Below are 72,089 nucleotides of genomic sequence, written 5' to 3'. Positions count from 1 at the left end.
TCACTTTTCTCACTAATGTGGTCCCATTTTGGGTTTTCCATCCTTGTCATTCTCCTTGCCAAGAATAACACTTAGCCTATCCTATATCTTAACTTTGTTCCTTTTATTATGCGCTCTTTAGGTTGTCCTTTCATTTATTTCCTTTGTCTTACCCAAAATAGAACTTGACTATTCTATCCTCGGTTCCATTCTTTTTCCTAACATAATAGCCGCATTTGCTAACTATATCTTTCGAGTCTCTATCGCGTTATCATATGTCCTGCTACTCAGATTTGGTCCTTTGACCACTCTAGCTAGTACTTCCACTAGCATTTAGATTATATTGCATCTGCAATCAATTGTCCAAACTTTCATTCTGCACTTTCTTTATCCATTGGCCTTCTGTGATTTATCTTCGCTAATTTATTACTCTTAACACTATTATAATTAGATTATACTATTGTTTTGAATAATTTGAAATTAGAAAGGAACTCAGCAAATTACAGTCATACTTTTATTGTATGATCTCTATTCTTATCCTTTAGCTTACATAATACCCTTACCACCTCGAGAACTGATTCTGTAGTAATTTTATTTATTTGTTATTATTATTATTATTATACATGTTTACTCAATTAGCCAAAACTTAAGGTTCCGGGTATCCAAACCCATCATCCAATTCAAAGGATTTACATCCATCGTGATCTGATTATATATGATTCCTATAATAGAACTTGCATCCTCCGCAGGATACCTGAGCCAACTTCTCTCTACCACACTCTACAGTCCCATCTGGGGCACTATTTTGTTGGTCACCATTATTAGTAATAACTTTCGATCCCTTCTGAAAAGATAGGACTATACCCTAACTTGCTGCAACAAAAATACTACATTTACCACCTTGCCCAAAACCATGTCAAATTAATGACTCTCCTATCATATTATAACTCTGTGAATCCTCAATTCATAGTTTCGACCTTCCCTAGGTAGTAGGGTTGCACTTTACATCTTGCTAATACACACAAGGTATCCTATTCTCACTAAGTTCTAAGCAAAACGTCTGTCATTCTGCAAAAATCATCCAAAATTTCATACCGAAGACTAGATGGTCTCACTCTATAGGTGTCACTTTTTACTTTGCAACTAGTCCGAAACCTCTGGTCTGATGGCAACTCTTGATGTAACTCTAGCTCATGCTGGGGTAACTGAGTCACTGACTCTGGTTATCACCCAACTGTGACCTTTCAATATTCTAACTCTAGACTCTTAGCCAGGAGTTCCCAACTCCTCTGCAAATATAGAACTCGCTACGCATAAGCTGTACCAAAGCGAAGCCATCTCAAACACCCTCATTATGGAGCACCACGGGGATGCACGCAGCTCTACACAATAATCTCATATCGGTACTGTAATCTGCAGCTTACAGAGCAGACATCGAGAACATTGTATAGTTACTACGATACGTCCTGACAGACTAGGTCTCCTAATTTCTTATCTCTCCTGAATCTTCTATTATCACAAACTTATTCTGACTGGGTCATCTACTGATGACTGCCAGTAGTGGTATCCTCATCCTTATCTAGGGCAACTGTACTTTTAAGACTCACTTTTATGTACTCGTGTCTTACACGAAATGGGCACACCATTTAAACCCATACTGACAAAAATATAACATTTCTTGGAGTACGTATCCTCATGATAGATCTCACATGTCTACTAACTCTATTTCACATTTCTGTGTACTCCACGAAAATCAAGACACTAACTGAGGTAATCTTATATTTCCCGAGGTATAACGTAGAATCTAGAAACAAAGAATTACAGGAAAAGACGAAACAGAATCCTATACTCCGCATGTGACTCCTAGTAGACTCTTCCCAACACTTAGATAATTTTTCCCTATGAATCTGGAGCCTAAGCTCTGATACCACATTTGTCACGACCCAACCTATGGGCCGGACCGGCACTAGGACCTGGGCCAGCCTAAAGCCCCCGAGGCCCGTAGTAAGCCTAACTGTTCATTAACCCAACTCTAAGGCCCATTTGGGCCCAATTTCAAGAAAACAAACGGACAGAGTCCGGCCATAAAATGGACTTACCAACGGGGAGTTTTCGACTCACCCGACCTGTAAACACAATATATAGTCAATTGGGGAGCTCAGCTCACCCTCCACATACTCATCAACTTAATAATAAATGGGAGCTCAGCTCCCTCATCCCATCCATCAAACATGCATAGCATATTAAGTTTACAGGTCCCAAAATAATAATTTAGTTTACAGACCCAAATCAAATAAACATTTCTAACACATGCGGAAATTCTAAGATTTAACAAGTTTATACAAACAGTAATAATTGACCTGCGAGGGAGAAAGCAGGTTAACCTCAAAAAATATCCTCCTGTGGCTCAGAAAATTTTTGAACAGGAGTGAGCGTTCGACTCAGAGAGTAAAATATCAATTTTAACCATAATCTCTATAACTATCTAAAACTAATGCACCCTGTAGAGTGAAATGCAACATACACAACATTTTCACATCATAACATCAAAAAGGTAATTTGGAGCACTCACGCACCCTGTAGCATCAATCATAACATATGGGAGCTGATCCTATACACTCTCTTAAATCCAACACAGTGCAGTGAAGAACTCAAGCGGACTTTCGCTTAATAAACCAAATCGAGGGTCCCGAAGAACTCAAGCCGTGACTACGCCTCGAAGGATCGGGTTCCCAAGAACTCAAGCCGTGACTACCCGTCCTATCCATAGTCCACACCACATCACACGCACACCAACGCACGACACCGCTGCTCCAAATTACCACAACAAAGATCATGGCACTTTAACGATTATCAATGCAACATAATTCGTGCCTAGAGTTTAACTACATAAATATATGCATATAAGTGATGCATGGGCATCTGAACATATAATAATATCGAAATTACAATTAAAATTAATATTTTACTCACAGACTTGTGATGGTCACCGAGGTGGGAGGAGGAAGAAGGTCATCGGCTCACGACAATTTTATTACAATCATTTAATAAATTTGACTCGATACAAACAAAGAAAAGACCAATACGTCCTAAGTCGTGCGAGAAAATCCGGCAGAGTCTCCCTATACCTAGGACCTACCCAACTGCAAAATGGCTCAAAACACACTTCTATATTCACAATCCATATATCCACAGTTCAATCATATCACACCCTCCCAGGCCCATCAAATCGTCATCCATCACAATACGCAAAATTTCAATTTAGTCCTTATTATTGATCATTTTTACAAAAACTGCCCAAACAAGCTCTAAAAATTATAAAACTTTGCCCCGCGGTCCTTAGCAATATTACTAAGCTATTGCAAAAAGAATCGTAATTTTCTAAGCTACCACGAATATTTTATGGATTTTTAATCCTATTTAAGCACTAGAAAATTACGAAAAAGCAAGGTTCGGGTTTACCTTTGCCGATTCCGACTTCGGGAACGCGCTCGGGATGCCTGACAATGGTGGGGTAGCCAAAACCTCGATCCAATTCGGAGACTTTTCCAGTAGCTGGTTTGTCTGACCGGAAATTCACAGATCCGGACAACTGTCGAATTTCCGCGAATTGAGGATACCTACACGAAGCCCAATAATAATATATAAAAAATCAGGGGTGTTACAGCTATGTTATATGGTAGTGAGTGTTGGACACTGAAAAAGTCGTATGCGTCTAAGATAAGAGTTGCAGAGATGAGAATGTTAAGGTGGATGAGTGGCCATACTAGACTAGATAAAGTCCGTAATGAGAGTATTAGAGAAAAGGTAGGAGTGGTGTCAATTGAAGATAAGTTGAGAGAAGGGAGATTAAGGTGGTTTGGTTATGTGAAACATAGACATACGGAGGCTACAGTTAGACAAGTAGAGCACATTAAATTAGAGGATAGAAAGAAAAAAATGAGTAGACCTAAATTGACTTGGAGGAGAGTAGTACAACATGACCTAAAAGCATTACACATTTCTGAGGATTTAACCCAAAATCGTTTAGAGTGGAAAAAGCGAATCCAGATAGCCAACTCCAAATTTTTGGGATAAAGGCTTAGTTGAATTGATTTGAGTTAAGTAGAATAAGGTTGAAAATAAATCTTAACACATAAAATTTGAGAGTCAGAAATTTTTCACATTTTTTAATGTTTGAGACACTTAATGAAAAATATATTTTTCTAATTAAAAGAAAAATTAAATTATTTTTAAAGAAAATGATTTTTTTAAGAAACTATTTTTAACTCTTTAAATTTTAATAATTTTATTAAATTGTGAAAATATTTATACATGAAATAAACACATATTATTAATTTAATATTATAACTAAATAATAAAAATATTTTTATAAATTTTTTTTTTATATATAAATTATTTTTCATAAAATAAATAAAAATTTATTAAAATTTGAAGGCTAAACTAGTTGAATAAATTTCAGAAGTACTAAATTAAATAGAAAATTAAAATAAAACGGTGTAGGAAATTAAAAAATTTAATTAAAACTAGAAATCCTTGTAAAAAATAGAGAAAATGTACGTCTTCGGGTTTGGTTCCTATCATCACAGAGTCTGGCAGTGTAGTTCTCAGGACAGAGATTCTCGGACCCTTAGAAGTCGAATGGATTGCGGGTTTTACATGGTTTGATCGCGTGATGCTCTACATCACACGACCCGGTCGTGTGGATTGGCTTGGTACTAGCCTGGCGGTGGGATATTCTATGTCCAATTTTGATGGTCCATCAGAATAGACATTGGTGGGTCGCACGTAGGATCTCAGCTTATTAATTTTGTTCTCGGTGACTAAAAGATTTGAGCCATAAATGCACATGGAGGTTGAAAAAAAGAAGAAAAAGATATGGGGATTTTATTTAGGTGCAAGTACAGGGTACTGCGTGGCATACTCTGTTCATAATTCCATGGAAAACTTTGATCAAAGTTTCCAACCAAACAAATCAGGCTCAAGTTTGGTGGTCAATAAAAGAAAAGAAAGAAACCTCCATTTGCTTCAAATTTGAAACCTAAGGAATCAAAAAAGAATTTCAATCATTACACATTTTTGAATCCCTTTGGCTCCTAGCTTATACATCACTAACATGGGATTATTTTTTTCAATTTAAATTGCAAAACGCATTAATTTTACTTTTATTTTTCAAGCATTAGACCACAATTAATTAATTCACTAATAAAAAAGGAATTTTTTCTGTCTAACCTCGATTCATCATAAATTTAAGATATAAAATATATGATGAGACTTACTTATTAAATATATGAGCTCCACATATTTATGTGTTAAATCATGATAAATCGATTTTAAATAAATTTTCATACTTCATGATTCTCATGGGTAAGTAGTTGTGGGATTTTTCCAATACCAAAATGATTGAAGATTCCAAACTAACTTCCATTCAAATGTTCAATCAATCAAGTTATTGCTTGTGTCTCAAAGTTCCAAAACTTTAAGCAAATATGATTTTGTCTCATTTGGAATTAATGGGTAATTTTTTTTTATATAATTTTTATTTTTCAATCTCCTTTTAAGAAGGTGGTCATTGGCCTTGCCTCTTAAGCTTATATGGCTTTCTTCTCTTGTGTGAATTACTTGCATTAACATACACGCTTCATTCCACTATGAATACATTTCTCAATTGTTGATTAAGCAAGTCAATTCCTGAATGGCCAAACCTAGGAGCAAAATCACTAGGACAAAGATAGCTCCTTTGGGAAATTATACAAGCAATTGACTTTTAGCCTAATATTTTGAAATAAAAAGATTTTTTTTATCTAAACTTAGTTTATCATGAATTTAAAATACAAGATATGTATAATAAAATTTATTTATTACATACATGAGTGATACTATTTTGCCCTACAATAACATATCCCAACTGTCCCAACTAATTCTAAACAGTTAAATGCTGAGATTCTAAAATTTAAATTATAAACTCTAAACTTTAAATTTTAAATCACAAACTTTAAATCCTATGAAAATAAATTCTAAAAATCTAAACCTAATTCTAGAATTTTGAGATTTAGATTTTTAAGGTTTAAACTTTAGAATTTAGGGTTTAGAGTTTAGATATTAGAATTTAGAATTTTAGAGTTACGATTTTTAAAATTTAGGTTTTTATAGCTTAGAGTATATATATATTATTGGGCCAAATAGCATTATTCTAAATATATTAATTATATATATTTATATCTTAAATATATGATGGATCGAATTAGGCAAAACTTTACTTCGGATAAAAAGCTACGAAACACTTTTAAGTATTTAAATTTTCAATTACAAATTTTGGGTGTTTAATAAACATTTAAAATTAAAAATGATCAATGTGATTTTTCAATTGTTAAACATTAATTGCTAAAGTACACCAATAATTTATTACAATGGTTGAATTAAACAAGTTTTTAATTAACTTCATTCATAAGAATTTTGTTATTGAAAAGGAAAAAACATGTATGCAATTTGCATGCATTAGAAAAATAATTTATGCTTGGAATTGAGTGACTTTTGATCAAAAGTAATCATGAATTCAAGGAAAACCCTTTTTTTTTTTTTTTAAAGTTTTGAAACAATGCATTCCAGGAAACTTAAAGCATATATACAAATAATGTTCATATAAAGCTGCAGCTTGGGGAAGTTCTAGGAGTAAAGAGGCTGATTAATTTTCCATTAATTAATGTTAAAAACTTGTCAATACCTAATTTATTATTATGAACTCAATTCATTATTAATTTAAAATATAAATATGTGCATACTACTTATTTCACATATAATTTTTGTTATTTATATTATATTTTGAATTTATAATTAATCAAATTTAGATAAGAAGCTGAACAGAAAAGAAAAATAATAAATTTTGAGTCAAATAAACTTTTGTATTTTCTAATAACACCAAATAAGTTTATGTTTAATAAAATATTGTTTTTCTTAATTTTAAATATTAAAAATTATTTAATAGTTTTAATTAAAATAAAATATAAAAATAAATTGAAAAATATGATCAACAAATATTATTTAATAATAAAATTATTATTTTTAATAATTTCTTATTCATTTTATTATTAAAAAATAATATTTTATTAGACTCAAAATATGATTTTTAGCTTATTTTGTCATTAATCATAAATAAATAGGTTTATTTGATTTTTTTTTTCTAAATAAAAACGTGGGGCTAGCCACATCATAATCCAGGCAAAACTATTTTTTTTTAAATAATTTTTTATATATAAATTAACTTTGAAATTTGACTCTATAGTTATTTTTAAAATTAAAAAATTATGAGTTTAAATTTCGGATAGGGCCCACTCATCATTAAATTTAGACAATTTTTAATATCTGTAACTGAAAGGAATACTTAACAATGGTGGTGATGGTTGGTGGTCCTGCCTGAAATGTCAGTGGAAGATCTTTTTTTTCAAATCATTTCTTCTTTTTTCAACTATTATTTATTAAACAAATTCAGAAAGTAAATTCTAGTGTGTTTGAAAACTTCAAAAATAAAGAATTAAAATGAATACAGTAAATTTTTACGTTTAAAGTTAATAAAATTTAATTTTTTTGTTAATAAAGTAATTCATTTAAAAAATTAATGTAATTAATTCATGTTAAAAGTGATATGATTTTGTAAAAATTTAACTTATTTAATGAAGTATTTAGTTAGTAATGATGGAAGCTTTGATTTGATTCCATTGAGATGTAAGGAAGAATGTGCTTTCAAAATCGCTTGAAAAGAGACTAAAAGCTTATTTGAGAGGAAATTTTTAAAAGCAAAAGACGAGTTTTTAAAGTATTATACTAATTTAGGAGAAAAGTTTTTAAAAAAAGTAAATCATTTCACAAGGGATGACAAATTTTCTATGTCAAAAATCAATTTTTTATTTGTCCATCTGCAAGAAGCTTATATTTTCTCAAAGTTTGATTTAAAAGTAGATTTTTGACAACTAAGTATTGATCTAACTGATAGGTACAAGACTGTGTTCTGCATTCTAAATGTTCAATGTTAATGGACTGTTATACCATTTGGATTAAAAGTGACTATCTTTTTTCCAAAAAGCCATTGTGAAGTTTTTTTAGCCTATTTTTCATAGTGCTCTTATCTACATTAATGACATCTTGCTCTTCTCAAAAGATGCTTTAGCCCATAAAAAATTATTAGTCCAGTTTCATAATTTGATCCAAAATTATGAGATAATGTTATTTGTAAAAAAAAAAAAAAAAAAACCAGTTGAGACAGACAGCCATTAATTTTAGAGGGATGAATTTTCAAAACGAAAAATATTAGTCTGGTCCTCACATCTCCCAATAACTTCTCGAGTTTCCAAACTAATATCTGTCCATAAATCAGATATAATAATTTCTTGGTATCATTAATTACCTTAGGGATTTTATCCCTAATGTGTCCAAATATAACAGTCTTCTTTCTAATATGCCCAAAAAGCAAGCCCTTGCCTGGAGTTCTAAGCAAACGGCAGCTGTAAAGAAACTAAAGAAATTGACACAAAATCCTCCTCCTTTAAAGATTTTCAATTCAGGAAAAAGGATCCTATAAATAGATGCTAGTAATAAATATTGGGGTATCCCCTTAGAAGAGCTTGCAGGAAAGTGACAAATTTGTCGTCATACCAGTAGATAATTTAAGGAGTCCGAAAAATTCTACAAAGAAATCTTAGCCATCAAGAATGATAATAAAAAATTTGAGTTCCATCTCAAAAGACTTTGCTTTTTGATCATAATGGAAAACTCAACCTTCCCTCAAATTTATGATTTAAAAAACAAGTGTCTCCCAGAACTGTAACTTTAAGGCTAAAAAATTAGTTCTCAAAGTATAAGTACAATGTCTAACATATAAAAGGAGACCTCAATCTCATTTCCAATCACTTCACTAGACTGCAAAATATCCAACTAATCACTTTGTCTAAACTTTCCCTCTAATTTTCATGACTAGTTCTTCTCGACCATTTGGTTCTTACACTCCTCTTAGACTGATACCTATTGCAAAAAGTTTTTCACCTGATTGTAATGCCTCCATGACCTTGTCCTAAATTGTAATTTTGCAAAAAACAATCTGTTTCACTTTCAGAACCTTTCTAATCTTCGTAGAAATATCAGGATATAGAAAGCAAGTTTTGTCTAGAAACTCCATTTCTTACAGCCTTTTGTATTAGTTCTTATGAAAACTTATTTTACGAAGAATAATGATTGCTCTGGTGCATGGTTACCTTGTATGATATTGCCATTGAAGTTCCTACCTCAGCTCTGTATGATTTTCTCAATGATGGAAAAAATAAAAAATTCCTTTTATGACATATTATGGACTAGTTCTTTCCATTAGTATGGTGTAGTTCTGTACTCAGAAAAATCATAAAAAATCATGATCTCTGGAAGAAGCCTACTCCTAAAACTCAAGATACATGTTCATTGTTTATTCTTCATCGGCCTTTTTTTCAAAACTCCTGAAGGCCTATTGTGGACTATGAATGTGACATATGAATGGAAAACTTATTTTTAATCCATCAAGCACAAAGAGAGAGCAATCAAGGCTCAAGAAAGAAACTGAATACTTTTTTTTTGTGAACTCAACAACTAACAGCCCAAAGATCAGATATTGAGTCACTTCTATCGACCCAAGAACTAATCGCGAAGAAATTTTTTACCATACTCACCCTACCTGGTAAGACTCATAAGACCCTGTTGAGACAGACACCATAACAAAAGAAGGACACAAAGTAATCACTTCTAATGTTAACAATGGGTCATGGTTCAAAAGCTTTTATGGAGATATTGGATCAGAAGACTCGAACTACGATAATTTTAATCTAAATCCTATTCAGAACTCATCTTAACTCTCAGTGCCTCACAATGAGCTGGTTCATCGAATTCTATCCAAGTGTATCTGATGCTATATGTACTGTATTATTCTCTTTTTCTTTTTATAAAGATGTTTGTACTAAAAATCAATTGTGTTTGTACTTAAAGCAAAAGTGATGACAGTACTTGTACTATATCACGTGATAATATTCTGTGTTAAGTTTGTCGATTTACATTCCTTCCCTCTATATAAGGGAAAGTTTATATCAGTTTGAGGCGAAATGAAAAATAATACCAGCTCTTCTATCTACTCCTATCGCTTGCTAAATTTCTATCTTCTCCTTAAAGTCTGATATGATATCTTATTCATACAACATTCACTAAAGCATGAGTATGCTTTATACTTTCCTTTTTTAAAGATTTTGTGTAACAGAAAATGCTCGAATATTAATCTTTGGCTACGGTCTTCTTAATCTAGTTTTATATAACAATAAAAAAGGGCATCGCCTTGAGATTTTAAATAAGTAGGGAGCTATTATCTCGGCACTGCATGAGTATTGTTATGTCTTACTAGGTTAAAGAGCTCCCGGCCAGTGTTGGTATCAGAGCTTGCATTTCTTAAGGAGGGCAGTATGAATAAGGTAAAATAGAAGATGAGGAAGGAGAGTTTAATAACAATGCCTTGCGGAACACCTATACCATCATCAACATTAATCACTGAATTTCCTTCTCCTAGTTTAGTTAATCTTACATCTTAACTTTCATTGTCCCCTTTTTGTAGAAAAATTTTGGCAAATAAAATAGATAATTTAATAGAAATTTTCCATATACTTGTAAATGCCCAAGTTGAAGAATCCATCCACTCTTAAACCCCCACAATATCTATAGGATATCTAGCTCTGTCACTCGAATATCTATCATCTCCTCAAGGAGATCTGTCATAAAGGAATACATATAAACTTCTCATTTGGATCAGTGTACTTCACGCTCAACTACAACAAAACAATATGTCACGCTTGAGATCTTAGCTCCTTTCATTCATCAGTGGAAACGGTAGGGATATTTTCATTTATATTATGGAGCTGTTTGAATAATCCTGACACTCCATAGAAGAAGAGGCTTGCTAGTCACAACCTTACTTTCTCTTTTGGATACTCAATTCCTTTACTATAAGTTTGCTGTTATTGAAATCTACATCACTACTCTCCATACTGAAAGTGTAGTACTCACCTTTTTCCCAAATTACAATATGTCTTTACAGGATTCCAATCTCTCTATAGCCTTAAAAGTCCAAGTTCAACTTATGAGAGTAGAACAAACACTGTCCTCTATGTTTGTAACTCTTCATCATTACATCATTTATAGACTCCAAGATCATGCTATTGATCTGTCACAACTTGGAGTCTCCTCTAATGCCTTATATATTCTAACAAACACAAAAACCAAGCCCACTATTGTCTAAATCCCATGACAACTGTCTAGGCATGAATTAGTAAAGCTAATTAGAAAAGAATGACTTACTAATTACGAAAAGCACCATAATAATTCACATTCAGTTCAAGCTTTTGAGCCTACTATCCATAAACTGGTAGATGAAACTATTAAAACAATATTTAAAACTCCAAATGATGCCTCCAGCTCCTTGGCAATACCAGCCATCTTACATTCTTGCTCCTGTTCAAGGAAAGCATGATAAGATCCCAATTTTCTCATTTCATTCCGATGGACTTCCAATTTATGCAGAAAAAGTAAATAGACACTTCTTATGGGATGTTCTGGATCTGGTTGATGCGATAAAGGATGTGGATGTGAGTACGAATTTGATGATGATCTTCCCTCTCCAAGAAGAAGACCTAGGAAGGAAAAAAACATTTCTCCTCCTGTAAGCATTTTACTCTTAGAAGAGATTTCCCGCTTGACTCTGACCCATGGATAGGGATACACAAGGAATTGTTCAAAAGAAACCATTGTCAATCTATGAACTGGCACTAGAGATACTTAAAAAAGAAAGAATAAAAAAGACCCATCCAGCTTCTTCCACACTTCCACCAGCTCTTCCTCTTGTTTCCCCTTGCATGATGTTTTACCTAGGGAAATATGAGGAAAGTTTTCCCCTTTTGCAACCTAAGGTGGATCCTCTTCAAAAAATAACTTCTTATCTGTTTATTCAATCCTCTACAATTGAACCAAAAGGACAGACTAAGCTTTTAAGTCAAGCAAAAGAAGTTCTAAATTGACAAACTCTCAATGCCAAAACCCAGAACCATTTCTTGCAAAAGGTAGATTCAAAGATCGATCTAGTCGTCAACCAAACTGAGTTGACAGAAACAAAGGTAGATTTGCTCTCAGCTTAAGTAGCCAAGCTTTATGCAACTCTTCAGTTTAAAATCAATCAGCTTGATACAGATCTAAAAACTCTCATACAATAAAAAAGATTTTGTCAAGAATTTGATAAAAAACAATCAGTGATCAAGAGAATGAAAACCCAGATTGCTCAGATTGAAGCAGACTTAATATACCAAAAACATAAACAAATAATGCCACCCACAAATAATCCTTTTGATCCTTATTATCCATTTTTCTCCTACAAGTTTCAATGTTTTTTATACAATCCCTCACCTTCCTTTGGATCTGTTGAACATACCTATAACCCTTTTCAGATAAAACTATACCTAAGTCTTTTCTAAACCCAACCTCCCAAGAGTATTTTTTTTCTCTGAATTAATAGAAGAAGAAAAACCTTTACCTCCTAGAAGAAAAGATAAATAGTCAATGAAACCCTTACCCCTCTACAAATGGCCATTCAATCCCAAATTCAAAAGGCTAATTCTGAAGATACACCAAAAGATGATGAAGATATCAATGCTCCTTCTGATATTGATTATGAGAAAGAACTAACTGACATTTCTAATATGCTTATGGCTACCTTTACAAGATCAAATATAGCATAAAATATGGAACAAAAACAAACATTTGATCATTCTAAAATAATTTATGATGGATTTTTCCCAGGAGAATCTTCCTAAAGTGAAACCTTTAACCGTCCCAGTGGTGGACCTTGGTTTACATTTGATGATATCTCTCCTACACAATAGAGAGATAGAATATTTAATTTTGGAGCATGGATTGATTTATAAATTACTAAACCTGAAGCACAGAGGCAAGAAGTTCTTAGAGAATTTACTGCTTGATAGATAGGATTCCTCAGAGAATGGTTTTTGCGTCTAAGAGATTACAGATAAATCCAGTCTTATTAGATCCCTAATACTAGAACTCTTCTCCATTATCTCCACACAGAATTTCTTAGAGATAATAATTTGGTTGAAAGATAAATAAGACAAGAATTTTTTGATATGAAATACTGCTCTTTAAAAAGGAAAGATATTGAATTTCATTACAAGAAAATGACTCAAAGCTATTATTAGTTAGGAGGACCAAATGAAACCAATCTAAAAAGCACTTACATTGCTTCTCTTCCAGAACAGGTCCAACCAGAATTACAACGAGCAATCTGAGACATACAAAAGAGATGTATACAATTTGTCTCTTGGAGAAATTCATTAGCTCACTATTGCAACTTTAGAAAAACTCTGTGATCAACGAGAGATTTTCAAATCAATAATACCAAATCCTTAGCAACGGTTTGCAACAAGTCATATCTTATAGATTAAGTGTAAGGATAAAAATTATGTTTGCAAAAAAAAAAAGTCTCATCACAAGAAACTCAAATTTAGTAAAGGAGGGAAAAAGAAAATTAAGTCTTACAGATTTTTCAAAAAAAAATCTGTTCGAGAAAAGAAATTAGATACATGCTTTGTTTGTGGAAAAAAGGGAAAATTTTAAAAAGAATGCCCTCAAAATCCCAAGAAGGCTGCCAAGATGATTCAACAGATTCATCAGAGTACTCATCTTGATTTTAAAGAAGCCGACATTAAATCTTTACTCACTGAACAAGATGAAGTAGATAGAGAAACTATTTTCGATAATAAAGGCATTTCAGCATATGGCACATCCTGCTTAAAGAGTGATTATAATCCTGAAAATTTTGAATTTTCTTGTATCAGTACTCTACAACCATGCTCTTCAGCACAACCTGCAATATCAATCCCTCTGATTCAAATGCAGATTCTACCTTCCAAGTACAACAAACTATTTTCTGTAATTGGATTAATCGATACAAGTACCCACAAAAGTATAATGAATCCTGTCATATGTCCTGAAGAAGACTGGGTCCCCCATTAAAAATATTTTAAGGTCGAAAATGGAAAAATTTTTAAAACTGATCTTATCACCAAAAAACCAGTAAAGATCATACGAACAAAAGTCATTAGCATAGTTCTTCCTGGTAAAGATTTGTTAGTAGGATTTGATGTTTACCAACAAGCTTAAAAACTCCAGATCCTTCCTACTAGATTTAAATTCAAAAGGCTCTTCAGGCGCTATACTACAGTCCAGAAGCTCTGCTATTTGGTAGAAGCTCCTTCAGAATTTCATGAATATAGGGATCTGCTCTTACCCTAATGTGTCGACTCTCACACAAACTTTATTCATCCAAGTCTACTATGGAGAAAACAATTTTTTTTTTATTATGCTACACATCGGGTAATGACTCCCTTAGATCTTCTCCTTGCTCAAAAGAAATGTTAGCAGTTGCTACAATAAGGCCTTACAGAGCCAACTAATTCTGATTGGGCATATCAAGCACTTTATGCAGAAAAAATATCAGAAAAACTTCAGGGAAAGAAAAGGCTTGTCATTGACTAAGAAACATAAGCTCTGATACCAATGCTAGTCGGGAGCTTTGTAACCTAAGTAAGACATAACAACACTCATGTGGTGTCAAGATAACAATGCCCTACTGGCTTAAAATCTCAAGGCAACTCCTTTTTGTACTGTTATATAAAACCATATCAAGAAGATTGTAGCAAAGGATCAATATCCGAACATTTTATGTTACACAAGATTCTTAAAAAAAGCAAGTGTAGAACATACTCATTCTTTAGTGAGGAATGTATGAATAAAATATCATATCAGACTTTTAGGAGAAGAGCAAAATTTTACAAGCCATAGGAGTAGATAGAAAAAATGGTGTTATTTTTCATTTTGCCTCAAACTGATACAAACTTCCCCTTATATAGACAGAAGGAAAGCAAACCGACAAACTTAACACAGAATATTATCCCATGATGTAGTACAAGCACTACCATTACTTTTGCTTTAAGTATAGACACAACTGACTTTTAGTAGAAACATCTTTATAAAAGAAAAAGAGAATAATACAATATATAACATAAAAAACACTTAGATAAAATTCGATGAACTAACTCATAATGGGGCACTGAGAGTCCAGATGAGTTCTGACTAGGACTTAAATTAAAGTTATCGTAGTTCGAGTCTTTTGATCCAATATCTCTATAAAAGCTTTTGTATCATGGCCCATTGTCAATATTAGAAGTGACTACTTTGTGTCCTGTTTTTGTGGTGTCTATCTCAATAGGGTCTTGTGAGTCTTGCCAAATAAGGTGAGTATAGTCTTCGGGCTTGGTTCTTGAGCCGATAGAAGTGGATCTCAGTATCTGGCCTTTAGTCTAATAGTTGTTGAGTTCACATAGAAAGGTATTAAGCTCCTTCCTTAAGCCTTGATTACTCTTTTTGTGCTTGATGGATTGAAAATAAGTTTTCCATTCATATGCCATATTCATAATCCATAATAGGCCTTCAGGAGTTTTGAAGAAAGGCTGATGAAGAATAAACAATGAATATGTATCTCGAGCTTTAAGAGCAGGCTTCTTCTAGATATGATATTTTCTATGATTTTTATGAGTATTAATGGAGAGAACCATTCCAGAAAATGCCATAAAAAACATTTTTGATTTTTTCCATCATTAAAAAAATCATAGAAAGCTAAGGTAGGAACTTCAATGGTAGTATCATACAAGGTGACCATGCAACAGAGGAACAATTATTCTTCGTAAAGTAAGTCTTCATAAGGACTAAAACAAAAGATTGTAAGAAATAGAGTTTTTGGATGAAACTTGCTTTTTGTATCCCTGACATTTCTGAGAACATTAGAGAGGTTCTAAAAGTGAAATAGATTATCTTTTGCAAAATTTGCAATTTGGCACAAGGTCAAGGAGGCATTATAACCAGTGAAAAACTTTCTGCAATCAGTATCAATCTGAGAAGCGTGTGAGAACCAGGTGGTCTAGAAAAACTAGCCATGAAAATCAAAGGGAAAGTTTGGATAGGGGTGATTAGTTGGATATTTTATGGTCTAGGAGGAGATAAGGAATGAGATTGAGGTCTTCTTTTATATGTTAGACAATGTACTCAAACTTCGAAAATCAATTTTTTATCCTTAAAAGTTATGATTCTGGGAGATTTTTGTTTTTGAAATTAAGAATCCAAGGGAAGGATGAATTGTCCATTATGATAAAAAAGCAATGTCCTATGAGATGGAACTCAAACTTTTTGATACCATTCTCGATGGCTAGGATTTCTTTGTAAACTGTACGATAATGTTTTTCAGACTCCTTAAATTGTCTTTTGGCATGGCTACAAATTTATTGCTCAGCTCCCCAATATTTATCACTAACATCAGTCTGAAGGATCCTTTTTTCTGTACTGGGAATCTTTAAAGGATGATGTTTTTGTGCCACTTCCTTTAATTTCTTTACAGTTGCCATTTGCTCAAGACTCTAGGCAGGGGCCTGCTTTTTCACCATCTTGGAGAGAAGGCTAGTATATTTGAACACATTGGGGATAAAATCCATAAGGTAATTAGTAATAGCAAGAAATTGTTGAATCTGTCTTATAGACATGTTTTGGTTTGGAAACTTGAAAAGTTCTTGGGAGATGTGAGGACCAAGTTGATATTTTTCATTTTGAAAATTCATCCCTAGAAAATCAATGGTTATCTATCCTAAACGGCTTTCTTTTCAGACAGCATTATCCCATATTTTTGGACCAAGTTACAAACTCAGTTGTTTTTTCCCCAACAGAAAGATCCGCTAATGAGTGGACATTCAGTAAATTCATAATTAAAAGGATAATATCCTATGATGATTGGGGAGATTCTCTATTCAAACAAAGGGAATTAAATTTCAAAAAACCCAAGTACTTTAATTATTTTAATTATACGCAAGCCTGAACTGGAGCCTTAATCTATGAGAACAGGCAGAGAAAATTTAAATGGTTCATTTAATTCAAGCTAGACAAAGAATCATGGGATTTCCATCATAGTTCTTTAACTGGGGACTTTTCCCAATAGCTCTACCTAATAATGTCAGAGAAATTTATGAACAATTTGCAGACTCAAATAAATCCTTAAAGGATCCAATATTATTATTTATTATCCTATATAAAATACCTTGGATAGTCAGATGAGATTATATTATCTCAAAGCAAAAAATGTAAAAAATTTTCCAAATTTTCCACAGAACATGTTCCATGGCTAAGTTCAAGAGTCCTTATTAAGTTGTGGGATAAATGTGAATTTTTTGAACCATCTTCAATTTATTCATCTAAAGGATTAATTCACTTGGCTAAAAAGCTAACAGTTCCAAGTCCATCAACCTCTGCAAATCTGACAGACTTGTTTAAAGATTTATTAAAACCAGTACCAAAAGAAGAGCTCGCCGAGAACTTTTTAACGCACTGTCAAAAGATGACAAAGAAGCCAGCTCAAAAGCCAAAAATTCCGCCGAATGCTCAAAAGTAAGAGAAAAAGAAGATAGCGATAGCGATACCGACATAAAAGGACAATACTTTGAAGACAGCCAAGACCCTTATGAGCTATAAAGAGTACGAAGATTCCAGATGCACTTAAAAGGTGTCTGCACCACTTTAAAACATCTATCATGTCTTCTTAAAAGGAGATTCCCACTGATATCTGCCACTTCTCAATGACGAATGCAATGACCTAAGAAGATTCTTCTCAAGCCTCTATAAGTAGAGTTCCCGACTTGCTTAACAAGCAGAATGTATAATAGAGTTTGACAACTTTCTCTAAGTGTTTGAATGTTCTAAGTGTTTTAAGAAGTGTTCTAAGAAGTGTTCTTCATTTTCCTATAAAATTTTCCATATAATAAAGTTTTATGGTATTTCTCAATCTCAATCTGCTTTCTTTTAAGTGAGTAATGAGTTAGATAATTTAATAAATCAAACTAGAGAATTGAATCAAGAACTTGAAAATCTGTCCTTAACTACTGTGGACCTTTTGGCACAACCATATGGAAAATACGATTACTGAGTAATTTATTCTGCTCCTCCATCTGCAAGCATTTCCAGTTCTTCTATCATACCTATTGGTTGGGACAACGACTGTAGCACTGTAAGTATTTTTATAATATTTTAGTTATATCTCTGCTTATATCTGGCGTGCTGTTTTTAATTTGCTGTGTATAGATCTAACTAATAGGAGAAAAGTAGAATCATTTAGGCGTAAGTTAATTAGTGAAGGTACAAACTTGTTTAATAAGCATTTAGAAACTCATAGTGATTTCTGTGATTGTCGATAACATCAACGTACCTTGGCTTTGTTTAATATTATAATTGGTTCCTTAGATGTATTATTAAGAGATAATAATTTTTAAATTATTAAAAAAGAAAAGTTATAATATTAAAAGGTATTATAAGAAAGATAAAAAAGATAAAAGAGAATCTTCGATAAAGAAAAATAAAACAAAATCTTCTAAAAGAAAGAAAAAGGATACAGAAGTAGTCTGTTATAAATGTGAAAAAACAGGACATTACGCTAATAAGTGTAAAATAAAACAACAAATACAGACACTATCAATTGATGAAAATCTTAAAGAATCATTAATAAAAATATTTTTAAATGATAATGAATCAGAAGACTTAGAAGTCAATGCAGTAAATTATACTTCGGAAGAAAAATAGTCTTCTAGTAAATCTGATAATCAATCAGAGTGTGATGAAAATTGTGACTATTATAAATCACTGTGCACCTTAAATGGTTTATGTGTCTTAACAAAAGAAGAAACTCTAGTCTTAGATCTTATAGATAAGATTGAGGATAAGGAAGAAAGAAGAAATAAGTTAGAAGAATATTTAAATCTGTATTAAGATAAAAGACCTTTAGAGAAAATAATGGAAGAAAAACAAAGCCCGTATAATCTTAAAGAGATCATGGAAAATATTAAAAAGGCTAAAATGCCTAGAGAACCAACAGTAAAAGAATTAAGGCAAGAAGTTAATTCAGTAAAAACTGAATTACAAAAGTTAAAAGAAAGAGTAATTTTACTCAAAATAAAAGGCGATCCTCAGCTAAAAGCTGATACAAAAGAAGTTGAAGCTGAAGAAAATGCTAATAGTATTAATAATCTTTAGTATATTAATCGAATTGATAGAGTTATTACTCATAAATGACATATTAAAGTAACAGTAGTAGTCCATAAAGACTACCTATTTAGTACTATCGCCTTAATAGACTCAGGCGCTGACTTATGTTGCATAAATGAAGGATTAGTACCTTCAAGGTATTTCTCTAAAACAGTAGAAGAATTATATACAGTAGACAGCGGTAAAATGAATGTAAAATACAAACTAAATAATACTGTTGTTTGTAACCAAGGAATATGCTTTGAAATACCTTTTATCCTAATTAAAGGATTATCTCATCTTGCTATATTAGGAAATCCATTCTTACACATGTTGTATCCGATTAAATCGGTATCAGAAGAGGGAATTATATCAAAAATAGAAGGGAAAGAAATTATTTTTGAATTTATCTCTTTACCAAAAGAAAAGGAAATTGATGTGCTTAAAAGCAATATAAAAAATAAAGAAAATTTTATTAATTCTCTAAAAAGAGAAATATCTTACAAAACTATCGAAGAAAAGGTTAATGAACCTATTTTACAAACAAAAATCAAAAGTATATACGACGAAATGCTTAATAGCATTTGTGCAGAAGTTCCTAATGCCTTTTGGGCAAGAAAGAAACATGTGGTTAAATTACCATATGAGCCCACTTTTGATGAAAGTATGATTCCAACCAAGGCACGGCCCATAGCAATGAGACCAAGACATTTAGAGATTTGTAAGCAAGAAATTGCTGACATCGAGAAAAAAGGGCTTACTAGAAAAAGTCAAAGCCCATGGAGTTGCCCAGCCTTTTATGTAGAAAACGCTGTAAAATTGGAATGAGGTGTTCCTAGGCTAGTAATCAATTATAAGCCTTTAAACAAGGTCCTTAGATGGATTAGATATCCACTGCCTAATAAAAGAGATCTGTTAAACAGACTCTATAAGGCCCAAATATTTTCAAAGTTCGATATGAAGTCCAGCTTTTGGCAAGTTCAAATAGCTAAAGAAGATAGATATAAAACTACCTTTACTGTACCATTTGGGCATTACGAATGGAATGTAATGCCATTCGGACTTAAAAATGCCCCATTTGAATTTCAAAAAATTATGAAGAGGCGTGCTGTTTTTAATTTGTTGTGTATAGATCTAACTAATAGGAGAGAAATAGAATCATTTAAGCGTGAGTTAATTAGTGAAGGTACAAACTTGTTTAATAAGCATTTAGAAACTCATAGTGATTTCTGTAATTGTCGAGAACATCAACGTACCTTAGCTTTGTTTAATATTATAATTGGTTTCTTAAATGTATTATTAAGAGACAATAATTTTTAAATTATTAAAAGTTTCCCATCCTTTAATTCTTGTCTCTCTTTCTCTCTCTCTCTCTCTTTGGCGCTCGCTTCCCCAAATGGTATCAGAGCCATGGTTAGTGAAGATCGTATCTCTTAATTCTACTGAAACCCAAGTCGCGTGTCCAGAAGAGCAGTTGAAGCCGTGAGAAAGGCGTGTTTGGTCGTTGGAGTAACATCGTTGACAAGTGATCTAGGATTAATGGATAAGATATTTGCTAGTCTCTCTGATAGCTCTGTTCTAATGTAGAAAATAACTTAAATAATTGGAAGTTACCTCCCATCTCTTCTAATCTCATCTATAAGTCAAATACTAGTTTTTTGTTTAAATCTGATTATGTGGTCAAAATTGTTGAACAAGCAACTCCTATCCATGAAGGATTACACTCTAAGAGTCTTTTTTCAGAAGATCTTTTAAAAAAGCATCAAAAGGAATATTCTTTCCTTCATATAGGAATGATTTAAGTCGCCCTAAAACCAGCAACAAGGCTAGGATTAAATACCTCAGCCCTAATATGTGTTTGAGATAAGAGACACAATAATTTCAATGATTCCTTATTAGGAATAGTAGAATCATCTCTTTATGATGGGCCAATTTATTTTTCGTGCTATCCAAATTTCACTTTGTCCATAGAAGATCCTCACATAATGAAAGCTTTGTCCTTGGATATTAAAAAATCTGGTTATGATATGCTACCAGGATCTGAGAATATAATTCTTATTTACAGAATTCATTATAAAGCAATGAATACTGTAATCCCTAATTTAAGGGAGGACACCACTAAAATAATTTCCCCCAAAGGAACCACAGCTTTCTTTGTTAGTTCCAAAGTCTATTGAATGGGAATAGGTTAAACTACCTGAAAATTGGATTCTAGAAGAAGCAATTCCACCTAAAAAGGAAGAAACAAGTGACCTTCAGACAATAATAAAAACAAATCAAGGAATTGTACCTATATCTTTGGCAAGGACTAGGTTTAGACATTCATTCTCAGGAAGATCTATATGTTCTGAACCTATAACACCTAGGTCCTCAATGTCGATTATAGAACCTCTAGAAAGAGCAAGCTCTATAAGAGGAATTCAAAAGACCAAGGAACAAATAACTCAACCCTTGTATGAAAACACTGAGAGTATCTTATCAAGCCCAATAGGATTACGAAATCCAACAAGTCTAAAAAGGCTAGAAAGCCCAACTCCTTCTGATATGGGCTATGACAAAGAGAGTTTAAAAGAACCATATAAAATTATGCTACTATCTAAGGAAGATTCCCCATTTGAAAAATGGTTTCAGATAAATTTTTCAACCCAACAACAGAAATCTTATTTGAAAGAAGTCTCTTGGTATAACAGTAGAAAGGAGGTATTAAAACATTTCCTAACTTTCTAAAACATATGCTTTCCTTAAGAGGAAAATGATTTCCCAATTTTTTTAATTCATTACACAGAGCGACTCCTGCAGACACTACTTCAAAGGCTAATTCACCATAAGTGTACTGATGATAAGGGATTGTTCCTTCATTTTTATCCCTAATTTGTTTTTTAACTCGTTCAGCAAATAACGAGAGTAATCCAGAAAGAAATTTTGCTTTTCAGAAATCATATTGATTGTCTTTCCTATTAAAAATAAGGGCAAAAAAGGTATCTTTATACCATTTGAAATGAGAAAGATCAGAAAACCTTAGATTCGTTAGTTGTTCTTGAGATCTATCCATATACAAACTGGCAGATCCTATAAAATGTATATATATAGTGTATAATAAGGTGTTAACACAGTCTGGAACAGTTATTTGACCATCGGTTCTAGCTTGTGTTTAACAGCATTAAGGGCTTTACCTTCTCCTGATAAAGAGAAGTCCCACCAACCTTTTAGTTGTCCTGTAAAGCCGACAATAATGGCTTTTACTATTGCCTGATCACTATTTTCTTTGGCTTTAGAGGCTGTTGCATGCATGGTCATATATTGAATTACATTTCTAATTTGATAATCAGATAATCCATCAATATTCCATTTTATAATTGAAGTACCATCATACTGCATGTAATTATAACTAGTATCTTCATATTGTAGATTGACTGGAGACGACCTAGGGTAATAAGGCTTTATATCCATCACTGCTCTTGGTTTAGGATAGATAATCCTATCAAATTGAGTTAGTTGATCTGACTCTTTAAGAATTGACTCAATTTTATTAATTTCTACTTTAAAAATTTCTTCTTCAGAAGTTACTTCTGTTGAATCTGATCCATCAGACTCTTCTTCCTTGGTTAATGGGGCTAAATTGAGATTATTTAACCTTTTAGTTAACTCATATATCATGTTTGAATCCTTTGTTAAAGGAGCTGCAGACAGAATATTCTTAATAACTTTAGAATCAGCCTATAAGAAATTCATCTCATCCAAAGGAAAACTGTTAAAAGGCATACATCCACCACTGGTAGATTCATCTTATAAGGTGAATGAAAATCAAGAAGTTGACTGTAGTCCTTTCTCCAGAACAGATAAATAGCAAAACTTTACTAACCTAAATTTGCACACTATAGGACAGCAATTGTCAAGAGTAGAAAATCAAATTCAAAATTTCAAATCAAGAAATTATTATCCTGAAAAAGGAGAATCGTCTAAAACAAGTACAGACAAAAAGGTTTTATTCAACCTAATGGAATCTGAAGACTTAGGCTTAAAATTAGCCAAAGAAGATCATTCAGAAATGATAGGAGAACTAACCAAAAGGTTAGCCGAATTAGGAATAGGGTCCAAAAAGAAATCTACAGCTCCTTTAACAAATGATTCAAACATGATAGATGAATTAACTAAAAGGTTAAATAATCTCAATTAGCCCCGTTAACCAAGGAAGAAGAGTCTGATGGATCAGATTCAACAGAAGTAACTTCTGAAGAAGAAGAAATTTCTAAAGTAGAAATTAATAAAATTGAGTCAATTCTTAAAGAGTCAGATCAACTAACTCAATTTGATAGGATTATCTATCTTAAACTAAGAGCAGTGATGGATATAAAGCATTATTACCCTAGGCCGTCTTCAGTCAATCTACAATATGAAGATAGTAGTTATAATTACATGCAGCATGATAATACTTCAATTATAGAATGGAATATTGATGGATTATCTGATTATCAAATTAAAAACGTAATTCAATATATGGCCATGTATGCAACAGCCTCTAGAGCCAAAGGAAATAGTGATCAGGCAATAGCAAAGGCCATTATAGTCGGCTTTACAGGACAACTAAAAGGTTGATGGGACTTTTCTTTATCAGGAAAAGGTAAAGCCCAAGTTCTTAATGCTGTTAAAACAGAAGCTAGAACCGATGATCAAATAACTGTCCTAGACTGTGTTAACACCTTATTATACACTATAGGTATACATTTTATAGGATCCGCCAGTTTGTATATGGATAGAAGAACAATTAATGAATCTAAGGCGTCCTGATCTGTCTCATTTTAAATGGTATAAAGATACCTTTTTTGCCCTTATTTTTACTAGGGAAGACGATCACATAAATCACTATGAGTTTCTAAATGTTGAGTAAACAAGTTTGTACCTTCACTAATTAACTCACGCCTAAATGATTCTAATTCTCTCCTATTAGTTAGATCTATACACAGCAAATTAAACAACACGCCAGATATAAGCAGACATATAATTAAAATTTTATAGAAATACTTACAATGCTATAGTCGTCGTTCCAACCAGTACGTATGATAGAAGAACTGGAAGTGCTTGCAGATGGAGGAACATAATAAATTACCCAGCAGTCGTATTTTCCAGATAGTTGTCCCAAAAGGTCCATAGTAGTTAAGGACAGATTTTCAAGTTCTTGATTTAATTCTCTACTTTGATTTATTAAATTATCTAACTCATTACTCACTTGAGAGAAAGTAAATTGAGATTGTGAAAATACCATAAAACTTTATTATATGAAAAATTTTACAGCAAAATGAAGATCACTTCTTAAAACACTTAGAAAATTCAAACACTCAGAGAAAGTTTTCAAATTCTATTATACATTCTGTTTGTTAAGCAAGTCGGGAAACTACTTATAGAGGCTTGAGAAGAATCTTCTTAAGTCATTGCATTCGTCATTGAGAAGTGGCAGACATCAGTGGGAATCTTCTTTTAAGAAGACATAACAAATGCTTTAAAGTGTGACATACACCTTTTAAGTGCATCAGGAATCTTCGTACTTTTTACAGCTCATAAGGGTCTTAGTTGTCTTCAAAGTATTGTCCTTCCCTGTCGATATTGCTATCGCCATCTTCTTTTTCTCTTACTTTTGAGCATTCGACAGAATCTTTGGCTTTTGAGCTGACAACTTTTGAGCCGACTTCTTTGTCATCTTCTGATAGTGCGTTAAAAAGTTGTTAGCGAAGCTCTTTTTTTGGTACTGACTTTAATAAATCTTTAAACAAATCTGTCAGATTTGCAGAGGTTGATGGACTTGAAACTGCTGGCTTTTTAGCCAAGTGAATTAATCTTTTAGAGGAATAAATTGAAGATGGTTCAAAAAGTTCACATTTATCCTACCACTTAATAAGGACTCTTCGAGTTAGTCATGGAACATATTCTGTGGAAAACTCAGAAATTTTTTTATATTTTCCCTTTGAGATAATATAATCACATCTGACTATCCAATATATTTTATATAGGATAATAAATAATAATCTTAGATCCTTTAAGGATTTATTTGAGTATGTAAATTGTTCATAAATTTCTCTAACCTTATTAGGTAGAGTTATTGGAAAAAGTCCCCAGTTAAAGAATCATTCATAGAACCATGATGGGAAATCCCATGATTCTTTGTCTAGTTGGAATTGAATGAACCAGCTAAATTTTCTCTGCCTGTTCTCATAGATTAAGGCTCCAGTCCAGGCTTGCATATAATCAAAATAATTAAAGTATCTAGGTTTTCCAAAATTTAATTCCCTTTGTTTGAACAGTGAATCTCCCCAATCATCATAGGATATTATCCTTTTAATTATGAATTTACTAAATGCCCACTTATTAGCGGATTTTTCTGTTGGAGAAAAAATAACTGAGTCTGTTTCGGCTAAAATTGCTTGGTAGTAAGTATAATTCTTGGGTAAATAAGGATTTACTGTATGATATTCAATATAAAAATTGGCAACCTCATAAGGTTTTAGATCTTTATGTTTTTTGTCAATAGGCATAAGAAAGAAGTAGATGATAGGGATATAGGGGTAATTAACATCTTTTGCATTGTTGGCCTCGATGCTAACAGCATAAACATCTTCTCTGAGTTTATCCACTGTTTTAGGTGCAGGAGGAGAAACCTAATATTCGCTTGGAGGGAGTTATCGAGGCCTTTGAACTCACATCCTGTAAGAAATTCACGAGTTAGAAAATCAAGCAACGAATTATTTTTCCCTTTTATGAAATCTATGTCAAAATCAAATACTGATAAGATGGCTTGCCATTCAACAAATATCTGTTTTGAGGCGATGTTTTTAACATCTTTCAAGAGTATTTCTTTAGCACTCTTGCAATCAATTCTTATAAGAAATTTCTGATTTATTAAATCAGATTCAAACTTTTGTACACAGAGAACTATAGATAAATTCTCTTTTTTGATGGTAGAGTAATTAACTCTTGGGCCTGTCCATATGCCACTTATAAATCGTACTAGGGTTTCTTTGTCGGCAATCCTCTGCTTTAGGATTTCTCCATACCCTTTGTCTGAAGCATCTGTTTCTACTATCTTAAAGGCTTCAGAGTTAGGTAAGGCTAGAAAGGGTAAGGTTTTGACCATTTTTTTTTATTCTTTTGACATCTAGAGTATGCTCTGGGGTCCATGATGGTGGATTCTTTTTTAACCTTTGAAAAAGTAATTTGGCATCTTGTGCTAAACTTTCATAAAAGTCAGCTACATAATTAAGACTGTCTAGAAATCTCTGCAACTGGGTTTTATCTTTTATTTTATTAGAAAATTTTTCAGCAAATTCAATGACTCGATTTATAAGCATAATAGATTCTTTTTCTATGTTATGACTCAAAAATCTAACTTTCGTCTGAAAGAGTTTAATCTTTTTGGCCGAGACAACTAAACCATTTGACTAAATAATTTTGTTGAACACTTTTAAGTGTTTAAAATGTTGATCAATTGTTCCGAAGAAAATAAGAACATCATCAATGTATACTATGATAAATACTGTATAAGCATTAAATATTTCATTCATAATTTTTTGAAATTCTGATGGGGCATTTTTAAGCCCGAATGGCATTACATTCCATTCGTAATGCCCAAATGGTACAGTAAAGGTAATTTTATACCTATCTTCTTTAGCTATTTGGACTTGCCAATAGCTAGGCTTCATATCAAGCTTTGAAAATATTTGGACCTTATGGAGTCTGTTTAACATATCTCTTTTATTAGGCAGTGGATATCTAATCCATCTAAGGGTCTTGTTTAAAGGCTTATAATTGATTACTAGCCTAGGAACACCTCATTCTAATTCTGCGGCATTTTCTACATAAAAGGCTGGGCAACTCCATGGGCATTTACTTTTTCTAATAAGCCATTTTTTCTCGAGGTCAACAATTTCTTGCTTACAAATCTCTAAATGTCTTAGTCCCATTGCTATGGGCCGTGCCTTGGTTGGAATCATACTTTCATCAAAAGTGGGCTCATATGGTAAGATCTAATATTAGAGTTTCTTCTTTTATTAAGACACATAAACCATTTAAGGTGCACAATGATTTATAATAGTCACAATTTCCATCACACTCTGATTGATTATCATATTTACTCTTTTCCTTCCGAAGTATAATCTACTGCATTGACTTCTAAGTCTTCTGATTCACTATCATTTAAAAATATTTTTATTAATGATTCTTTAAGATTTTCATCAATTGATAGTGCCTGTATTTGTTGTTTTACTTTACACTTATAAGCGTAATGTCTTGTTGTTCCACATTTATAACAGACTACTTCTGTATCCTTTTTCTTTGTCGAAGATTCTCCCTTATCTTTTTTATCTTTCTTATAATACCTTTTAGTATTATAACTTTTCTTTTTCTTTCCTACTTTACCCCCCATAACTTTCCTCCTATGAGGAAAAGTTATAGGTGGAAATCCTATCTGTTCGCAAAAATCACCAAGTATTCTTTTACCCGTGATTTTTCCTTTTGCATCTGTTTATGAATTTTTAATTCATTACACAGAACGACTCCTGCAAACACTACTTTAGAGGCTAATTCACTACAAGTGTACTGATGATAAGAGAATGTTCCTTCATTTTTATCCCTAACTTGTTTTTTAACTTGTTCAGCAAATAACGAGGGTAATTCATAAAGAAAATTTTCTTTCTAGAAATCATATTGATTGTCTTCCCTAGTAAAAATAAGGGCACAAAAGGTATCTTTATACCATTTAAAATGAGACAGATCAAGACACCTTAGATTCATTAATTGTTTTTGAGCTCTATCTATATACAAACTGACAGATCCTATAAAATGTATATATATAGTGTATAATAAGGTGTTAACACAGTCTGGGACAGTTATTTGACCATCGGTTCTAGCTTCTGTTTTAACAGCATTAAGGGCTTTACCTTCTCCTGATAAAGAGAAGTCCCACCAACCTTTTAGTTGTCCTGTAAAGCCGGCTATAATGACTTTTGCTATTGCCTGATCACTATTTCCTTTGGCTCTAGAGGCTGTTGCATACATGGTCATATATTAAATTACATTTTTAATTTGATAATCAGATAATCCATCAATATTTCATTCTATAATTGAAGTACTATCATACTGCATGTAATTATAACTAGTATCTTCATATTGTAGATTGACTGGAGACGGCCTAGGGTAATAAGGCTTTATATCCATCACTGCTCTTAGTTTAGGATAGATAATCTTATCAATTTGAGTTGGTTGATCTGACTCTTTAAGAATTGACTCAATTTTATTAATTTCTACTTTAGAAATTTCTTCTTCTTCAGAAGTTAGTTCTGTTGAATTTGATCCATCACTCTTCTTCCTTGGTTAACGGGGCTAAATTGAGATTATTTAACCTTTTAGTTAACTCATCTATCATGTTTGAATCCTTTGTTAAAGGAGCTGCAGATTTCTTTTTGGACTCTATTCCTAATTCGGCTAACCTTTTGGTTAGTTCTCCTATCATTTCTGAATGATCTTCTTTGGCTAATTTTAAGCCTAGGTCTTCGGATTCCATTGGCTTGAATAAAACCTTTTTGTCTGTACTTATTTTGAACGAATCTCCTTTTTTAGGATAATAATATCTTGATTTGAAATTTTGAATTTGATTTTCTACTCTTGACAACTGCTGTCCTATAGTGTGCAAACTTAGATTAGTAAAGTTTTGCTGTTTATCTGTTCTGGAGAAAGGATTACAGTCACCTTCTTGATTTTCATTCACCTTATAAGATGAATCTACCAGTGGTGGATGTATACCTTTTAGCAGTTTTCCTTTGGATGAGATGAAATTCTTATAGGCTAATTCTAAAGTTATTAAGAATATTCTGTCTGCAGCTCCTTTAACAAAGGATTCAAACATGATAGATGAGTTAACTAAAAGGTTAAATAATCTTAATTTAGCCCCGTTAACCAATGAAGAAGAGTCTGATGGATCAGATTCAACAGAAGTAACTTCTGAAGAAGAAGAAATTTCTAAAGTAGAAATTAATAAAATTGAGTCAATTCTTAAAGAGTCAGATCAACCAACTCAAATTAATAGGATTATCTATCCTAAACCAAGAGCAGTGATGGATATAAAGCTTTATTACCCTAAGCCATCTTCAGTCAATCTACAATATGAAGATACTAGTTATAATTACATGCAGTATGATGGTACTTCAATTGTAGAATGGAATATTGATGGATTATCTGATTATCAAATTAAAAATGTAATTCAATATATGACCTTGTATGCAACAGCCTCTAGAGTCAAAGGAAATAGTGATCAGGCAATAACAAAAGCCATTATAGCCGACTTTACAGGACAACTAAAAAGTTAGTGAGACTTCTCTTTATCAAGAGAAGGTAAAGCCCTTAATGTTGTTAAAACAGAAGCTAGAACCGATGATCAAATAACTATCCTAGACTGTTAACACCTTATTATATACTATATGTATACATTTTATAGGATCTGCCAGTTTGTATATGGATAGATCTCAAAAACAATTAATGAATCTAAGGTTTCCTGATCTATCTCATTTTAAATGATATAAAGATACATTTTTTGCCCTTATTTTTACTAGGGAAGACAATCAATATGATTTCTGGAAAGAAAATTTTCTTTCTGGATTATCCTCGTTATTTGCTGAATGAGTTAAAAAATAAATTAAGTATAAAAATGAAGGAACAATCCCTTATCATCATTACACTTATGGTGAATTAGCCTCTAAAGTAGTGTCTGCAAGAGTCGCTCTGTGTAATGAATTAAAAAAATTGGGAAATCATTTTCCTCTTAAGGAAAGCATATGTCTTAGAAAGTTAGGAAATATTTTAATTCCTCCTTTTTGCTTATACCAAGAGAATTTTTTCAAATAAGATTTCTGTTGTTGGATTGAAAAATTTATCTCAAACCATGTTTCAAACGGCGAATCTTCCTCAGATAGTACCATAATTTTATATGGTTCTTTTAAACTCTCTTTGTCATAGCCGATATCAGAAGGAGTTGGGCTTTCTAGCCTTTTTAGATTTATTGGATTTCGTAATCTTGTTAGGCTTGACAAGATACTCTCAGTGTTTTTATACAAGGGCTGAGCTATTTGTTCCTCGGTCTTTTGAATTCCTCCTATAGAGCTTGCTCTTTCTAGAGGTTCTATATTCGACATTGAGGACCTAGGTGGTATAGGTTCAGAACATATAGATCTTCCTGAGAATGAATGTCCAGACCTAGTCCTTGCAAAAGATATAGCTACAGTTCCTTGATTGGTTTCTATTATTGTCTGAAAGTCACTTGTTTCTTCCTTTTTAGGTGGAATTGCTTCTTCTAGAATCCAATTTTTAGGTAGTTTAACCTGTTCCAATTCAATAGACTTTAGAAATATTAAGTTTCCTTTCTCTAAGTCTGTGACAATGAAAGTTGTGGTTCCTTTAGGGGAAATTATTTTAGTGGTGTCCTCCCTTAAATTAGGGACTACAATATTCATTACTTTATAATGAATTCTGTAAATAAGAATTATATTCTCAGATCCTGGTAACATATCATAACCAGATGTTTTAATATCCAAGGACAAAGCATTTATTATGTGAGGATCTTCTATGGAGAAATTGAAATTTGGATAACAAGAAAAATAAATTGGCCCATCACAAAGAGATGATTCTACTATTCCTAATAAGGAATCATTGAAATTATTGTCTCTCTCTCTCTCTCTCTCTCTCCTTCTCTCTTTCTTTTAGTGAGGGATGTATGAATAAAATATCATATCAGACTTTTAGGAGAAGAGCAAAATTTTACAAGCCATAAGAATAGATAGAAAAATTGGTGTTATTTTTCATTCTGCCTCAAACTGATACAAACTTTCCCTTATATAGAGGGAAGGAAAGCAAACCGACAAACTTAACACAGAATATTATCCCATGATGTAGTACAAGCACTACCATTACGTTTACTTTAAGTATAGACACAACTCACTTTTAGTAGAAACATCTTTATAAAAGAAAAAGAGAATAATACAGTACATATAACATCATAAACACTTAGATAAAATTCAATGAACTAACTCATAATGGAGCACTGAGAGTCCAGATGAGTTATAACTAGGACTTAAATTAAAGTTATCGTATTCTGAGTCTTTTGATCCAATATCTCTATAAAAGCTTTTGTATCATGGCCCACTGTCAATATTAGAAGTGACTACTCTGTGTCCTGTTGTTGTGGTGTCTGTCTCAATTGGGTCTTGTGAGTCTTTTGCCAGATGGGGTGAGTATAGTCAAGAATTTCTTTGGGCTTGGTTCTTGAGCCGATAGAAGTGGATCTCAGTATCTGGCCTTTGGTCTGATAGTTGTTGAGTTCACATAGAAAGGTATTAAGTTCCTTCCTTAAGTCTTGATTGCTCTTTTTGTGCTTGATGGATTGAAAATAAGTTTTCCATTCATATGCCATATTCATAGTCCATAATAGGCCTTTAGGAGTTTTGAAGAAAGGCTGATGAAGAATAAATAATGAATATGTATCTCGAGCTTTAAGAGCCGACTTCTTCTAGATATGATATTTTCTATGATTTTTATGAGTATTAATGGAGAGAACCATTCCAGGAAATGCCATAAAAAAACGTTTTTGATTTTTTCCATCATTAAAAAAATCATAGAAAGCTAAGGTCGAAACTTCAATGGTAGTATCATACAAGATAACCATGCAACAGAGGAACCATTGTTCTTCGTAAAGCAAATCTTCATAAGGACTGAAACAAAAGATTGTAAGAAATGGAGTTTTTGGATGAAACTTGCTTTTTGTATCCCTGACATTTCTGAGAACATTAGAGAGGTTCTAAAAGTGAAATAGATTATTTTTTGCAAAATTTGCGATTTGGCACAAAGTCAACGAGGCATTTTAGCCAATGAAAAACTTTCTGCAGTCGGTATCAATCTGAGAAGCGTGTGAGAACTAGGTGGTTGAGAAAAACTTGCCATGAAAATCAAAGGGAAAGTTTGGATAGGGGTGATTAGTTGGATATTTTATGGTCTAGTGAAGAGATAAGGAATGAGATTGAGGTCTTCTTTTATATGTTAGATAATGTACTCAAATTTGAAAATCAATTTTTTATCCTTAAAAGTTATGATTCTGGGAGACTTGTTTTTGAAATTAAGAATCCAAGGGAAGGATGAGTTGTTCATTATGTTCAAAAAGCAATGTCCTATGAGATGGAACTCAAACTTTTTGATACCATTCTCGATGGCCAGGATTTCTTTGTAGACTGTACGATAATGTTTTTCAGACTCCTTAAATTGTCTATTGGCATGGCTACAAATTTATTGCTCAGCTCCCCAATATTCATCACTAGCATCAATTTGTAGGATCTTTTTTCCTGTACTGGGAATCTTTAAAGGAGGAGGTTTTTATGCCACTTCCTTTAATTTCTTTATAGTTGCCATTTGCTCAAGACTCGAGACAGTGGCCTGCTTTTTGACCATCTTGGAGACAAGGCTAGTATATTTGGACACATTAGGGATAAAATTCCTATGGTAATTAATAATAGCAAGAAATTGTTGAATCTGTCTTATGGACATGTTTTGGTTTGGAAACTTGAAAAGTTTTTGGGAGATGTGAGGACCAGGTTGATATTTTCCTTTTTGAAAATTCATCCCTAGAAAATCAATGGTTATCTATCCTACATGGCTTCCTTTTCAGACAGCATTATCCCATATTTTTGGACCAAATTACAAATTGAACCAATAATATCTTATAGGCTGAAGCATCTTTTGAAAATAGCAAAATGTCATCAATGTAGATAAAAGCACTATGAAAAATGGATAAAAAATCTTCACCATGGCTTTTTACAAAAGAAATGGAGCTTTTTTTAACCCAAATGACATAACATCCATTGATATTGAGCATTTGGAAAGTAAAACGCAATCTTGTACTTGTCAACTGGATTTATCGCTAGTTGCCAAAAACTTACTTTTAAACCAAACAATGACAAAATGTGGGCTTATTGTAGATGGTAAACAAAGAATTGATCTTTGGCAAAGGAAATTTGTCATCCCTTAAGAAATTGTTTAAAGGCTTATAGTCAATGATAAGCCTTTTCTTTTCCCGAAGTTTTTCTGATCTTTTTTCCACATAAATTGCTTGACATGCCCAATCAAAATTGGTTAGCTCTATAAGGCCTTGTTGTAGTAATTGTTGACATTCCTTTTGAGTAAGGAGAAGATCTGAGGGAGTCATTTCCAAATGTATAGCTTTTGTTAGATTAACATCTTCATTAAGCTTAAAGGGGAGCTTTATAAGAAATTATGATTTCTTCACAATGGACTTGGATTAACAAAGTCTGCGTGAGAGCACATAAGGTTAAGAGCAAATCCCTATATTCATGAAATTCTTAAAGAGCTTTTACCAAAGAGAAGAGCTTATGGACTATAGTATAAGGCCTGAAGGACTATTTGAATTTTAATCAGTAGGAAGGATTTGAAGTTTTTGGGCTTGTTAGTAAACATTAAATCCTACTAACAAATCTTTGTTAAGAAGATCCGTGTCGATGATTTTTGTCCATATGATGCAGCCAGGGAGAAGAACTATATCCCTATTGGTTTCTAGTGATAAGATCAATTTTAAAAAATTTTTCATCTACTACCTTGAAATATTCTAAATGGGAGACCCGGTCTTCTTCAAGAAGTATGGCATGATTCATTATACTTTTATGAGCACCTGTATCAATTAATCTAATTACAGAAGTTGGTCTGTCATATTTGGAAAGCAGAATTTGCATTTAGATTAGAGGGATTGGTATTGCAGATTGTGCTGAAGAGCATGATTATAGAGTGTTGATACAAGAAAACTCAAAATTTTCAAGATCAGAATCACTCTTTGAAGAGGATGTGCTATCTGCTAAAATGCCTTCAAAAGCGAAAATAGTCTCTCTATCTGCTTCATCTTGTTCAGAGAATAAAGATTCAATATTGGCTTCTTCAAGATCAAGATGAGTACTCTGATGAATCTGCTGAATCATCTTGGTAGCCTTATTGGGATTTGAGAACATCCTTTTGAAAAATGTCCTTTTTCCCCTTAGACAAAGCATCTATCTGATTTCTTTCATCGAATAGATTTTTTCTTAAAAAACATCTAAGATTTGTTTTTCCTTTTCCCTCATTTACTGAATTTGAGTTTCTTGTGATGAGACTTCTTTTTATTTTTGCAAACACAATTCTTGTCCTTTCACTTAATCTAAAGATACAACCTATTGCAGACCATTGCTAAGGACTTGATATTATTAATGATTCCTTTGAAAATCTATCGTTGATCGCAAAGTTTTTCCAAAGTTGCAAAAGTGAGATGAATTTCTCTAAGAGACAAATTGTATACACCCCTTTGTATGGCTTGGATAGCTCGTAATTCTGGTTGGACCAATTCTGGAAGAAAAGCAATGTAAGTGCTTTTTAGATTAGATTCATATGGTCCTCTTAACCAATAATGGTGCCAAGCCATTCTCTTGTAATAAAATTTAATATCTTTCCTTTTTAAAGAGCAGCATTTCATATTAAAAGATTCTTACCTCATTTGTCTTTCAACCAGATTATTATCCCCAAGAAATTCTGTGTAGAGACAATAGAGAAGAGTTCTAATACATGGATCTGATAAAACTGAATTTGTCTGTAATCTCCCAGATGCAAAAACCATTCTGTGAGGAATCCTGTCAACTGAGTAGCAAATTCTCTAAGACTTTATTCCCTCTATGCTCAAGGTTTAGTCATTTATAAATCAACCCATACTCCAAAATCAAATATTCACCTCTTCATTGTGTAGCAGGGATATCATCAAATGTAAATCAAGGTCCACCATTAGAACGACTATAGGTTTCACTTTGAAAAGATTCTCCTCGAAAAAATCCACCATGAATTGTTTCAGAAGGATCAAATATTTGTTCTTATTCTATATCTTTTGCTCTATTTAATCTTGTAGAGGTAGCCATAAACAGGTTGGTAATGTCAACCAATTCTTTCTCATAATCAGTATCAGAAGAAGCATTGATAATTTTATCATTTTTTTATGTATCTTCAGACTCAACCTATTAAATTTGGGGTTGAATGGTCATTTGTAGGGGGGGGGGGGGGGGAGGTAAAGGTTTTTCTTCTTTCATTGATTCAGAGGAAGAAATACTCTTGATAAGTTAGGATTGAAAAAGACTTGGTTGTGGTCTTATCTGAAAAGGGTTATAGATATTTTAAATAGATCCAAAGGAAGGTAAGGGATTGTATAAAAAAGCTTGAAACTTGTAGGAGAAAAATGAATAAGAAAGATCAAAAGGATTATTTATGGGTGGCATTATTTATTTATGTTTTTAATATGCTAAGTCTGCTTCAATCGAAGCAATATAGATTTTTAATCTCTTGATTTTTTATTATTTTTTATCAAATTATTGACCAAATCTTTTTTGTTGTATGAGAGTTCTAACATCTATATCAAGCTGATTGATTCTGGACTGAAGAGCTACATAAAGCTTAGCTATTTGAGCTTAAGAGTGAATCTGCCTTTGTTTCTATCAACTAAGTTTGGCTGACGACCGGATCACTCTTTGAATCTATCTTTTGTAAGAAATGGTTCTAGGCCTTAGCATTGTGCGTTTGCCAATTTAAAACTTCTTCTGCTTGACTTAATGGCTTAGTTTGTCCTTCTGGTTCAACTATAAAGGGCTGAATAAATGAAAGAGAAACCATTTTTTGAAAAGGATCCACCATAAGTTGCATTGAGGGAAAACTTTCTTCATATCCCTAGGGAGAACTAATATCATGCAAGGAGAAACAAGAATAAGAGCCAGTGGAGGAGTGGAAGAAGCTGGATGGGTCTCTTTTATTCTTCCTTTTCTAAGTATCTCCAGAGCTACTTCATAAATTGGCAATGGCTTCTTCTGAACAGTTTCCTTATGTATCCCTATCAATGGGACAAAGTCAGGTGAGAAATTTCTTCTACCAGTAAAATGTTTATGGGAGGATAAGTATTTTTTTTATAGATCTTCTTCTTCTTGGAGAGGGAAGATCATCATCATCATGATCATCATCAAATTCATACTCACATCCACATCCTTCATCACATCCACCAGATCCAGGAACATCCCATATGAAGTGTGCATTTATTTTTTTGCATAGACTGGAAGTCCATCAGAATGAAATGAGACAATTGGGATCTTATCATGCTTTCCTTAAACAAGAGCAATCATGCAAGAATGGAATATGGCTAGTGTTGCCGAAGAGTTGGAGGCATCATCTAGAGTTTTAAATACCGTTTTAACAATTCCATCTACCTGTTTATGAAAAGTAGGCTTATAAGCTTGAACTGGATGAGAATTATTATGGAGCTTTTCATTATTAGTAAGCCATTTTTTAGAATTAGCTTTAGTAATTCATCCCTAGACGGTTGTTATGGGATTTAGACAATAATGGGCACGGTTTCTATGTTCGTCAGAATATATAAGGCATCAAAGGAAACTCTAGGTTGTGACAGATCAATAGCATGACCTTGGAATCTATAAATGATCTAATTATGAGAGTTGCAGACATAGAGGACATAGTCTGTTCTACTCTTACAAGTTGTACTTGGACTTTTACAGCTGTAGGGAGATTGGGATTCTGCAAAGACATATTGTAATTTGGGATAAAGTTGAGCACTACACTTCCATCATGGAGAGTGGTGATGCAGGTTTCAATAACAGCATGCTCATAGTGAAGGAATCGTGTATTCAAAAGAGAGAGTTGAACTGTGACTACCAAGCCTTTTCTTCCATGGAGTGTCCGAATTATTCAAACAACTCCAAAATATAAATGAGGGATATATCCCTACCGTTTTCACTGAGGAATGAAAGGAGCTGGGATCTCAAGTGTGACATATTATTCTGCTATAGTTGAGCGTAAAGTACACTGATCCAAGCAAAAAGTTTGCATGCATTACTTTGTGACAAATCTCCTTGAAGAGATGATTAGATCTTATGCTTCGAATAAGAGATCCAGATTTCTTATAGATATTGTAAGAGTTTAAAAGTGGAAAGATGGATTCTTCAACTTGAGCATTTTCAAATATATGAAAAATTTCTACTAAATTATCTATTTCATTTGCCAAAGTTTTTCTACAATAAGGGAACAATGAAAGTGAAGAGGTAACATTAACTATACTGGGCAAAGGTGATTCATTGATTAAGGTTGAGGATGATATAGGTTTTTCGTAAAACATTTTTGTTGAACTCTCCTTACTCATCTTCTATTTTATCTTATTTACACCATCGTCCTTAAGAAACATAGGCTCTGATATCAGCGCTGACCGGGAGCTCCTTAACCTAAGTAAAACATAACAATACTTATGTGGCGTCGAGATAACAACGCTCCACTAGCTTAAAACCTCCAAAACCTTACTTTTAACCTGCCAAATAGGTGAGTTAGAGAGATTTTACTACTATCTTTCCATTACCTTACCTTATTTTATAAAACATTCTGTCACTCCACCCAAACAATGGACAAAAATTAATATGAAAATACTCTAACCATTAAAAAAAGTATTCTACTAAAAATCAATGACATTCATTGTATAAGCCAATTATTAGAATTCATCCAAATGAACTTTATTATTTTAAAATAGTTTAATGATCATAAAAATGTAAACTTTTCAACTTTTTTATAGTTATATCCAAAATATTTAATTTCAGCAATTTAATGTAATTTTAAGCAGAATGAATTGCTACTTTTAGGAGTTTTTATTAAATAAGAAAAAATTACCTAATTTTTGAATGTGATTAATTAGGTGAACAATTTCAGAAATTAAATCTCAAAATTAGACAGATCTATAAACCTTGGTTAGATTTGACTATTAATTTTTCTCTCCTATTAATATTATAAATAAAATTCTAATTTTGGAAAAAAAAATTGCTCTTACCTTCTTATATTAATTTTTACTGTAAAAGCTTTGCATTCTTGCTTGCTGCTTGCAATTGAAATCAGATGTATCAATCAACCAAACAGGAAGACCATTTCTATTCCTATGGTAATGACCCTTCTTTCAGCATCTTTTCCTGTGAAGAAGATTCCAGATAGGATATTACAAGATCAGCTGCTTTGCATCCAGATGCTATTGTTTTGCCAACAGAGAGTCCATCTTTATGGTTGCCTAACAAGTTCATCAATTACCCACAAATAAGAATAACATAAGGGTCATTTTTTTTTTTTAACTGTATAGATGACTAGATCCAAGCTGTGGGCAACAACTTTACAATAGAAATCCAGCAATCTTGGCCATTAAAATTGCTGAACTCCATGAAAATTGCACAAGGCATCAATTTAACTTTTCATATTGTGCTCAACAGAAGCCAACATCCAAAACTTCTTTGAATTTTTTATAATCTGAATTCTAAATGCTACCAATTTTGAGCATTGGGAACACCAGCCTGGATCACTCATCCATGATTACAAACTATTACATTCCACAGTTCATGTCAATAAGTGGTTACCTGCATAGAAGAATCCGGGCAAATTTTTCTCCATCTTCTCAATTGCTTCTAGTACTGAACCATAATTCCTCCCATACAAGGGAAACGCTTTACTCCAGTAGAAGTGACTACCATCAAGTATGATACAAGCAAGAAAAGAATGCATGTGAATGAGCATAGTATCATAAATTCATTAAGAATAACAGGTTTTACGCACGCACACACATTATGGAATAAAAAAAAAATTGATCCATATACTTCACAAATGTGGGCTCTCCCTCTGCTTGTAACAGTTGCCTAAGGTCAGAAGTAACAATCTGTTTCAGATCATCCCTGAAAGAAGAGTTTAAAAGGGGACAAATATTAGCTACACAAAGTACAAAAAAGGCTTTAAACAGGGTGACAGTGATATTTGAAAGCAGAAGTATAAAAGCTCCTCATACGTTGAAGCTTTTGCCAGTTCCTTGTTTCGACTCCCACCAACAAAAGTTGTATAGAGATATAGGTCACTGGGCGCACGATCTGGAAACATCATAGAGGAAAAGAGTGTACCTGCCAAGTAAATACGCATATGTTAAAACTTTGGAAAGTTATCAAACTTACTCCATCCTATTGGGGTGAACCAGGCAATACCAAGAGTTTTTAGACCATTTTCTTGTTCTTTAGAAGGAACAAGAACTCCAAAGCCTTCAAGGGGTCTCTTCACATTCTCCTTCTTAAAAGTGGTAATAATGACTGATACTGGCATATAGCTCACCTGCATGATTACATGGTGGAGATCACATGAATTATACAAAATTTAACCAGTAAAAGTGAGAAAAAGGTTCTAGGAACCGAGAATATGCAGGAATTTGGCTATTAAAAAAATTTAAAACACAATAATGTGGCATGTAGTTTGATATTTTACTTCAAATAATCGACAGAAAATTACAGACTTCCTTATCTGTATCTAGGAATGACCATAGACCAAACAAATTTTAAAAAGGGCCTGAAGTGAAAACATCAAAACATAAGATCTTATCTGCAGGGATGCATGTCTTAACCATGATTGTATCATGCATTTTACCTTTTAGCAATTACAAACAGCATACGTCGCGCGTTGCCGCGGATTTTTTCTTTTGATTTTTTTCTTTTGATGTTTATCATGTTAATATGGATAATACATAGAAAAGCATTCATATTAAAATTATATTTAATTTATAATAACATAAAATATTATACTTAAATATTATAAACAAAAATTATTATCTACTAATAATTATAAAAATTATTTAATTAATTTAATTAGAATACAATTTTAATTATTTACTATATTGCTTATTATTTATGTGTATACATTGCAGTTTAATATAAACTAATATTATTAATATAATATTTATTATTTATGAATAAAATATAATTTGACAATAAAAAATATTTAATTATATAGTTTAGTTATAGAAAATGACAATAATTAAAAAAGTAAATTAATTAACTCATCTAAAAAAAGAAAATCTTAACACTATTCTTATTATATATTCGATTTGATATATAAAAATAATATATATGCACATTGATTTTAAATATTTTTTAATTATTAAAATAAATTAAATATATTATAAATTAACCATAATATAAAAGTAAAAGAAATTTAATTACTTGTTGCTTGTAAATTAAATTTACATATGTAATAGATTAACTCTAAATATATACTACGAAAAAAATCTATAAATATTTTTTGAAAATATTTTTAGATAGTAATTACGATATTATAATAAAATAATAATAATAATAATATCAATAAAAATCTTACTATTTTAAAGCAGTGTCTATGAAAAAATTTAAAATGTTGTAAAATATATCAATAAATTGTTATTATTGTACTTTCATTGTAATAAGAATAGAATCTAATATTTCATTAATATAATGTTGTTTTATAAAATACATTCATTTTATCATAGATGAAGTCAAATTAAAATTAGTTTAATAAATGTAATAATAATTAATGCAAATTTATCATTAAAAAGTTAAACAGTCTAGCTAAAAATAATTAAAATATTTAAAATTTAAAAAATAATTTAAATTCATATATAAACAATTAAGTAATTTAAAAATTCAAATAAATAAATAGAAATTTGAATATTTAATAAATAAAATTTAACCTTTAAATAAAAATTTAAAGGGATCCAGAGTGGTCCTTTAATAGTTTAGAAAATTCAACTAATTGAAAAAAAAAGAAGTAATATATCAAAAAATTTCAAAATATATCACATAAAAATTAAAATGTCTCTTTTAATATTAAAGTAAAAAATTTCTATAAAAAAAACATTGCAAATAAGAAATCACAATAAAATAAAAAAATACAAAATTGTTGTTAGAACAATGAATTAAACTTTATTACAAATAAAATTAATTTAAAATTATTTTATTTAAAATAATAATAATTAGATAATTTAAAAATAAATAAAATTAAAATAAAAAAATAAATTATATAATTTAAAATAGAAATTAAAAAGAAAAGAAAAAAGTAGAGTGCAAGATGAGAGGGTAAAATTATATTTATATAATATAATATAATGTATAAGTAAAAAAGAAAATGCTTAAAAAAAAAGAGTATATGCAGCCTCGTGAAAAAGACTTATAAGTTTGCATATATGTCAATTGGCAAACAAACAATATCAAGGTATCTGAATTCAAGAAAGGAATAAATAGGTCATTTTACTGTCCTTAGGAACAGTAAAATAAACAGTAAAAATTAACCTCTTTTAATAATAATAATAATAATATATACATATATAAGTAGTTTAAAAAATAGAAAGATAATAAAAGGGAAAAAAAGATAATATTAATTAATTGAATTGTGCTTTGATTATAATTATTCTCAACTCAACTCAACTCAACTAAGCCTTTATCCCAAAAATTTGGGGTCGGCTATATGGATTCGCTTTTTCCACTCTGAACGATTTTGGGTTAAATCCTCAGAAATGTGTAATGCTTCTAAGTCATGCTGTACTACTCTCCTCCAAGTCAATTTAGGTCTACCCCTTTTTTTCTTTCTATCCTCTAGCCTAATGTGCTCTACTTGTCTAACTGGAGCCTCCGTATGTCTACGCTTCACATGACCAAACCACCTCAATCTCCCTTCTCTCAACTTATCTTCAATTGGCACCACTCCTACCTTTTCTCTAATACTTTCATTACGGACTTTATCTAGTCTAGTATGGCCACTCATCCACCTTAACATTCTCATCTCTGCAACTCTTATCTTAGATGCGTAGGACTCTTTCAGTGCCCAACACTCACTACCATATAGCATAGCCGGTCGTATGGCTGTACGGTAAAATTTTCCTTTTAATTTATTGGGAATCTTACGATCACATAAAACTCCCGTGGCACGTCTCCACTTCAACCATCCGGCTTTAATCCTATGACTAACATCCTCCTCACATCCCCCATCTACTTGAAGGACTGAGCCTAGATATTTAAAGTGATTACTTTGGGACAGTGCCACTCCATTCAAACTAACTCCTTCCCTATCACCAGTTTGGCCTTCACTGAACTTGCAATGCATGTATTCTGTCTTCGTTCTACTTAACTTAAAACCCTTTGACTCTAGAGTACTTCTCCAAAGTTCTAGCTTCCTATTGACTCATTCTCGTGTCTCATCTATCAGAATAATATCATCCGCAAACATCATGCACCAAGGAATACTCTCTTGTATATGTTTCGTCAGTTCATCTAAAACTAATGTAAAAAGGTAAGGGCTTATGGCTGATCCTTGGTGTAATCCAATTGAGATCGGAAAATCTCTTGTGTCCCCTCCCACTGTGCGCACAATAGTAGTTGCTCCTTCATACATATCTTTCAATACTTGTATATACCTAATAGATACCCTCTTTTGTTCTAACGCATTCCATAAGACCTCTCTTGGAACACTATCATAAGCCTTCTCCAAATCAATAAAAACCATGTGTAGATCTTTCTTCCCATCTCTATATTTCTCCATCAAGCTTCTAATGAGAAAGATCGCTTCTATAGTTGAACGACTGGGCATGAAACCAAATTGATTGAGAGAGATAGAAGTATCATGACGTAGTCGATGCTCCACAACTCTCTCCCACAACTTCATAGTATGGCTCATGAGTTTAATTCCCCTATAGTTTGAGCAACTCTGTATGTCTCCCTTATTTTTAAAAATAGGTACTAAAATACTATTCATCCATTCATCATGAATTTTCTTTGAGTTTAGAATCTTATTAAATAATTTAGTTAACCATGCTACTCCTATATCTCCCAAATACTTCCACACTTCAATTGGTATTTCATCGGGTCCACAGGCTTTACCTACTTTCATTCTCTTAAGTGCTTCCTTTACTTCTAAAGATCTAATCATTCTAGTATAATTTACATTCTTTTCTATTGTTCTATAATCTATATTCACGCTATTTCCATTTTGACTATTATTAAAGAGATCATTAAAATAATTTCTCCATCTTTCTTTAATGTCCTCATCTTTCACCAACACTTTTCCTTCTTTATCCTTAATGCACCTAACTTGATTGAGATCTTGACATTTCCTTTCTCTACTCCTTGCTAATCTATAAATATCTTTCTCCCTTCTTTAGTTCCAAGTTTCTCATATAACTTTTCAAAGGCCTGCTCTTGCTTGGCTAATCGCCTTTTGCCTCTTTATTTGATATCTTGTACTGTTCATATGCCTCATTATTAACACAATTAGGAAATTTCTTAAACCATTCCCTTTTTCTCTTCAACGCTTTTGTACTTCCTCATTCCACCACCATCTCTCTTTTGAGGGTGGTCCATGTCCTTTAGACTCCCCAAGTACTTTTCTAGCTACTTCTCTAATCTTTGATGCCATCTGTATCCACATATCATTGGCCTCCATATCTAGCTTCCATACTTCGGACTCAAGAAGCTCATTTTTAAACTTCACTTGCTTTACTCCTTTGAACTCCCACCACTTTGTTCGAACTACACTATTTCTTCTGACCTTACTTGAATTGTTCCTAAACTTGACATCCAAGACCACCAACCTATGTTGACTTGTTAAAGCTTCTCCTGGAATGACCTTGCAATCCTTGCATAGAGCTCTATTTGTCTTCCTGGTTAAGAGGAAGTCGATTTGGCTTCTATGTTGCCCACTTTTGAAAGTCACTAAATGTGACTCTCTTTTTATAAAGTAGGTATTTGCTAGTATTAGGTCGTATGCCATAGCAAAATCCATTATGCTTTTTCCCTCCTCATTTCAACTGCCAAAACCAAAACCTCCATGAACATTCTCATAACCTTGCCTATCACTTCCTACATGTCCATTCAAATCTCCACCAATGAAAACATTCTCTTCATTCGGTATGCTTTGCATTAAATCATCCATATCTTCCCAAAACCTTTGTTTACTCTCACTGTCTAGTCCTATTTGTGGGGCATAAGCACTAACTATATTTATTGTTTCTCCGTCTAGTACTAGCTTTACTAGTATAATTCTATCTCCTACTCTTTTCACAGCTACTACTGCGTCTTTCAATCTCCTGTCTATGATTATACCCACTCCGTTCTTGTTTCTCTCCTTTCCGGTAAACCACAATTTGTACCCTGAATTACCCACTTCCTTACTTTTCTCTCCTACCCATTTAGTCTCCTGAATGCAAGCAATATTCACCCTTCTCCTTTCCAAGGTATCCACAAGCTCCATTAATTTTCCTGTAAGTGATCCAACATTCCAAGTACCAACCCTGATCCTCCTCCTATCCTGCTCCTTCCTAATTGGTCTCCTTCTATGATATCTTCTATTATTTTCTATGTCTATCTTGTGTTCTGTTCCACTATTTGTTCTATTATCTGTCTTATGGACTAACTTCTTTACCCACACCCGTCCATGATGTGGGAAACCTTGCTCACTTAACACCACACCCGGGCGCCGGCATGGCGCGTCGCTTTCGGTGAACGCCCTACACCCTTGCATATTTATCACTACACCCGGGCTCCGATGTAGCGCGTCGTTAGTAGAGGACGCCCCAACGTTTATATCATTTGAATCCATATCATAGGGTGTGACGAAATTTTTACGCTGGTTGTCACCTACCGCAACCCTCCTCCTTTATCCGGGCTTGGGACCGGCTAAGCGCAAACTACTTAGGTGGAGTTTTTGATTATAATTATTCTAAAAAATTAAAATTAAGATAAGTTAAATTATAATATAATTTTTGTAAAGCATCTTGAGTCATTTGAGAGATTAAAAAATTAAGTAAAATTATTTTATTCAATAAATATTTTTTAATGTTATTTTAAAAATTATAAAGTTTTTATGATTAAGTTATAATAAATTTAATTTACTCAACTCAACTCAACTCAACTAAGCGTTTATCCCAAAAATTTGAGTTATAATAAATTTAAATTAAAAGAAAATTAATAAATATTTTTGATATAATAATTTTTTTGACATAATTATAATTATAAACATACTCTATATACCCCATGTAATTTGCCCACTCAAAGATAAAAAATTTTTCTAATTCTCAGTCTGATCATATAGATTGATTGTCTCATTAAGACAAAGGGTGCTGGTTTTGAGTGCAAATTTTTGTCTTTATCTGAGTTAGGTTTAGACGACTTTCCAAAGCTAAAAGGTAAATATAATGGCAAAGTTGTCATTTTACTGTTATTAAGAACAGTAAAAGGTTACTCTCTTTTAGAGATATATAATAATTTTTGCAAGAATGCAGGTGTATGCATGCTGCAACCCAAATGCAAGGTAAATTTGCAAGAACATGCATAATAACCAAGACAATAATAAGCATTTACTACAGAAATAAACACCTCAGGAAGAAAGTCCAGCGGGTAGAGGTTTCTGCTTTTTGTGATCTTCATTTCTTTAACATTGCACAATGGAGCCTGAAATAAAGAAGTTAATTGTTAGTAAACAATAATATTCTTCTAAAGATGCGTTTGGAGGTGAAAAATTATAGGAGTAATATTTAAGGAAGTAAATGATTGAGGTTAAAAGTTATGAGAGTAACAATTAAATATGCTTGGTATGTAGTTTAGTAATTTTTTTTTTTTAAATCCACAATAAATATATAATAAAGAAGGGCGACCCAATGCACGAAGCATCCTACACTTGTGGACTCAAGAAAGGGTTGATGTATACAGTCTTATCCTTACTTTGCAGAGAGGCTATTTCTAGGGCTCAAACACATGACCTCTAGGTCACAAATGAAACAACTCCATCATTACACCAAAGCCACCATCTTAAAATAAATAAACAAATATATAATAATATATAAATTATAGTTAATAAATTTGTATAATTATATAAATAAATTTTCTTTTGAAAAAATTCTCTCCCATCTTCCCCCCTTACCCTTGGGGGTAGAGGGGCTCTTCAATGTCTAAAAGGAAAAAGTCTATGCACGACGAGCAGATAAGAAGCATCCCCACAACCGCCAACTCACCCGGCCCCCGCTGTTTGATGCATGCATCTTTAAACACCAAAATAGAGCGACGTCAAAATATCCAGAGATACAGGTTTCTCCTTAAGAAACCCAACTTTCATTTGATTCAACTCAATCATGGACTTGGGAGAATGTTAAACAGTGGACATCTCAGTTTGCACTTGGACTATCTTTTATCACCTTCTTCCTTTATTGTTCTATTTCTGTCAATTGCCTCATACCTGGTTGAACAAGTTCTTGGCACAAGCTATGCGCCTATGCCAGAGCCTAAAAAATGCAGCTCATCTGCTGTAGACCTTTTGAAAGAGGTCCTTACAAAGTGGTTGAGCATGTTCTTGGAAGTTGGCACAAGCTATGTGCTTATGCCAGAGCCCAGAGATGTATGTTGACTGAGATGCAGTAATGCAGTGTCAATAAGAAAATAAATAAACTACCGAGAATAATGTTGTAAGTAAACTACTGAAAATAATGTTGTTGGTCAAGCAATTACTAACCGTCATGATTACAGCATCATAAGATGAGTCTTGCAAATGTTTGAAACCCTTAGAAGCATAAGAAATTGACCAATTCTCTAATGCCGACTTCGAATCATGATTGTAAGACAATGACAAGATCTTTGATCCTAGTCTAAGTTCATCTTTCTCCAGCTCTTTGGACAACATGTCAGTTAGCGTCTGCAAAGAAAAACAGACCAGAACATAATAACCACATCCTTAGTTTATAAGCTAACAGCAAACACAAGCTGGTCAAATCTGCATAGCCTTCACTAGCCTTGGAATGCCAAGTATTTGATCTTTGTTATTAATTAAAAAATTTAGAGTTTAAAAATATAATTTTCCCCTCATTATGGAAGGATTTGCATTTCATTAACAAAAACACATTTTTCATCTGTATGGACTATTATAGTCATAAGGGAACTTTCACCAGAAGTACCAACATCATATGCCATATGGTACTTTCACTTGAAGTCCTGTAACTGCTGTATGCACTGACTAGTTGGTCAATCTCCTTTTTTATCACATGTTAACCTTATCATTCAAAGTAACCCCACAAATACGAAGTTAATATTAATACAAGAATGCAGTTTCATACTGATTCAATATTTGTTAAGTGGATGAAGTAGACCAGCACAGTTGGCAAGCCAAAAAAAAAAAAAAACACAATGGACTTTGCTAAATATATTCTCCAGGTGCATTTCAAAGGTTCCAAAAATTGTCTAGAAAACTGATCCACCAATAAAGTAGTGAAAGCAAAAAGTAAAGTCAAGATCTGAAATTCTGAATTGATAAGAAGTATTCCTACATGTAAAGATGATAAGAGTAATGCTAGATAAATGGCATAAACAATATCTCCTAGCGAGGAAGACGCAACACCTGTATAACTACCTGCATTCCACCGAGAAAAGAAAATGAACCACGTTGACGTTTCTTCTTTTCCGAAGGTACTTTTGTTTCCTTGCTCTTCTCCCTTTTGGTAGATAACTTTGCCAGAACTGCCCCAGCTATAATAGAACCAAATCTTGTAGCACAGAAAAATTTGCAGTTATCAACTGGTTTTAATTTGGACTAAGCATCATACATAAAAAGAATGTCATTCGCTAACTTTTATTAATGGTAGCATCTTTTGTTAACCATTTTCTTTTCTAAAAACAAACTGATACACAGACAGTACCTATAACAGAGGTAATGTAAGGGGCCACATCATGTTCACAAGCAGAATATAGTTTTAAATCTATCTTGAAGCAACACTGCTTGCAAAATTTATAAAATAACTGTTTTAAAAAAATAACACAACCCCATCAACCAAAAAATGAAGTATATACAGCCACTTCTCCCTGATTTTATGCAAAGAGGATTTCTGATGCAATTCCTCCTTCCCCTAACTATCAAATTTGCCAAAGGAATGTCATTCTACACCTTCTTTCTCCCTCTACATAGAGTCTAATTTTTTAGCAAACTCAGTGATGTGGAACAAAAAGAACAAAGGGATCAAGAGAAATAAATTCTCAAGAACAAAGAGAAAGAAAAAAATAAATAAATAAAAATCTCTAGAGAAGCTAATTCTCAAAATTTTATTAATTCTCAGTTGTCAATAATATCATAATAACAAACTCTAAATAAAATACCTAGAAGGCATATGTATTTATGGTAAATAACTAGTCCTATTACTATTAGGATTAGAAATCCCAAGACAACTAAATTTCTCAAATAAAATAAGATAATAGTTCCTCAATATAATAGAATTCCTAAATAATAGAAATTCAACTAATATTTCCTAAATAATAGACATATAACCTCCTAATTTTACAATGAAAATTAAATCAACAATTCCAAAATAAAATTTGAATCTTTCTATACTGTATCATTCTCTCCTGATTGGAGAAAACTTGACCCCAAGTCTTGTAGCGGGAAAGAATCAAAAACTATATTCGAGGAACACACCATCTTATTGTCTTGGACGACAGCAGAAAGGTTGAAACAAAGAACTTCATGCTTTCCTTTGCATTAAGAATATCTGAACATGGAAAATCAATCACAATTAAAGTTGAACGGCTCTTCAAATCACTAGAAACAAGATAATTTGAAAATTTTTCAATTTTTGTTGTCATCTCCATGACTTAATTTCCTCGGTTTCTACACTACTTTCCTCAACCTTTTCTTACTCAGCTTCATCAACTTCGTTTTCTACAACAAGTTCTTCAACATGCATTTCTAGAATATATTCTTCAACTTATGAAGACTCAACAAAGATTCTTCAAGCTCAGATTCTAGTTGCTTTTCAACTTCAGGTTCTTCAAGTTGTTCTTCTTGTTCATCAGATTCAAATTGAGCTTTTATATTTTCAAGATTTCTTGTTATTGCATCCATCTTTGCCTGTAGTGGAAACAAATGTTACGGTCTCAAACTTCCAATTGCAAGATAAACTGTGCCCCATGTTCGAAGTATATGATTTTAGCGTGGGACATATATGGACTTAAGTCTTCCAACCTCAATGGCTAGCTTTTATGGTGTGGTTCTTCTAAGTCTATATCAAATTATAGTAAAGCCATCCACTATGCCCTTCGTTGCAATCATGCGGCGCAGGTGGTGATGCCAGAATTGCAGTGTTTGCTTGAGACTAGATTAAGCTAGCGCAAAGCAAGCCGACATTGATACATGCATACAGAGATGGTTTAATAAAACAATTCAGGTAAGGAAAAGAAGATGGTTTAATGAAACTATGCATGTAGGAAAGAGAAAGAATAAACGCACGAGAAGTTAGCTAGCTACATGGCATGAGGAATTAGTTAGTACAGTTGCACTTGTATGAGAGGGAAAGCTAGTTAGTCATTTGAGGAATTGTTATGATTTTGTTAGTTTGTTACACGTATGATGAGCATTATAGATATTCATTTCCTGTTGTAAAGAGGATATTTTGAATAATACTAATTGCTTGTATGCTAAATAGATTTTGATCCACCAAGTGTGTCAAAAAGCTGTATGACCTTTTTCCTCATGTGCGAATGATCGCCAAGAACACTAGGATCTCAACTGTATAATGTGAATACACTCATCTGATTTCTAATATGCACGATTGTGTGGTAGGAAATAAAGGACCTAATTTTCCCTAGGGTTCCTTTGACTACATTGGAATGCATTTTGTCAAGAAGAAACAAGACGAGGTATGATGACAAAGGCAAGGTCGCAAATGGCTCGAGATTCTCCGGGAATTCACATGACATCAAGTAGAGGCTGGATTCCACGGGTCAGTTGAGTTGCTTATTTTGGTCAAAAACCAACCCGATCGGATCTTCTTCTTTGGGAAGCTTCTGGTAGTCGTACAAGTACTGACGGCTTCACCTAGCCATGGGCAGCCATGGTGGTGGCATCACTGCTCTTTGAAGGCCAGCGGTAGTAGTTTAACAAAGGGCAGTGGCAAGCCGCCTCCTGTTTTGCGAGAACAAAAAATGAGAAAGATTCTCACAAGCAAGACCACGGTTTAAGGACAGTCACAAGGAACAAGGACTGTGAGTCTCTAATACCAAGAGGTTCCTAGCAGAGAAAATGCGAGGGACAAGGTTTTGCGAGCTGGTTAAAAATAGAGGCTTTGCATATTAATGAATGCTTAGAAACAAACTCTGATAGCAAATAGATGTAGAATAAGAAGAACAAAGGAATTAAGAGAAATAAATTCAACTCTAGTAAAATAATTATAGTAAAATAATAGAAATATAATAGAATTTCTAGATAATTAGGAATCACAAAACAACATAAATTTTCAAATAAAATAAATACTAATTCCTAAATTTAATAGAATTTCTAAATAAAAGAAATACTATTAATATTTCCTAAATAATAGAATATAACATTCCTAATTTTACAATTAAAATTAAATCAAAAAATTCCTAAACAGAATTGAAATCTTCCTATATTCATCACTCAGTGAGTACCTCAAAAAGAGTATCATAGGCTAAACACCAAAATGTTCTCAACTACTTAGAATGGAGGAACAAGTTGTCAAACGAGGTCATTCATTAACCTTTAATCATTTACTAATATTATGATTCTCATGACAGTGCATACAGTGTATCCATAAAATGATTTGTTCTTGGGTTGATACAAGCAAAAGATGGTTTCAACATGGAAAGAAGCAAACTATACAGATTCAGCACAATTTTATTACGAAACTATATGTGAATATCATTTTGGCCTTGACAAAAATGTGCATGCACCACAGATTTTGCTAAAGCATAATCAAAAGATAGACTTAGACCAAATCCTTGGTTTCAGCCTAGCATGAGAGGGAATTTATCTGTCATCCCAAATAGTTTCCACATTGATGATTTCCCTTCAAACATGAAGTCTAATATATGTAGGATTTGCAAAATTTTGAAATGGGGAAACAAAAGGTAAATTAAACCATATATCCAAATATAAACAATGCAAGAGGAATATTGATGCAACATTTTTTAGCAAAAACCAATGACAAGTACGTGCATAAAAATACCGTTTTTCCAAATTCCATAGCCCTGGAAAAGAATGGCGTACCTGTTTCAAGGAAAATAAGGTGATCAATAAGATTGTGGCATAATGGAAAAGACTAGACACGAAGAAAGCTCATCCCATAACCCATTGAATGCCATAGCTTTAACATTGCATTTGAAACCAAATAAAAGTATAATTCAATTCATCTCCAAAATAATTTCATATAATATTCATTTGCAAATGAATTGTTATATTTGATATTTTATATTTTAATATGTAAAATTCATTTTAAATTATGAAGCCATTATGAAAATTCAGAACTCTATACTCTTTTTAGAAAGTAACAATAATAACAACAACAAAAACAAATTTATAACAAATGAATAATAATGTCAATCAAAATATTACTACTTTAAAGTAGTATTTAAAGCAGATTTTTTTTCTTTTAAAGTGCATGAAACATTGCTAAAATAAATCAACAATTTGGTGTAATTATACTTTCCTTGTATGAGATGGACGTCTCATATTTCATTAATATAATGTTAGCTTATAAATTAAATTTTATTTTATCATGAAATAATGTCAGCTTGATATTGGTTTAATAAAGAAAATAATAATAATTAAAACAAATCTACTAATTAAATAGTTAAAAATTAAAAGATAATTAAAATTTCAATAACAAAAAGAATAAAATAGTAAAAAAGTAATTTAGTTCACATATGAACACTTAGGTGGTTTAAGAATTAAAATAAATAAATGGAAATTTGAAGATTCAATCAATAAAAAGAAAAACACCTAAATAGAAATTTGGAGGGGGACTTAGCCACTCCTTCTAGTTCTAAAAATTTAACTAATTGAAAAAGAAAAAAACGTGGGACGGCAATGTCAAAAGATCCAAAGATATATGATGTAAAAATTTTTAAAAAAAAAAAGTAAAAAAAGAAAGACTTTGTTTTTAGCAATAAAAGTTTTCTTTTTTTTTTATGTAAAGAGGCAGGACGAAAGGTCATTGCACTTTACTAGGAACCTAGTCATGCTGTTCCGTTTTAGCATATATAATAATTTGCAAATATACCAATAGCAATAGAATTTTCCTTAAGTAAAATCATTTCCATAGAGTTATGGTTATAGAATATCAAATGAATATTTTGAGGTTCCAAATATGTTGATTACTTAAATATGAATTTACAAATGAATTCCGAAAAAAGTTTATAGATTTATTTGTTCCAAACAAACTAAAAGCAGTCCACTAAAACTAAAAATTGACAACCAGATCATGATGATGTGTAACATGAACAGAATTTCTGGCTAAAACTCCACTAGGTGGGTATTAATAATTTATGATCAAAACAGGAAAAAAAAAAATTTCCTTCAAGCAGTCAAAATATCAGAGCCATTACTCACAGAAAGAGATTCAGGATCTCCAGCACTTGTGCCCGCAACAAAAGGGTCAATAAGATAATCAACAACCTTACAAGAAAAATATAGGGAAAAATGATCATTGAAGGCGTCAAACAATTCCACTCCATCTGAAAACTTCAAGCTCCTAATAATGCTAAATGCAAAATTTAGTGATTAACACGTCGAGTAATTTCTGCTTGGATCATGATAGAAGTTATGCATCACAAATTTGGTATTACAATGAAATGAATGCAATACCTCTTTCCCGAAATGACGCTGAAAAAACTCACCAACACTGCAAGATTTCCAAAAGTAAGAATGCTGAGAATATCAACCCTCATTTATTAAAAATAAAATGAAATAAGTAAGAGATAAAGTGCAAAAATAACAATGTTAAATGACATTGATATGTTGGTTAATCACCTTTCCTCAGTATAAGCATTGTGCACTTTCGAGGACTCGTGTTTCTTCCACAAAAATGGCTCCAGAATGACCTGACACTGCAAGCACACAAAGAGACACCACCTAAACATATGAAAATATCAGAAAAATTTTAAAGATCAAATGAAATCTTTATGCAGAGTACCAATTCATTAAATGTGAATCTACTAGACTTGTTCACCTGTACTATATTTTCTTGTTTTTTGTCTAGTCATTTGAGTAATTGTTATGAATAAAACTTTCAGGCAAATATAAATCTCAGTTCACCAAAATGTGTACCTATGTCTATTTATAGTTAACTTTTCAAGTTCACCAAAAGCATGAATATCAAAAGTTGTGGACAGCAAAAAAAAGGCTTCTTACAATATTTATGTGTCCTATGAAAATCAAACTACCATTCAATCCTATTATATGTCCAATTCCTAGCTATCACAAAATGGAATTAGAAAATTTTGTGAAGATATGTACCATAAATAGCTAGGATATATGTATCTGTAGTGATTGTGTGAATATATTTAAGTGCTAGAATCGTGACTATAATTACGTATTTAATTAGGATTGTATTTCCTATTTAGTTGTCATGTATAGATTATAAATTGACACCATTGGCTTGAGGGAATAATCAAGCTCTTCAATCATTCTCAATATTCTTCTTCTGTTCTATTTTCTCACATGGTATCATAGCCTTCTGTGGGTCTGATTTGAAATCTGAAACAAAGTTCTCATAGAGAGGAGCTTTCCCTCTTTTTCCAATCACTTTCTGGGAGTCCGTGGCTGTCACAGCCTAGCCTAGCGGATTACCCAGCCCAGGATCGGCCTCTCCACTAACCGTCGGCGAAAGACTCCAGTACATGCGCCTTCACGCACTGTCAGCCCGCCGTCACATGCACCAGCGCGTGAGCCCTCTCCGGCGACTGTCTCTCGCCGGCGCTTCTTCCCGTCAACTCGCCGGCCTCAGGCGACCTCAACCACGCTAGTACCGTCACCTATTTCTCACTTTTTTGTCGTTACCTCTTCATACAGTAGGCTTTTCTGACGTATTTCTGAGCAACATTTTAGTGTGCTTCTCTTGCCAACAGTCTGAGATTGAGGCGTCCTCCAATACAGCCTCCAACATAGGTTCTGAGATTCTCACACCCATATCCAACACAGGTTCTGAGATTCTCAAACCCATATTTTCTTCCATTGGTAATTCACCAGCTATTACTACTGTTAAATTAGTAGGAAGTCAAAATTATATGTCTTAGGCTGCATCGGTGGAATTATGGTTATGGAGCAGGGGTATGATGACCACTTGGTTAAAAATGCCATAGATATAGCTTTAACAAATAGAGCTAATTGGACTAAGATTGATGCTCAATTATGTAGTCTCTTGTGGCATTCTCTAGACCCAAAATTACTTAATATTTTTCAATCTTGTAAACCCTGTTGCAAAGTCTAGACTAAAGCGAAAACCTTATATACATTATGTGCAACGTACTTATAAGGTAGTATCAGATATGATTCATCTGCAGCAAAATCAACAAGATATGTCTAGTTATTTGGGACAGGTAGAATCACTGAAAGATGAATTTAATTCTATCATGCCATGTACTGATAATATTTCTGAGCAATAGCGGAATAGGTTGATTGCGCTAAGACCTGACCTTGATTCTGTTAGAGACCAGATATTAACTAGTCCGGTTGTTCCCACTCTAGAGGGGGTGTCTGCCAGGCTTCTACGCGTCTCACTCAATAAGAATAATTTCTCCGAAATTGTTGAATCTTCAGTTTTAGCTGCACAAAGTGGAAACCAACCGAGACAGGGTACTTATCAGAGAGGCAAGGGTAAAAGGCTCCATTGCACTTATTGTGATAAGAGTAATCACACTCGAGACACTTGTTGGGCCCTTCATGGTCGACCACCACGCCCCATTCAGTCAAATAATGTGGGCCGATCAACTGCTCATATGGCTCAATCCGGTGAAAATGGTATTCTTCCATTACCTGATGGAAAGGATCAGTTGTCAGATTCTATCCTATTAACTGGAGCTGATTACAAGGAGTATTTGCAACATCCAACAGCCAAACAGCAGTCTTCTAGCAGCGCTCATTCTAGTAATTCCTTTGCTTGTCTAACAAAGTATTAGCTCACTGGTCTATGGATCCTAGACTCTGGTGCTTCTGATCATATATCTGGTAACAAAAGTCTTTTCTCATCTCTAGTTTCTCCTTCGATTTTGTCCAAAGTTACTTTGGCTAATGGTTCACAAACTTTAGTTAAGGGCATAGGAGAAGTAAAAATCTTTCCATCTATTTCTTTAACCACAGTTTTGTTCACTCCAGAATGCCTATATAATTTAATCTCCATTAGTAAATTGACTAAAAATCTCAATTGTTCTGTCATCTTTACAGCTGACTTTGTTGTTGTGCAGGACCGAAGTACGGGGAAGATGATTGGAGTAGGATATGAGTCACAATGGTTGTACCATCTTTCTATTTCAAATTCTCCAGTTGCTCTTGCCTTTACCACTTCCGCTGATCTTCTTCACAATCGTCTGGGTCATCCGAGTCTTGCCAAATTGCAAAAATTAGTTCCTAGTTTTTCTAGTTTATCTTTTTTTGAATGTGAGCCCTATCAACTTAGGAAACTAAGTTGTGTTTCCTTTCCTAAGCAAGTCAATAATAGGGCTAAGTCCATGTTTGAAATTATCCATTCAGACATTTAGGATCCAAGTCGTGTCAGTACAACTTTGAGATTTTATTATTTTGTTACTTTTGTTGATATTTATTTTCGTTAGACTTGGTTATTTTTAATGAAGACTCGTTTTGAATTATTCTCTATATTTCAAAAATTCTCTACTGAAATACGTAATCAATTTGGTGTTTCTATTAAAATACTTCGTAGTGACAATGCAACAGAATATTTGTCTACTCCCTTTACTCATTTCTTATCTTCTCAGGGTATTACTCACCAAACTTCATGTGCTTATGCCCCTCAACAAAATGGGGTTGCCGAACGAAAGAATTGTCATTTAGTTGAGACTGTCCGCACTTTACTCATTCACCATAATGTTACTCTTTGTTTTTGGGGAGATGCTATTCTTACTGCTTGTTACTTAATTAACCAAATGCCTTCTTCTGTTTTGCAGAATCAGAGTCCTCATTCCATTTTGTTTCCCAACCAAGATGCCCATCAGTTGTCCCTGCGTGTATTTGGTGGTATTTGTTTTGTGCATGATCACACTCCTGGCAAAGACAAACTTCAGCCCAAATCAATAAAATGTGTCTTTTTGGGATATTTTAGACTTCAAAAAGGTTACAAATGCTACAATCCACTTACAAATAAATATTTTGTGTCAGCTGATGTAACCTTCCTTGAAACATCTCCCTATTTTTCCTCCAACACCGCATCCAAGGTTTTTATTTTCACGGCCTTACCAGTTCCTACTTTTCCTCCACCACCAATCAGTTCACCAACTCTACACGTCTATTCACGTTATCATCATCCTCCCACTAACACCATTGATGCTCATTTGCTTGATACAAGTACAACACCGGCTCCTGGTGACTCTCGCCCTCCTTTATCTTCATCTTCACTTATTCCGGTCTCGCCTTCAACAGACGATGCTACTCCTCCCATTCTATTTATAATTTTGTGAGTTATCATCGTTTGTCTCCTTCTTACTATGCTTTTGTCACCATTTTGTCTAATGTATCTGTACCTAAGACTGTTAGAGAAGCTTTGGAACATCCAGTATGGTGTAATACAATGGTTAAAGAGATGATTGCTCTCCATAACAATGACACTTGGGATTTGGTGCCATTACCAAAGGGCAAATCTACTGTTGGCTGTCAATGGGTTTATACAGTCAAGGTGGGGCCTGATGGCTAGATTGATAGACTTAAAGCTCGCCTTGTTGCAAAGGGCTATACTCAGATCTTTGGCCTCAATTACAGTGATACCTTCTCTCTCGTAGCTAAGATTGCCTCGGTTCGCCTTCTTATTTCCTTAGCTGCCATCCATCATTGGCCACTTCATCAACTGGATATCAAAAATGCCTTTTTACATGGCAAGCTAGCTGAGGAGTTTATATAAAGCAACCACCAGGGTTTGTTGCTCAGGGAGAGTCTGGTTTGGTGTGTCGCCTACGGCGTTCTTTATATGGCTTGAAACAATCTCCAAGAGCATGGTTTGGATGGTTCAGTACTGTAGTCCAACAATTTGGAATGTCTCGGAGTGAAGCTGACTATTCAATATTTTTCCACCATAATGGCCATGATAAGTGCATTTATCTCGTTGTTTATGTTGATGACATTGTTATTACAGGAAATGATCATATTGGGATCTCCAAACACAAACAAAACTTGTCCAGTCATTTTCAAACTAAGGATCTTGGGAAGCTAAAGTATTTCTTAGGGATTGAAGTGGCACAATCCAAGATAGGTATCGCTATTTCTCAAAGGAAATATGCTTTGGATATACTGACAGAGACGGTCATGTTAGACTGTAGACACGCAGATACTCCGATGGATCCAAATGTCAAATTTGTTCCAAGACAGAGGGAGCCATTGCAAGATCCTGGTAGATACCGAAGATTGGTTGGAAAACTCAATTATTTTATAATCACACTCCCAGACATCTCATTTGCTGTAAGTGTGGTCAGTCAGTTCCTTCAAGCACCATGTAGTAGTCTGTTAGGGTTTGAGAACTCTAACAGAAAAGAATAGGAGTAGAGAGAGAGAGAGAGAGAGAGAGAGAGAGAAGAGAATAGAGAGTAGTTATTGTATTTCTTGTAAATTCTGGAATGAATACAAGAAAGATATAGCTGAGTTATTTATACAACAACTATCTCATAACTGCCTTAGCTGTCTCATCTTGCCAACTGTAGAACAACTCACTTGCCAACTACAGAACAGCTGGCTCCCTAACAACTCATCCACATTTCCCTCCAATTCCTTGCTTCCCCAACTTCTAGAATATCTAATCATATTCTCTTATATTTCTTTCTATAGTACGTAACAATACCCCCTCCTTTAGCACTTTCGTGTCCCCAAGAAAGGGAGACTTCAGGAAATTGCCCTTCAATAAAGCTTCTATTTTCCCAAGTGGCATTCTCTATTGACAGATTAAGCCACTTAATAAGTCCCTGTTCCACTCTCTGGTCTCCTCTTTTAATAATCCTGGTCTGCAAAACCTGTGCAGGAACAACTTTAATATGGTCATCTTGCATAACAGGTAAATCAGTAGTAACCACCACACCATCCCCAACCTTCTTCTTAAGCATGGATACATGGAAAACAGGATGAATAGTAGCTGCTGGAGGCAAGTCTAATTAATAAGCAACTTTCCCAATCTTAGCAAGAATTTTGAATGGCCTATAAAACTTAGCAGAAAGTTTAAGGGTTTGTCTGACAGATACTGAAGTCTGCCTATAAGGCTGAAGTTTCAAATACACCCAATCCCCAACAACAAATTCCCTCTCAGTTCTCCTCTTGTCAGCTTGCTGCTTCATCCTATGCCAGGCCACTTGTAAATTCTCCTTTAAGAGATTATTAGGATGTTGTCTCTCTTGTAAAAATCTCCCTACAGCCCCAACTGATGAATCAAGAATAAAATTTTCATGAAACAGAGGTGGAGCATACCCATACAGTGCTTCAAATGGAGTCATCTGAATAGCATTTTGATAAAAGGAATTGTACCACCATTCTGCCATAGGTAACCAAGAGCTCCAATTAGTAGGCCTCAAATGAACCATGCACCTCAAATAATTCTTCACACACTGATTAACTCTTTCAATCTGTCCATCAAACTAAAGGTGATAGGCAGAAGTAAAATTAAGTTTAATTCCCATACTTCGAAACAATACTTGCCAAATAAGCTAGTAAACACCTTATCTCTGTCAGAAACAAACTTGAGGAGCTCCATGCAACTTAAAAATGTGATCAAGGAAAAGTTTGGCTACACAAACAGCAGAAAATGGAGTGAAATAAAATGGCCAAATTTAGTAAATCTGCAAACAACTACCAAAATAGAGTCTTTCCCCTTTGACTTGGGCAATTTTTCAATAAAATCCATAGATACCTGCTGCCAAGCTTGAGTAGGAATTGGTAGAGGTTGTAATAACCCTGGATAAGCACAGTGCTCTCCTTTACATCTAGCACAAGTATCACAGGTACAAACCCACTGCATGACATCATTAAGCATAGCAGGCCAAAAGAAATTTTTCTTTAATTTCAAATAAGTAGCATGAACACCTGAATGGCCTCCCACTGCTGAACTATGATAAGATTCCAACAATACCTGCCTCAAATTGGTAGTAGTCCCCACATACATTCTATCTTTATAATACAAAATACCATTCTTCAATTAATACCCAGAAACTGCATCCTTATCCAACAACAACTGTTGGATTAAGTCAGAGGCTTTCCCATCATTTTCATAACTAGCAATTAACTTTTGCATCCAAACTGGAACCACCACTGAATACATAGCATAAGAATGAGAATCCACATCAACATACCTTCTGGATAAAGCATCTGCCACCTTATTTTCAATGCCCTTTCTATACAAAATTTTGTAATCCAAACCTAGCAACTTTGAAATACCCTTCTGCTGCAAATTGTTATGTAACCTTTGCTCCAAAAGATACTTAATGTTTTCATGATCAGTCTTAATAAAGAACTGTCCTTGCTCCAAATAATGTCTCCATTTGCTAACTGCAAAAGTAATAGCCAATAATTCTTTTTCATATACTGACATAGCCCGACTCCTAGGACCAAATGCCTTAGAAATATAGGCAATTGGATGCCCTTGCTGCTGTAGAACTGCACTCATTCCCCAATTGCTTGCATTAGTTTCCACAATAAATGGCTCAGAAAAATTAGGAAGAGCAAGGACTGGTGCTTTAGACATCAATCTCCTCAAAGTATCAAATGCTATTTGGGCTGCCTTATTCCAATGAAAAGAATCTTTCTTCAATAATTCAGTAAGAGGCCTGCAGATAATGCCATAGTGCTTCACAAATTTCCTATAATACCCTGTGAGGCCTAAAAAACTTCTGAGTTCTTTAACAGAAGAAGGCACAGGCCAATCAACCATGGCTGCCACCTTCTTAGGATCTGTAGATACCCCTGCCCCTGAAATTATATGCCCCCCAAGTATTCAATCTCAGCTTGCCCAAAAAAAACATTTAGACTACTTTACAAATAATTTTTGAGCCTGTACCACTTTAAAAACTTCCTCCAAATGCAGCAAATGAGACTCCATATCCTTGCTAAACACCAAATGTCATCAAAAAATACTAACACAAACTTCCTCAAAAATGATTGGAAGATATGATTCATTAAGGCTTGAAATGTTGCAGGAGCATTAGTGAGCCCAAAAGGCATCTCTTTGAATTCAAAATGCCCATGGTGTGTTCTAAAGGCTGTCTTAGGAATATCCTCAGGCAACATCCTAATTTGGTGATATCCAGCCCTCAAATCTATCTTAGAAAACACTGTAGCCCCATTTAATTCATCCAATAGATCATCAATAATAGGGATGGAAAACTTATCTTTTATTATTTGATCATTCAACCTTCTATAATCAATGCAAAACCTCCATGTGCCATCTTTTTTCTTCACTAAAAGAACTGGAGAGGAATATGGGCTAAGTGCTAGGCTGAATTATTGAAGATTCTATCATATCGGCTACAAGTTTTTCTATTTCAGCCTTTTGATAATGAGGATACCTGTAGGGTCTAATATTGATGGGTTGAGCATTTGATTGTAAGGGAATAGCATGATTGTGACTCCTAAATGGAGGCAACCCCTTAGGTTCTGCAAAAACACCCTTATACTTCTGAATCAAATCCTGCAACTTCTCATTTAGAACAGAAACAGCAGTTATAGTAACCAAAGAATCTATTGACAGGCTGGAATTCACAACACAGAATAAAGGGGTTTGAAAATCCACCCCTCCTTTGCTCAATAAATTATCGGAATGCCACAAACCATATTGCAAATTTTCCTCACCAATTCCCTGCAATTGAATGCGTTGGCCATCCTTTGCAATTGTAATACTAGATGTAACAAAATCAAAAAGAACTGGATTATAATCTTTTAACCAATCAACCCACAAAATCATGTCAAATCCACCTAACTCCAATATTCTGAAGTCAAACATAAAGTCATTATGTTGCATTTTCCATTTAAATTGTTGACATAGATGGGTACAAACCAATTTTCTTCCATCAACAACAGTAACTGCTTTAAATGGAATCTGCACTAAGTCTAATTTCAATTCTCGTGCTATCCTCTTGTCCACAAAACTAGTGGTACTACCACTATCAATGAGGATCACCAATTGCCTATTTTTGTGAACCCCTAACATTCTTATAGTGTCAGCCCTATGACTACCCTCTAAAGCATGAACAAATAAGGTGGAACCAGCCTCTCCCAATTCTTCTATATTAGCCCCCACATCATGCCACTCCTCATCTTTCCCATCCATACACAAAGCGTTCAATGTCTTTAGCTTACATTGATGACCAGGAAAATACTTTTCACAACATCTAAAACATGGTTTAGGTAAGTTTCTTGTTGGTTGAGTCTGATTGGTATTAGGTTTTGAGGCTGCTGTGGAAGTATTAGTAGCTGTAGCACTACTACCTCCTGATTGTTGCTTGGTAACAAGGGGGTTGAGTTTATTTTGAGAATCAAAATTTGGTGGTCTAGGAGGGTATTGATAGGTTTGATAAGGTCTGGAATACTGGAAAGAAGAATTGGAATAAGTTGTCGGACTATTAGTTATGGCTTTGAATTTGAAAGAATTAGTTGCAAATCTAGGTTTCTTGGTGTTTTCTAACAATTGTTCTTGCAATCTAGCTATTTCCACAGCTTGGGAAAGAGTGACAGGTTTCATCATCTTTACCATTAATCTGATTTCATCTCTTAGACCTCCTATAAATCCTGACAAAAAGTAAGATTCCCCCAAATTAGGCAATAGCCTCTCCATCCTTATTCTTAAATCCTCAAACTCATCTTGATACTCCTCCACTGTCCTTTGTTGTCTCAGTTTCATAAATTCCTCCACTATATCTTCTAATCCATCCTCCCCAAACCTACTACAAATTTCCTTCTCAAATTCCTCCCAAGAATGTTTCTCTTCTTTTTCCCAATTGTGAAGCCAAGCATCAGCCCTATCAAGCAAGAAAAGACTTGCTAATTGCACTCTTTGATCGTGAGGGACCCTATACATCTCAAAATACTTAACACATTTTCTCAACCAAGCCCTAGGTTCTTTACCTTAAATAGTAACTAATTCAATTTTAGGCAATAATGGAGACATACCTCCCATGATAGGAATAGGTAATAATCCCCTATTATCTGCAAGAATTGACTGGATTACAGGGATGAATGTACCATAGGAACTGGCTGCACTACAAGGTTAGATTGCATTCCCCTGTTTTCGACTCTGCTTCTACCCTCATTTGAACTGTTGCTGCCCTTATTCCTTTCCACCATATGAGTGATCATCCTTTGTCACAAGTCCTCCAGAATGGCATTATTTGTTAAAGAAGTCTTGCTTAATTCCTCTCTCATCTCCTTCTTGAAATTATTCAGTTCCTCAGCATTCCCCTGAGTTACTTCCTGCAAATTCCTCATTTGCTCCTCCAATTGTGCAATCCGTACCATCTCTGGGCCAACTACAACAGACCTAGTCATGGCTGCAACCCTTAAGAAAGAATTACCCACTAGTTTCTTGGATGCAAAGCTCTGATACCAATGTTAGGTTTGAGAACTCTAACAGAAAAGAATAGAAGAGTAGAGAGAGAGAGAGAAGAGAGAATAGAGAGTAGTTATTGTATTTCTTGTAAATTCTGGAATGAATACAAGAAAGATATAGCTGAGTTATTTAGACAACAACTATCTCATAACTGCCTCAGCTGTCTCATCTTGCCAGCTGTAGAATAGCTCACTTGCCAACTACAGAACAGTTGGCTCCCTAACAACTCATCCACATTTCCCTCCAATTCCTTACTTCCCCAACTTCTAGAATATCTAATCATATTCTCTTATATTTCTTTCTATAGTACGTAACATAGTCATTGAGATGCAGTTATTCGGATACTCAGATATATTAAAGGAGCTCCAAGACAAGTCCTATTATATGAAGACAGGACAGGGGTCATTCACAGATTATTGGTTACTCAGATGTAGATTGGGCAGGTTCTCCTTCAAACAGACGGTCTACTTCAGGATTTGCATTATGATTGGAGGTAATTTGATTTCTTGGAAAAGTCAGAAGCAAGATGTGGTTGCTAGGTCAAGTACAGAAGCAAAATATCGAGCTATGGCTTTGGCAACTTGTAAACTTATATGGTTGAAACAACTTCTCCAAGAGTTGAAGTATGGGGAACTTAAACAAATGCAGCTAATCTGTGACAATCAAGTTGCGCTTCACATTGCCTCTAATCCAGTGTTGCATGAGAGAACGAAACATATAGAGATAGATTGTCATTTCATCAGATAAAAGATTGAATCTAGGTGTGTTGCCACTAGCTTTGTTAGCTCAAATGACCAATTAGCAGATATTCTAACAAAATCTCTCAGAGGCTCTCGAATTGAATATATTTGTAACAAGCTTGGAGTATATGATTTGTACGCTCCAGCTTGAAGGGGAGTGTTAAGATATGTACCATAAATAGCTAGGAAATGTGTATCTGTAGTGATTGTGTGAATATATTTAGGTGCTAAAATCGTAGCTATAATTACGTATTTAATTAGGATTGTATTTCCTATTTAGTTCTCCTATACAGATTATAAATTAACACTATTGGCTTGAGGGAATAATCAAACTCTTCAATCATTCTCAATATTCTTCTTCTGTTCTATTTTCTCACAAATTCAAAGAGCCGACTATGATGAATAACAGTTATACGGCCACACCAATTCAATTCAACAGCTGGATAATGGGTACTTTCACCAGTGTTATTAAACCCGGCCCGGTAGTTGACCCGATGAAGGAACCAGGTAACTGGGTCAGTGGTTCAACCAGTGGGTCCATGGTTCAACCAGTGGGTCCATGGTTCAACCAGTGAGTCATTAAAACTTAATTAAATATATAAATTAATTAAATATAACACCTGTTAATATAAATAAATATAATTAATTAATTTTTAATTATTTAAAATAAAACTTTAACATTTATTAATTTATATTTAATAAATTTTAATAGTGTTTTTAATTTTACATAAAAGTATTCAAGTAATATAATGCATAAAAATTTCTATAAATGTATAATTTTTTTTAATATTTAAGAAATATTAAGTATATATTAAAAAATAAATATATTAAAATAAAAAACACATAACTAGCAAGCTAACTCAATTGATTTTAATTTTAAAGACTTTTTTTTATGAGGTTTTAAGTTCAATTTCCTATACCAAAAATGAAAAAAAAAAAAAAAAAAAAAAAAAAAGAGAGAGATTTTATTGAATAATTAAACCTCTCGGGTCAACCAGGTTACACAAGTTTACCAGTTCAACCACCGGGTTGACCGGGTCACGCTGAGTCATTTTCTTGTCTAATTCAATTATAAACCCAGACCGATTTAAAACCGGTTCACTGATTCAACCGACCGGGTTAGTCCATGTCTAATAACCATGACTTTCACAAAATGTCTAAAAAGTTGATAAAGAGTCACTACTTTTCTAAAGTGTCTCCAAGATTCTATAAAACTCAAACTCCAAAAGGTGGAGTCTAAACCAAAAAGGTTTAATTGCACACATTAGAACTCTAAATAAACAAAGCACTAAAAAATGTTTAATGCACACAGAAACTGCAAATATTTTCCTGCAACAAACTCTTCCTTTCTGACACATGTGAAATCACTACTCCCTCATAAAACAACTCATAATTAAGATCCTGATTTCCTTCAGACCGAACAATTGAAGAAATAGAGCAAGGAATAGCTCAGCCTTCAATATTCGCAGGGTTTTGAGGTTGCTAAGCAACAGCCACTCTATATGCAACAACTAAGTACTGTAATGTTACAGTTGATGACCCAAGAAGACGTTACATGATAAGTGAACAAATAAATAAAAAAGTTTATAACTTGTTGAATGTTTTGAAAGCAATGCCTGGATAACCAAACCTTTGATTGTGCAGAAAGAATGCTGCTCGTGATCAGCTCAATCGGATTTGTGGGTATCTGGCATGAAAGATTGAGCAAAGTTTATGCTAACAGTCAAACACAGATTTCAGCATACATAAGAATGGTAAATGCAGTACAATACATGTGATTTAGTAATAAGAACAATGCAAACAAATATTTATCAAATGGTCTTACCATTACCGGCTTCCCATTTCTTACAATATATCGTTTGTTCTGTGAAATTGGCTGTAACAGTTGAACACTTTCAATTAATCAACACAAAAAAAAAAAAAGAAAAAAAAAAGAAAGAAAGGACTTTGATTTCCAAAGTTCAACTTGGAAACAGAAGAACATCATTTCAAATATAAAATGGAATTGGCTTTAATGGTAAAGCTAAGTACATTGATTCTGACAATGAGATGTTTTAGGTTTAATATGGTACAGAAAACCTTACAAATTGTTGTTTGTCTCGAAGCCCAAGATTATCGATTAAATTCTTGACCTCCAGTTCACTCTCAGCCTACACAGGGTAAAAATAGACGGTCAATATGAACAAGAACACAACCAGTTTCAACTTTCAAATTGGTGGGAAAGAATCTGAGCAGCATGCCAACAGAACAAGAAGAATTTTCTTCTTATGCACCAAACAGAGAGAGGAAAACAAGAATTTAACTGAACAAAGAATACCATGGTGTTTGCACCCTCATCCCAAATTAAACCATCACGGGAAATGCTTCTCAGCTTTCCTCCAGCTCTTTCTTCAGCTTCAAATACTGTGACCTTCAACCCATGAGATTTCAACTTGTACGCTGCAGCAAGCCCACTGGAACAGACCATAATTGAACAATGACATACCCCATTATCAAATATACAAAGAAATATAATTCTCAAGAAAGCAAAGAAAAATATACAAAAACCCACAAATTCCAAAGAAGTAAAAATTCAGAAAAATCAATTGACGCACCTGACACCACCACCTACAACAGCTACTCTTTTACTAGAGCCTGAGATGAAAAGAAAAAATAGACTATTATCGTTCTGCGTCAAAGGCTCTGCATTTTCTAAATTCGGATTATTTACTCAATTAAACAAAAGAAAGCTTAACTCACTTGGGTTTCTATCTTCTTTGGGAGCCGAGGCCATTTTCGGGTAATCGGAGCAGATGAGCAGCGGCTTCGCCTGAGGTTCAAGCTTGTTCAAAGGGTAGTTAATGATATCGTGCAGCGCGCACACCGTTGATCATATTGTTTTTGGGCCTCTTAACTATATAGGCCGCCGTCGGATTAGAAAGCTAATCGCCTTTTATTTTTCTTAAAAAAAACCACGTTTTTATCTACAAATTTGAGCTTATATTAGAAAGCTGTGGTTTAATAGTTTGAATTTTTTTTCATAATTCATTTTATTTCAATAAATTTCTAAATTATAATTAAATACTTAATATAATGTTTACTGATGAGGTTGGAAGAGAAATTTTAATTACAATAAAACAAAGAAATTAGAAATTAATTATTTAAATATTTTTTTAAGTGTCACATCATAACTATAAAAGAAAACTTAAGACTTGCTTTTTATATATGCATGAGAAATGCTACAACACTTTCTCATATATTTTCTTTAGAAATTATAAAAAAGTGACTCGTGAATTTATGCAATTTTTATTCTATTTTGTTTTAAAGTAATATTTCATATTTATAAGTGGCTAACAAATGGCAATATTTTGGTAGATGCTGATGTGGCATTAGAAAAACGCTTTTAAATTATTTTTAAATGACTTTTAACAATTAAAAATATATTAAACAAAATTCAAGTTTCTTTTTTCCGCAACGGAGGAGGGAGTAGAAGGAAGGGGAAATTTTGCCCATTCTGACTCATTTCTTGTACCTAATCAAATTCGAGTGAAGAAATCCTTGGGAGTGGAAATTGGGGTTTGGTTTAGAAACTTAATTTGTTGTTTTATCACCGAGAATCGGTGAATCTTTTGCTCTCATTTTTTTTTTATTTGTTTAGTTGTGATGTATGAGATGGGTTCAATTTTAGCTTCAGCTTTCTCCAATGATGACAAGCTTTGGTGGAAGGCGACGGGTTTTTTTCTCTATTTTCCTAGGATTCCTAGGGTGGGCAGGATTGTTTGGTGATTTGATTTGATATGATTGAAGGCGAGTTGATTTAATTTGTACAAATTTAGTTTGATTTTTGCGTGCTGTGGGGGCTAAGGGCTACTCTTCTCTTTTTTTTATTTAAGAATAGAACGCACGCATAAATAAGATAGTGAAAACTCAACCTGATGCCATCTCTAGAAATCTTCTATTCTTACACTGGCTCGGTCATGTTCCAACCCTAATTAATTTCATATCCTCTCTGGGTCTTATTTTATCTGGACAATAATGAAGCTAACAACCAAACTATGTGCTCTTCTAAAATGGGTAGACCTACAGGCTGACAGATAGATAAGCGAACCTGACAAGCCATTTTGGGAGGTAATGGTATGCAAATGATGCCTGAATAGAATAAGGCAACAAGTCTTGGCTAAGGCCACCACTTGTGATATATTATTTATGTATCACTGCACTGTTTTCTCTTGAGATATGGTCCCCTTCTCATATGATTGTCCTTTTATTTTTTTGACTTTACTCTCTAAAAATCTTCCATTCTTACACTGGCTCGGTCATTTTCCAATCCTAATTAATTTCATATCCTCTCTGGGTCTTATTTTATCTGGACAATAATGAAGCTATGAACCAAACTATATGCTCTTCTAAAATGGGTACCTACAGGCTGACAGATAGATAAGCAAACCTGACAAGCCATTTTGGGTGGTAATGGTATGCAAATGATGCCTGAATAGAATAAGGCAACAAGTCTTGGCCAAGGCCACCACTTGTGATATATTATTTATGTATCACTGCACTGTTTTCTCTTGAGATATGGTCCCCTTCTCATATCATTGTCCTTTTATTTTTTTGACTTTACTCTCTGTTGCACTTGTTGCTTCTTTAAATTTTAATGTTGTCTCTTTATATAAGATATATAGCAGAGTAGATGATGCTGGATTTTCACTGAAATTAAGTAATATATTACCTGAAAGTAAGAGTAGTCTTCTTTCATCATTATCCTTGTCTTTCATGGAATCAAATCTAAGTTGCTTTTTTGCTCTGCTCATTAACTAATTATTTAGAGTGTGTGTATATATAATAATTGCCATTAACTGTTCTCATGACATTTACTAATAAATATGCTAATTAAGCCAAAAACTTTATGCATCAAAAGCTAATATTGTGAAAGTAATTAATTGATTAACCCATGCTCTTGCCATTAAGATTTTCTTTATTATATATTAAGGTTAAAATACTAAAAAATATAATCTAATTAATTTAATAATGTAAAATACTAGTTGATTAGTTTAGCTCCAAAATCTGAATTCTTTGAACAGGAGCAATCACATTCGTGTCCAAACCTTCGTGGATCAGATTTAAGTAGTAAATCAGATTCGAAGTGATCAGTAGCAAGTAATGTCTTTTCGATCTCTATGATATCGGACTATAATAAATCAATAATACAAGGGATTGATGCTCGAAGTGATCAGTAGCAAGTAATGTATTTTCGATCTCTATGATATCGGACTGTGATAAATTAATATCATAAGGGATTAATGCTCTTGACATGAGATCGAAATGATATGGACAAAAATAATTGTAAAAAATTTATTTTTTAAATTTAATTTATTATAAATTTAAAATAGAGTACATATGATAAAATAAAATTTATGTATTTATATTTTAAGTATAAAATAAATTAAATTTAAATATGTCATTCCCTTTTCACAAAATTGAGTAATAACGAGGACAACCTTGTCAAAATTAGTGGGCCTAATCAAATTAATCATAGGGAATCCAAAGCACGTTCATCTTTACATGTGTACATTGGGTTTGACTGAGTATGATATAATTAATCAATTTCATTTTGGTGATATATAAATTACTTTTAAAATTATAATATTTTCAATCTGCGTAGGACACCCAACAAACATGCCTCTCTTGTCTAGCTAGAGAACAAAAAGAGATGAAATTTCTTGGTTTAATCTTTATGGGGATCCAATTTATTATTGTTTTCAACATGGAACTCTAATGGGATTCTAATTTTAAGCTATTGTTTATCTTTAAGTACATGCAGTTGCATTCAAAACAGGCTGTCTTGAGAGCAATGGGTCCACTTTGTAGGGCTTTTTAGGGTTTACTTTAGCTGAAATCCAAGTTCCATCATTAGTTAATGACAATATAGGTAAATAATATCATTATGACCAAAAAATATAGATGCTACATTTGAAGGGTTAACGGATTATAAAGAGTTTTAATTAATAATCATTTTTATAAAATTTAAAAAATTACTTAAAAAAAGATTAGACTCTAATAATATATTAGAAACTAATATTATATTAGAAATTTAACTCCAATATTAAAATTATGAGATTATAAAGAATTTTCAAGGTCTATAGATAAGCAATATGAGATAAGAGATTAAGAATTTATTATTATAATTTTAATAATGGTTCATTATGTGTTCTAACTTTTTGATAAAAAAAATTTGGTAACAAATATAATATAATCATGATTAGTTGATTAGGGTTAAATTAGTAAAAACAACCCAACCAATTCGAAAAAAGAAAAGAGGGAAAGTGGGGAGGCATCCCATGTGATGGCAAATGCAGCTAATGCCACAAGAATAGCACAAAGAACTAAAGAAAAGCTGCATTTAGTTAAGAGTGACAAACAAACCTACACTACAAAATCCTCTATTTTCCACTTTCTCTCTGCTGATTGCGCATCTGCACAAAACACCACCTCCCACTTGTATTGCCTTCTTTCCCCATAAATATCCGACCCCATTAACCCCTCACTTGATGTCGCAGTAAATGCCTCTCTGATCACTGTCTGTTTGTACGGTCCTTTCTTCAACTACCTCCATTATGTACACCTCTTTCATTTAATAATATCACACACACACGGCATTCATAGTAGAATAACAACATTACTGTTGCTGTTGCTGTCTTCTTAGCTTTAAATCTCAGTTCCTCTTCTGAAGGTTTTATCTTGTCTCTTGCTTTGCTTATTTGCATCCTCTACCATTGACTTCGAAGTTTTTTCCTCCCTGGGTTGTTTGTTCTTTGTTTTTCTCAAAAGAATCTTTACTTCATTCTTCGGATCATTAACTTCACTTGTTTCTTCATTTTCTATTGCTTTGGCCCTGGGTTTTTGACAAGTTTGCTCAACTGTTTGGCGGTTTTACGGAAAGTGCTTTTTTTTTACTAGAATTTCTTGAGTTTCCCTTGTCATTTAGTTGAGATTTCAGCTTTATTGATTCCTGGGTTTCCTTGAATTTGGTTCATTAAGAGAAGTCAGTAACGGTTTGATGAGTTTTAGGTACGGCCAAAGCATATTTGAAGTCCTAAATTTTACTGAATTCTCTTCTTGGGCTCGTTTGGATTCGAGAAAAACTTTAATTTTTTAGGTTTGGTTATTAGCAGAGTTATCTTTTAATGGTTCTGCTTCTGTATCACTTGCATTCATTAGTCTTCTTGGGGTTTTCTTCACCTCAGTGAAACTTAAAGTCTGGTGCTTGAAATTAGTCCTCAATGGCGTGGTCAAACTGGCTGCTCATACTATATCTTTCATGGGCTTTCCTTATCCCTCAAACCCATGAACTACAAACCTATCAGGCTCAACTTCTACTACAGCTGAGGAAGCATTTGGAGTACCCTTCGCAATTGGATACTTGGGAAAGTTACAATGGAGACCTCTGCAACCTGTCTTCAACTTTATATATGGGAATCGTTTGCGAGGACAATGTTATTACTGAGCTCAAAATTAAGGGAGATAAGGTTGTCAAGGTTCGCGAGTTCAAAGGGTTTGCAATTCCTAATCAGACTTTATCTGAGAGTTTCTCGATCGATTCTTTTGTTACTGCACTGACAAGATTAAGCAGCATGAGGGTTGTTAGCTTAGTGTCTTTGGGGATATGGGGGCCACTTCCTGATAAGATTCATAGGCTATATTCACTTGAATTTTTGGACTTAAGCTCGAATTTTTTGTTTGGTTCAGTTCCCCCTCAGCTGTCAAGAATGGTTAAACTTAATTCTTTAACATTAGATGGCAATTATTTCAATGGATCTCTCCCTGATTGGCTGGATTCTTTGTCTAATCTCACTGTTCTGAGCTTGAGAAATAACCGGTTTAAGGGTATGTTTCCCTCTTCAATATGCAGAATCATAACATTAAGTGATATTGCGTTGTGTCACAATCAGCTTACTGGTAAATTGCCTGATTTGAGTACCTTAACTAGCCTGCATGTGTTGGATTTAAGAGAAAACAAACTAGATTCTGAATTACCTGCGATGCCTAAAGGGCTGATAACAATTCTCCTAAGCAATAATTCCTTCTCAGGAAAAATTCCTGCTCAGTTTGGTAATTTGAGCCAGCTTCAACATCTTGATTTGTCCTTAAATCATCTGAGTGGAACACCTCCATCTTCCTTGTTCTCTTTGCCAAACATTAGGTATTTGAACTTAGCTTCCAACATGCTCAATGGATCCCTTCCTAACCATCTTAGTTGTGGTGGCAACCTGGGGTTTGTCGATATCTCTACAAACAAGTTCATCGGTGGACTTCCCTCTTGCTTGGGCAGTATGTCAAATGAGAGAGAGGTAAAATTTGGTGGGAATTGTTTATCCACTGTCTCCCAAAATCAGCATCAAATGTCTTACTGTGAGGCCGCCAATATAGAGTCAAAGCAATCAAGAGGTAGAATGGTAGGAATATTAGTTGCAGTGGTTACTGGAACAGTTCTTGTTTTGGTGCTTTTGGCATTAGGGGTTCTGTTTTTGTGCAGAAGATATCGTTCCAGAAGAACATTTGAACAGAATATATTTCCTAAGGTTGTGCAAGATAATTCAACCACTGGAGTTTCCTCTGAAGTCCTTGCAAATGCCAGTAAGTTGTACATTGTCAGGTTATCTTGTTATTATTCCTTATGGCCCAGGTCAGAGACATGATAATATCTTGGACAATGCTAATTTCTTCGACAGGAATGTGCA

General features: G+C 33.4%; 2 protein-coding genes across 5 annotated transcripts in view; one reads left to right on the top strand and one right to left on the bottom strand.

Moving 5' to 3' along the window:
- Positions 1-13,526: 13,526 nt before the first annotated feature.
- LOC110639341 (protoporphyrinogen oxidase, mitochondrial) lies at positions 13,527-66,282 on the bottom strand. 3 transcript variants are annotated; one of them, XR_009144390.1, is made up of 19 exons: positions 66,112-66,282; positions 65,967-66,006; positions 65,690-65,825; positions 65,457-65,522; positions 65,198-65,248; positions 65,003-65,059; positions 52,864-52,940; positions 52,699-52,735; positions 52,444-52,509; positions 51,062-51,102; positions 47,461-47,593; positions 46,570-46,749; positions 45,441-45,515; positions 39,258-39,381; positions 39,068-39,176; positions 38,883-38,957; positions 38,646-38,752; positions 38,075-38,305; positions 13,527-13,906 (listed from the first exon to the last, which is right to left on the bottom strand). XR_009144390.1 is itself a non-coding variant. In XM_021790241.2 (18 exons), exons 1-18 carry the CDS (start codon positions 66,143-66,145, stop codon positions 38,178-38,180), a joined length of 1,536 nt encoding a protein of 511 aa, XP_021645933.2. In that variant the 5' UTR covers positions 66,146-66,282; the 3' UTR covers positions 38,050-38,177. The 3 variants fall into 3 exon arrangements, 1 of the variants encoding a protein (XP_021645933.2); XR_009144389.1 differs by lacking the exon at positions 13,527-13,906 and adding an exon at positions 25,596-25,851; XM_021790241.2 differs by lacking the exon at positions 13,527-13,906 and having other exon boundaries at positions 38,050-38,305.
- Positions 66,283-69,696: 3,414 nt separating this feature from the next.
- LOC110639347 (probable inactive leucine-rich repeat receptor-like protein kinase At3g03770) overlaps positions 69,697-72,089 on the top strand; it is a 5,491-nt gene continuing 3,098 nt past the window's right edge. Inside the window, exon 1 of one of the 2 annotated variants that reach the window (XM_021790251.2) lies at positions 69,697-71,985. In XM_021790251.2, coding sequence (XP_021645943.2) covers positions 70,632-71,985 — 1,354 coding nt within the window. In that variant the 5' untranslated portion in view covers positions 69,697-70,631. The remainder of the gene's footprint in view (positions 71,986-72,089) is intronic. The other variant, XR_009144135.1, reaches the window with a different exon arrangement.

The sequence above is a fragment of the Hevea brasiliensis genome, chromosome 15 (genome assembly GCF_030052815.1).
Source record: "Hevea brasiliensis isolate MT/VB/25A 57/8 chromosome 15, ASM3005281v1, whole genome shotgun sequence".
NCBI lineage: Eukaryota > Viridiplantae > Streptophyta > Magnoliopsida > Malpighiales > Euphorbiaceae > Hevea > Hevea brasiliensis.
This window is presented reverse-complemented; position numbering and strand designations above follow the sequence as displayed.

Bases quoted from the DNA above. Each gene is read 5' to 3' on its own strand.
- LOC110639341 (XM_021790241.2), bottom strand. From the start codon at position 66,145: ATGGCCTCGGCTCCCAAAGAAGATAGAAACCCAA. The intron at 46,750-47,460 runs GTAGTTATACAG...TTTTCTTTGCAG, and splicing joins CTTTTCTCGGTGGAATGCAG to ACGCTAACTGACATGTTGTC. The intron at 38,753-38,882 runs GTATATGGATCA...ACTTGATGGTAG, and splicing joins GGAGAGCCCACATTTGTGAA to TCACTTCTACTGGAGTAAAG.